The 72,089-nt window shown below is 40.2% G+C and overlaps 1 protein-coding gene across 1 annotated transcript; it reads right to left on the reverse strand.

The window, feature by feature from the left end:
* Positions 1–562: 562 nt before the first annotated feature.
* On the reverse strand, positions 563–39,056 carry MRPS9 (mitochondrial ribosomal protein S9). The gene is made up of 11 exons (XM_059822643.1): positions 38,979–39,056; positions 28,112–28,291; positions 19,551–19,613; positions 19,425–19,455; positions 17,290–17,369; positions 10,922–11,004; positions 8,120–8,195; positions 5,188–5,356; positions 3,266–3,374; positions 2,215–2,384; positions 563–824 (listed from the first exon to the last, which is right to left on the reverse strand). The coding sequence occupies exons 1-11, from the start codon at positions 39,054–39,056 to the stop codon at positions 733–735; spliced, it is 1,131 nt and encodes a 376-aa protein (XP_059678626.1). The 3' UTR covers positions 563–732.
* Between the last annotated feature and the right edge of the window lie 33,033 nt (positions 39,057–72,089).

The following is a 72,089-nucleotide window of genomic DNA, read 5'->3' on the forward strand; positions in this document are numbered from 1 at the left end:
ATCAGGCCCCTTGAGATTTAAGGGGTGGAGAAGAGTATTCTAAAAGATTAAGTTCAGTCTAATCCCTCCAGCTCTTTCTGCACTGGGGGAAGAAGAGAAAAACTGACTCCTCCAGAGGGTGATTCAGAGCACCTAAATTTAGGTACTTGCTCTGAATCACTCCCTACTTAACCTAAGGAGGCATCCTGGAGACAACAGATTCCACATGCAAAGGTTATCCTCTGTGACTGTTCCTCTCTCAACATCGCCTCAATTGTCAATACCATTCTCGCTAGTTTCCCCACTTAAGCTATGGCAGAGTTGAAAGTTGTCACTTATCCTCCGATACCTGTGAGGCAAAAAGGGAGGCATGTCAAAGTTGTCCAAATACCTTTTTAGGTGCTGCCTAATTCCAGAATTTAGACAGCCAAGTCGCTAAACAAATAGACTGATTTTTGAAAGTTATAATCCACCAACAGTTTCATAAATCATTATTGACTTCAGTGGAGCTAAGATGCAAAGCTGGCACTCAAGCTAGTGTTTTAGATTTAGCATTTTGGCAAATCACACCACAATTTTCCACAGTTTTTAGATTTATTTAAAGGAAGTTGTTTGTTGCTTTTTGAACAGAGAAAACATAGTTATAATGAAAAAAGTCTTTATTACTAAATATATTTATACAACAGTTTTAAATCATAATTCACTATATTTTAAAATTCTGGCAGCATTCTGTTGTTCTTTAAATACTCAGACTTAGCGCTTTTTCCAGGTGAATTTCCGTCTGGCTCCCTCTTGACCAGGCTTTTTTCGTTCCTTCACACGTGGGTCAAGTGTCAGTAGTCCAGCTACAAAACACAGAAAAGCACCCATTTGTTTACTGTTATTAGTTAATATTACAGATATACTACATGTGGGGGATTCAAGGCAGCCAGTAACTTTGCATATGAACTGTGACATCTAGAAGGATAAGGGTTCAGTATAAAACACACTGAAAGGAATTTCATCAGTTACTCTAATGTTTAAACTTTTCTTTAGTAACTGAACTTTCTTCACATTTTACTTTACAAACCACTAAAAAAAATCCCACACTGTTTTATATCTATATTGCTTAAGCCTTTAGACCAGTGGTCTCCACACTTTGATTGTGCACTCCTACCAGTATTTTTAAGCAGGCACCCCCAGTATCTGTGTATTTATTACATTATAATTTATATACACTACTGAAATTCTAAGGTTTTCTTCATGCACCCCAATGGATCATCTTGCGCAACACCGAGGTGGACGCAACCCACTTTGGAGACCACTGCTTTAAAGTACACTTAGTGTTTCCAAAGTATATTTAGCAATATCCAAAACATGTTCAAAATTATGCTGATCTCATTGCAGATACCCAACTCATTACAATGTCAGTTTACAGGGGTATTCCTAGCAAGTCATACTTGTCAGTAGTGAAAAACTATAATCAAAGAAACTTGTTGCAAAGATACTAACATGAAGATAGCTCTACTTCAACAGATGGCAACAGAGTGAAAAAAAACATAGCTGTTGTGCCAGTAATACACGCAGGTATTCTCCCTACTAGTACAGAAAGAACACAGTTAAAAGCTCACTGTTCATAATTCTGTATTTGCTGAAACAGCATGGCATCTAATCACTGAAAAGCATCAAATACTGCTGTTATCCACATAAGTTCTATCTTATCTGGGTAACTTGTAAATTCTAAATAAAGCAAGAGAGGAAAGAAGCTCCTTCAGTATGGCTAGTTGCACATAGTATGTTTAAGCTCATTACTATCCCTTCAAAGCTAACCCTCTAGGGTTTAAGTTCGAGAATAAAACTTTTAAATATGAACAAGATGTGACTAACCAAGTAAAACAAAATACAATCTTAGTACCTTACAGCTCACTAATGCCTGATCCAGATTTATTTGTTAGTGAATATACATTCATGTTTTGTGATTCTACGTTGAGGCAATATAAGCTGGTTAATAGACCTAAGAGAGGTCATGAACAGATGGAAAAATGCTCAGGAAGTCATCCAAAATGTACACAAAGGATGCTAGGAAACAAGTGAAAACAATTTATAAAAAAATGCAGATCCCTTTCATACAATATACAAGGTTTCACTGGGATTATTTACTCAAATTTGCACTATCCGGTCCTTAATGATCCTTGTATTAATTCTGCTAATTACCAGAAACACATTAAGAAACACTGAAATAATTTCAATTCCTACCTTGCCTCATGAATTCCACCTCCTTTTCTGTCACGAAACTCCTTAAGGCTTTTGCAGAGGCTAAACGTATTGCTCCAGCTTGTGCAGATCTTCCTCCACCAGAGACTGTGCAAACCATATCATGTTTTCCAATTCTGTTGAGAAACTGGAAAGGGAACAACAACTGTTCCCTAAAAATAAAAAAATAATAATCATAATAACAAAAATTAAATACATACATGTATACAAAATTACATGCTATGTACATTTCTTATCATAGTACATATAAAACATAGTTAACTTTCAGGCAGAGATCCAGAAAGGCATGCACATCTCTAATCTCCTACTGATACCAACTAAATAAATGGGAAATTAGCAGCCTGGAGCATATTCAAACTGCCAATGGTAAGTACTTTAAGTTCAGTTTTACAATTACTTTTGTTTCACTAACTATAGATGCCAAGATCTGTCAGCTCTGGATAATCAAACAGAGCAATCTCTCATTCTATTCTTGAGCTCAGAAACCACAATATAAAATAAAAGTCACATAAGGGATAGAAACCTTCTTATGTCAGCCTTATAAGAAGTCTTCTCTGTATCAGACTGTGCATATCCTCCAAAATCTGAAGCTTTACATGAAGTGTCTCACCTTGTTTCCTTACACTATGTTACTGTATGCCAGAGTGATTACACATGCATACAATCTGTAAATCTCTCAGGAAACACTTAAAGACACTGTTTATTATTTATTTATTTTTAAAATAAACTGCAAGCCATTTTTAAGTGGACCAAGATTTGAACTATCCAAATAGTCCATGCTCTTAGTTTTTGCATGTCTTCAGAAAGACAGAGACAAGAAACACAGAGCAAGGCTTAACTATCAGTTCTTATACTACTGACTCCTGAAAACTAGGAGGAAAAGCAAGACCAATTTTCATAAAACAAATAGTTATACAGAAACAAGAACATAGCATCAACTCTGTGGAACACAGCACCAAAATATAATTGCATGGCATGACTTTTGGTGGAATAATTTAAGTACAGTAAGAATACTGCATTTCATAGAGCTCACCTGTCCTGCAGCACTGGGAAGTAATGTAAAACGTCTATTCCATTCACTGTAATTCTTCCAGTCCCATTGTCATAAACTACTGCAGTAGCTCTTGCAGTTTTTCTTGCACCTTAAAGGAATTAAAACCAATCTGTTACGAGGCTTCAGTATTCTACAGAACTTCAAGTGCCTAAGTAGTTACGCAAATATCAACACTTGCATACAGTACCAGCTGTTTCTTTTTGGAGGCTGAGGTAACAAAAGAAATTAAGAGAAGGAAATGAATACAAACAATGAACAACTAGCTTTCAATGTATTTTAATCAATGTCTATTAAGGGAGGGGTGGGGAAGTCTGTGTTGGGAAGAGGTAGAGGTAACACTCTACCTCTCATAACTTCAGTAGATCAGGACACTTTCTTGACCTGGTGATGTCACAGTATAAGAAAATAGTTTGTTGAACACCTACGTTTACCGTAAGTACCATTTCTAGTAATATTAAAATACTTTATAAAATCATACAAAGGTACAGACGTTTAAGAATATTCACATGGAAAAGGTTAACACTTTAATTACACTGGTATAAGCAATGTCTATGCATCATTTAGCATAGTTTCCTCAGAAATAACTATTTACAGTTAGTTCTCTTTAAGTGCATTAGCCTCATCTTAAACCATGACAAACTCTCTGTGCTAAAGCCTAAGACCAATCTTCTGTAGCACAGAAGAAGCAAACATTCTGATAAAGGAATTACAAAACAAATGAGACATTTTCCTTAATTTACAGGGGTGATGGGACACAAGCAAGATTGATCTTAAACTTAGAAAATCTGATGGCTTTTCTTAAATAACATGGGTTGCATGTTTATCAAACTTCAATAACTACTGTTCTGAGGACACTACTGAAAACAAGTGTGGATTAAATTCCAGTTTGGCACTCTCACATCTTCTTGTCACACCATCTTGAAGCTAATCCAGCTAGAACAGAGCTCTCTAGCCATTTTGCCCCTCAAATTCTCTGCGACCTTTGCTCTTATTATCATCTGCTGCCTGCTGCTTAAAAATACACATCATCTCTGATTAAGATTCCTCTTAAATGTACAGCAAAGATATAAAGCATGCGCATGCGCATATGCTTTATCCAGAAAGTCGTCAGAATTTCCTACCCATGTTGTTGCTACATTATTTTTTCTAGGCAATCACTCATATCATATATCATATCATTCTTCCACTGTGTGTCCCTCCACTGAAAGTGCATGCAGTCTGTGTTGAGAAGATACAGAGACCTTCATGGCTTTTCAATAACATCCCCTCTGTCTCAGTACCAGTGACTGATTCCTGTCTCTGTCCCATAATGCTAGCTGTGGTTTGTCCACTTGTTTGAAAAATTTAGGAATTCACTCTTTGCATTTTCCCAGGCTGTTTGGCAAATATCCAAATGCCTTGCTATTTATTCTTTGCATCTTCAAAATTCTCCTTTGCTCAACTGCCTACAAAAGTCATTATAAAGGTTACTTAGTGGTCTAAGCATGCCACTTCTATACTAAGCAACAACACTGTTACATCCAATGAATTCTCCGTATGTGTTTGAGCTCCCCCAGTCCTCCGCCATTTACGTTCAACAGTCAACTCTTGCCAGCAGTTAAAGTCCTTTTGTATCCTACAACATGTAGCACAACAGGGTCCTCTCTACAGAGGTACTACTGTATAGAAACACAGATAAAAACTAACAGGTGATAAGACTCTGTGCCAAAAACTTCCACTTTGTTACCAGGCCATGCCATAACTTAGTATGCCATAACATAATTACCAATTATACATGCAATATACACCTAAGCATATAAAATGTAGTAGTGACACATTCAGCAGTGTTGTACATACTATAAAGAAAGTAGTGTAAAAAGGAAAAAATTCTGCATCGTTACCAACCAACCTGAAATTATTACCTTTGCCAGTGCTGAAGGCCACTCCTCGCTCGTCATACTGCAAGGGCTCAATAGCTACCTTTTGTAACTGCGCAGGAACTTCTTTGGAAAACTTTTGTATATACTTGTCCTGGATGTCACCACATGACAACGTCATCAATTTTTCTAAGAGTTGAATAAATCTTGAATACTGTAGACAACAAGACTTCATTAAAGGATGCAAGTGTAATTGCATTTGCTAAAACTTTCTATTTTTGTATAATTGATCTTTCCTACTTCACTTTTATTGATGATTTCTGACAAGATGACACTTTTGCACCTACATGCTGATTTAAGAACAGCGTGCAGATGCATCATTTTCTGTGTGACTAAAGATACCTAGTTCTTTCTTCAGGCAACAATGAAACTTTAATTCAAAGCACAACCAACCCCTTTGTAATACAGGATTACTGTATTAGAATGAAGTTCACCTCACTTTTAAAAAGAAAACATTGTGGGGGAGGGTCTTCATTCTTTTATTATTGTTTTATTAAAATGGCAGAAGGAAAAAATTTTCACCTCATTTTCAGTAAGTCAGCATGTTCATTGACTTGGAAATAATTTTATTTCACTAAACTGAACCTCTTAAATGATTATATTTCATAATATATACAGGAAATACCTCTCTATCTATCTTTGGCTGTTCAAGCTGAGTTACTTTAATGTTTATGATTTCCTTTAAAACCGAACAATCAAGCTATTTAAAAATTCAAGAGATACTTGACTTAAAGGGCAACCTCTTGAAATAAATTATCCTTTGCTACTGTGTGGTTCTCCTTCCCCCTTACACCCCCCCTTCAAAGTTCTTCAACATGTGATTAAAGAGTAAACACCACTGTGTTAACCCATTTGTGCTAAAAGCTGGGATGTCCTGTTACAAAGTGTTACTGGCAGGAGCACTAGACAGCTGGTCACTGGATATAAAGGTATGCTATCATCTAAAATGGATTCTTCATATAGATATCATAACCTTATTTTTGAAGTTTTCTTTACTTACAAGCTGTTATTAAAAGTATTTTTCTTCTCTCTGTTACTAGAGTCTTCTGCACAAAATTAATACTTTTCTTGTAACCTAGCAATAGCCCCTGGAACTCTGACATCACTTAGAAAGCCACTTCTGACTAATGATATGACACAGACGTGTGGTAAAGCCTTTGAAGAGCAGAAATATAAAAATACAAAGTTTTAAAAATTATAGAGGCTATAGATGAAGAAAGCTTCCAACAGTTTTCACTTGCAGAGTGCAAAGGTAAAAAAAAATATCAATAGCTCTGATTTCATTTAATAATCCAAACACCACGGAAAATTTTATTGCAATGGCAAAATGTAAGAATTTGAGCAGGTAAGACTGGTAGCTCATACAGAGACATTTCAAATACATTTAAACAATGTTTGTTCCTATAGGCTGAGGCTTTGTGGTTTTACATGCGAGAGGCCAGTATGTAAAAGTTTTGGGGGTTTGTTTGAGGCGGGGGTGGGGGGGGTTGGTGGGGTTATTTTTTTGTTGTTTGGTGGTTTGGTTGTGGGGTTTTTTAAGTTCACTGCAGTCTACTTTTACAGCTGTAGAGTGTACAAAAACCAAGCAGTGAAGAACACCAAACTGACTGTACAACTAGACCAGTTCCTGGCACTATGAGAGGAAAAACAGCCATGCCGAATGCAGGAGCTACTGAAAACACTGAAGTCGTAACTGCTTCTACTGCAAGCAAGATAGAGAAAGTCTCCTGGGTATACCAGGATAGAGAATTTACAACAGTGATTTCTGACTTACGCTTATGGACCACAATCTGCTCGAGACCTTTTCACATCGCCCATAGACAAGAAAGCCATCACATGTTACTGTTCTGGATGACAAGTGAGCAAAGGGCATGTTTGCTGCTGCTGCTATGCTATTTTTGCAGTGATGCTGTCCACAGGACAAAAGAGACTGAAGAATACTGTTTCTAGGTGAGAAAATACTTGGGATACTCAGACAAACAGTGTTATATTCTCTGGTACTATCATATTCAAGCTTAAACTTCCAAAAGTAAACTGAAGCTGGCCACACAGACTGAACCTGCTGTTAGAAAATCTAATGCTATTTAGGGGACTATAGGAAAAAGCTCTGAGTGAGAAAAAAAGTGTACGACTATCAGGATGAATAGTCTTATTCCCAGAAATACATGTAAAGGACTCCAAATCTAGACAGTGATACAGTTTGCAGATACTGGGGAAACTGCAAAACCCTCCTCTCTTCCACCATATTCATATCAAGGAGAATATAACCAGAGATATCTGTATCAGACCACAGATCTGTGTAGCTTTGTATCTTGCTTCTGATATTTGATTCTGTAGCCAATCACTGAGAAAAAGGACTCCTTATTTCTGATCAGCTTTCTCTGTGATTTTTCTGTCATTATAATGTCCTTGTTAAGATTAAATAATCAGAAACTGTGCACATTTACTATTACACAAATCCATCATGCTTCCCACCTTGAACATTTACCCCTTCTCTACAATAAGCAACAGAGGTTCTAGCCCTGTCTGTTTTTCATCTGTAACTAGAATAAACGACTATTTATTTCTATTATAAAGTGTTACTATACTCCATTCCTGACTACATAATTAGATGACAAGGAACAAGTGCTCTAGGCCTCAGTGTTACCAGGAGAAAAATTAAACTATGATAGTAACAATGGAAAACCCTTAATAGTTCTGTAATGTGCTGTATAAAGAAAAAAGTGACACGGGGCACTTTTCAAGACAACATGAATGTGATAGTGCTGTGAGCATATATAGACTTCATGAGAAGAAAGAAAATTCTTTTGAAGAGCACCTGCTTCTACGTAGTATCTTTTCAGTACCCAAAAATGCACCCAGAGTCCATATTTTTAAGACACAAGCCTCCTTAAGATTAGAAAGATTAATTACTTACATCATTATCTGACAGTTTTTCTAACAACATTTCTTCCAATTCAATCTTAGTCAGCCATCTGCTGCCAGCCAGGTTTCTGTTTAAAATATCACATATATTCTCCCTTTAATTAACCATGCAATTAGAGTTACATCGCAAAGGACCACACATACAGTCAGTCTTCGTTCAGAAATACATTTTCCATTATAAATGAATACAGATCACATTCCTATAGTAAACATGAGAAGGCCTACGTTGATTTTAAAAGATCTTTTGAAAGGGATGGTTACTTCATGTATTCAATTAACCACATGAAAACTATGAGTATCAGTTATGCATTATTCATATTACTGAAGTCCAAAATTGAGCTAGAGTAATATTGTAATAGTAAGCGATTTTCCCCACAACTTAGGACTTAGTTTTAAAAGCCTGCTGCTAGGAAAAGTTTGGTTTACAAGCAGCAAAGAACAAAATCAAAGGCAGAACGTTAAAATCAAATTCTGAAGTAATGGAATTTTGCTTCTGGTCTTTACTTTTCTGATCAATACAAAAACTCCACTAGCACTAAGCATAGTCAAAGTACTAATGCAGCAATGACACACTGTATTCTATCTACTGTGTAATCTTGACCTGCTCAGCACAGAAACCGCACTGATGATAGCAAAAGCACAAATTTCTAAGAAAACAGCATCATACGGAGATGCTAACATGAAGAAAAAACAATGCTTGAAGTGTTTATGAAATATGTATGATACAAAGTGACCAACTAAACAGAATGCCACCATAAATACACATGCCAACATTATCAGGTAAATTTAAGGCAAAGCTGTAACTAGTTTCTTACCTCTTCAGGTTTTTTAGAAACAATTTTAATGAATATTTGCAGCAGCATTAAGGAAGCTGTGATTCAGAAAAGCACTCGTTCTGAAGGTGATTTTAAGTAGTACTTCTTCTTAAGTATGTATCTTAATGCTTTTCTGAGTCAGGGCATGAGAAACGTTTATTTAGAAACAATGCTGGTTTTAACAGTGATTCTAAGAAGTTTCCAATCCTGACAGACTCTACTAGATACTTACATTTACATATTGCTATTTCCAGTGAAGTCAATGAAATTTTTTACATGTGAAAACCCATAAACTTAAAGTAGTTCCAAGATCAGGTCCTAACCCTACAGTTAGTATTACAGAATTTGTCCTTTGTCCACAAGAGATTATTGGGGGGGGCGGTGGGGCAGGTGGTGGCGGGGTGCACACGGTATCAGGCAGAAACCAGCCCTTCCCACTCACCCTCTACCTACACTTCGGAGATAAATTACCCAGGCTAATCTCAGAGGAAGTACCATATCCAGTGTGGAAAATAAGTCTCAAAAATCCTTTAAATTCTCTGAGCTTTTACAAACCTACCAGGGAAAACCCTTTTCAACTCTAACTAGCTTTAGGTCATTTTTCACATCAGTAAATCCACTAGCTGAGCTCTGTAAGGAGTCGGGTTATTTTTCAGCAGCATACACCAAAAAACTAAATTCATTTCTTCTCTTGTCTGCTCAGAAGCTAAGATGAATCTATGATAAAACATTCTGTGGGTCATAGGACAGTATTTATATCATGAAGAAACATGAACTTCTGTTATTTAAGAAATTGAAATCTTCTCAGCAAATTAATCCTTTCTCTTCCTAACATAAGTAACAAGTGGCTGCAATTAAGAAATGACAAACCAACATGATGTGCAACTGGAGCAGCACATAAATCTGGCTAGAAAATACACAGCAAGAACAAAGATAAAAACAACTTGGACAGTGAAAAAGTAACTATACAGAAAAGCAGTAAATGCCAAAATCAAAACTTCCTACTTGTATCCTTGTCTTTTAAAGACTTCCTTAATTTAATATTATAATATATCATAAAATCCTTGCAAAAATCTCAAAATACAATATCAAGAATACAGCCTAAAAGAAGCAAACAGCTCTTAAAGCATATACCCATTTCAGAAACAATCCTGACTGATGCACTAAGAAACTAACAACTGTAACATCTTCCATAGCTTCTTCTGGTTGACATGTATCTTCTGTCCAGTGGCTAACTAGCTGAAGAGCTTTCTGTGCATACCAGAGAAGTTAAAGAGGAAAAAGAAGAGAAACTAAATTCAATTACTAATAATGGTGATTATTAAACAAATCCAACCAAATAAACTTTTCTAAAATTACTATAGTTTTTGATGATTTAGCTGTTCAAAGCCATTAGAAGAAAAATAGAGAAATTAAGTATTTCGATACTCTTCAAGTTAAATATTGGTAAGTAAAAATATTCAAGAACTGTAATTAATGAAAGACTACTAAAGAGCTGAGCTTTAGGCCTTAGGATTTTTCCAACAGATACGCAACTTATTTGGTATTTTAAAGTGCCTTGTTTTCTTATAGTTTACCTCCTTTTTCAAAAACCTTTAATAAAGAAACAATTAGAAAAATTCATATACAGAAACACAGAATCCTGGATATTCTCCACTTATTTCCAAAATCACACTTTAGAGTTTTTTTATAGGAGAGAATATTGAAAAGAGCAGGGAGAGATTAAAGACCAAAAGAAATAGGTGGCATTTCCCTATTTTATCAGTGAGAAGTGAGCACTCCACACATACATACTACAGATAAGACTTTTCAACCTGAAATTACCATACAAATATTAGACAAGGAATAGGGAAAAAGTCTGAAAATATGTTTGTGGAATAAAAGGCCGGCAGGGTGGGGAACTACAAGAAGTGCCAAAACAACATACTGAAGCATTTTAAGAAAACTAGTATCAATATTCATTCTCATCAGAAGCTTACCTTTTTTCCTTATGAGGAGAAAAGTCTTGAGCTGTCAGTTGGTCTTGATATTTCTCAACATTTAGCAATTTTTCATATGTTTCCTAAAATGTATATGGAAAAAGTATTTAAATGCATTTTTCCAGTAATATTTAAATTTTGTTATTTAAAACACGTTTATATGGATTTGCTCTCCAACCACTTAAAATTCAGAAGAGATCAGAAAACAAGCAGAGCTCTAACAAAAAAAAATTACATAGCAAGTTAAATCTAAACCAACAAATGTTTAGATAGTCTATATAATATTATCATATGCAGTTCAAAGTATTTAATTTTGAATTCTGCTATTTTTCTTCAACGGTGTTTGTTGCCTTCTTACATACGCTTGTTAAGAAAATAATTCTCAACTACATACATTTGTGTAATGGATGTAACTCCAAAACATTCTACACAATAATTTTACCAGTGCATCCACATTTTAGTTTGACTTCCCCACAATCCAGACAAGGTTTAAGATTGTAAATAATTTCATTGAGTTAGATTTTTGTACTTTTAGAGTGTCAAGCTTTCCTGGTGGTCTGTATCAGTCAGAACTCCTTCTTACCCAGGCATATCTTTAGGGACACACATAAAGTTGTACATTTACCATAATCAGAATTTATGTTCTTTCAAATGTTACAGATATATTGACTCTGAATTTTCAGTATTTTTTTAAGCAGTTTTCTCAAAATTCTTGGCTATGCTATTATTTTCAAACAATGCTGTGACAGTGATTTACCACTTCAGAAAAACAAAAGAAAAAAACATTCCAAAAAGTCACACTGAAAATATTACAGAAGAAACACGCTTTTAATAAATTGTTTTCAGGGTTTTTTTTCAGTTCAGAAAATTTCAGACTATTTGGTTCTAAAATATAATATCTAATACTCTGAATTACAACAGTGATTCAAATCACAAGTTAAATAGGAATATTTAGAGAAATAATTATAAATAATATTGAAACAAAACAGAATTGTACTACAAAAGTACTTATATGTCAAATAATTTACTTTCATTAAGAAGTGAAAATAGAATGCTTATAATCACTTTCAAATACCTTATTAATAATAATGAGTTTTAGCAAATACTAGAGAGAAACTACAGTGTGAGAATCAGTGGGAACAAGGAACAACGGTTGGGTTTTTTCTTTGTATTACTTACAAAAAACAGTAAAAGAAGAAATGTGAGACAGCTCTGTACTGTCAGAAATAAAACAATGAAATACTAGTTCTTAACATAATACTGGGATTTGCAACAGGATGCAATGAAATTTCTTCAACAGTTTACATTTTAAAAAAAACAAACGAAAAACCTTGCTTAGTTATAAACACCTACTGTTCAAACTGATTTATTCACTAATAGAAAAATACACCCACACATATACTAAAAATATTTGTACTTAAGGTGCACAAACTAAGAACAGATTTTTATCTGAGCTGCACTCAGAGGATTTAAATAGGGACAATTCACTGAAGTCTTTGATGCAGGTCATTGGTTTTTGGTTTTTTTTTTTTTTTTTTTTTTAAACAGCACAGTGGAACAAAAGTATTTTTGGAATAACTCCACCATATAAAATCCTGAAGTACAAAATTGTCCACTTTGCTTTGAGACAGCATAAGAACTCACATATTATAGTAGTATGCCTTTCAGAAATCCTTTGTTTTTGGTAAGAGATAACTGTATGAGATAGGAACTAGGAAAATTTTTCAACTTAAAAGAAGTCTGTTTATCTTCAAACACAGGAAACATTACATAAAAGAGCACAACAAAGCATGTTTTCAAATATTTCCAAACCTCACAAATATATCTGTAGATAACAAGATATGGTAGCACTACTTTGGGCAAGATTCATGTTACATCACTCTAATAATCTTAACGGCTCCATTCAGAGCTGACTACTAGGCTGCAAAAATTATTGACTATGCTGGAAAAGCACAGACATGGTTTGGGTTAGAGGGCACGACATGTGCCTGACACCAAGCAATTTTTACACATCTGTAGTTAGACATGAAAAAGAATCAGCATGGAAGCTTCTGCTCTGGCCTGTTGAGGGAGGGGAGAGAAGAGAAGGCGGAAGGAGGGCTGTGGCTGCCCCTCAGCTATCCAGGGAGAGCTCAGTTGGAACAGCCTTAGAGATTCCTGTCAGCTCCGTGAGTTTCTGCGTTTGGAAGAAGTCAAACCAGGCATCAAGATGATATTTTGGTGTTAGATGATCAGAAGAGGTACTGGGTTACTAGGTCTTACAAATGTATAAGGAGGTTTTTCACTTTACTGCTAGCCTCGTGGCTGACCTCTTGCCTTCGTAAGGCGCAGTGTGTCACCTTCCTACCCGGCAAAAGCACTCTCCAGTCTGCCTCCTCACAAATACCCATCATCTTCACTACACTCTGGCATATACATTTATCGATTGGAATGGTCAGCAAAAAATACATGAACCAGGAGCCCAACAAAAACACAACTATATCACAGTTCTGAGGGGGAGGGAACCACAGCTGTTACCTTAGGACAAACTGACTACAGTCAGAATTGCTTCTCATCAGCAACTGAAGTATTTTCAGGTAACACGACACAAGGATTTTGTCATCATATTCAGAAACTACTGATGTACACAGGCAAATAAAATGAAGTGTGGGTTGCCACCCACCAGTTCTTAGCCTCAGAAATTAATTGTTACCACTATAAAGAAAGCTTTACAACAGCTGGAACAGTAAGATTTTCCTGAAGACCCTCCTTAGGTATTCCCAAAGAACACCAACAGTCCACAGCATGTTTAAGTTCTAAGAACATGCACTTCTAGGAATTAAAATGATCTCTTTAAACTGTTCTGGTTAAATTACAGTAATCATATTCATTCATACAAAGAACCCTTACCCAGGAGATGAAGTCAAATGACATTAAAAAGTAGTATTTTAAAATAATTCTAAGTGTTAGAGAAATATAATTTCCTGTATATTTCTAGCAATGAAAGTGGACTTGCATCTGTTATGAAATAAAATTTTGGTCTTAAGTATTAAAAAAATTAATGCATGTATTTAAGCTCTATATAGTCTATATAGTCAACAGACTAAAAGAACCACTCACATGAGAAGTAAAGTATGTGGATGAGCCTTTGCAAAATCAGGAATCACATGTAATGCCCAGTAATTTATCTAACAAATCTTCACTCCCCAAAGGCTAAAGAAAGCTTCTGAAGACACACTTGCTTTTTCAAAGCTGGCAGGTGAAGATTTTACTAATCACTTCAGGATTCAGTAGTCCAATTCATGAATGTACACATCTGTGTGCCTTCTAACTCAGCTATTACACAATCAAAATAGCTGATTTTACAAGATTGGCTACATACTGAAACGCTTCCATTTCTAATAGAGAGACCAAATTTCAGATCTCTAGAAGGATGCTCTCTTAAAATAAAAAAATAAAACTCTTATTCTACCCCGCATAAAATTTTTAGGGAAGAAATCAGCAAGTGGATCCCTAGAAGATATTTTTATGTAAAAAATTAATATTTTGGTTAAAATATGCTGCAGAGGCTACATAATTTTACATCACAGTTTGCATTTTTCTTTGCTTCTTATGTGTTTTTGACTTCAGCGTTCCTTGGGGTTTTTCGGGTTTTGGTTTTAATAGTTAAAATGCTCTATTGTTAGAGCATTTACCTCTGATCTACAACCTCTGATACTTCTAAAGAAGTACGAGAAGAACAATTACACGAAATTACTATTTTGCTAGACCAAATGTTATGAAGAGACCATCTTGATTGTTCTGCACATTACAAAAATATGACCTTAATCTAAAAAACGTTTAAGTTAAGTGATGATCAAATATACTATCAAACATTTGTGAAATGGTGTTTCATGCAATAAAACATTCTTTTGTGTATCCGAAGAAAAAAAAATTGTCCTTTTCCCTACAGCTAAACTTTATTCAACAGGCAGAACAAAGACAACAATGGAGTGAAAAGCAAATATCCTTTATGAAAGTTCATTTAATATTCAAGTCATAACAACATATATATTAGCAGTTATAATGCTAAAAATAAACTGTGTATAGTCTCATGTAAGTGGATAATGTTATTTATTAGCATTAACTAAATAAATAATGCTGTGACCAGTTATATCACTAGCAATTAATAAAATTCAAGTTCCACATGAGTCAATGTAGTAATTAACAGCATACAAGTTTAAGCTAAATATTATGTTTATCTGATTTATTAGACTTAATGTAGCAATTTAAAGGACATCCTCAAATAGGATTTATTACTTACACTAGACTGTATTAACATACAACCCTTTTTTTTCCTAGCCAAATTAATTAGCTTTGAGACTTAAAAATACATTTTCTTAAATACACAGTAGTCTAATAAGAGGTTAAAACAATGTTGGGAATTTCATGCAGATTTTGGCTTTCATTTGGCTGAATAAAAAAACCCTTTAAACCTCACTTAACGGATTTAGGTTTATAGAAGCCTATTTAAAGAAAATATTCAGAAACAGTTGAAGAACACTCAAGTATCCTATACTAATGAAAAATGCATTTGTCAAACTGATTTGGTTAAAGGTGGTTGCCACGTTGTTAGAAACAAGATGCACACTATTCTTTTAGAGATTTCCAAGGCAAGCTTGCATACTCTTTCTAACTTCTAGGAAGAGCTAAAAATAAACTTGTGCCGCTTGTAAAATTTGTAATTTCTTCATTATGATGGAATGCAACAAAACATCTTGCCCTTGGGTTGCTCTGTTTCAGCCAAAACAAATGCAAATGGCTTGTCAGATGACAGCTGTTTGATAAGGCTCCTCTACAAGACCTGCATGCTTTACTTTTTTCCGTGAAACTTGGGATGAAAGGCAGAAGGCAGGAAGAGAATTAATGTAGCATACAGTCTAAAGGCAATGCTACAACCGTGATTAAGTAGAAAAGTTAAAAGGCACAGATTTTCCACAGCCTCGCTGCGTGCAACCCATCCGTGTAACAAGTTGACAGGCCTAGCGCGTCAGCTCCATCATCCTCTCCGACAGCTAAAACGCAGCATTGCATCCCTTTTCAGAGAAAATTTGCGTCTGCACCATGAAGCGTTGTACATTATTTCTTAGCACTGCAGGGGGCTCAAGTCCATATGGAACCTTCACAAATATTACCACAGATCAAACCAGCGGCGTTTCGAGGCAGATTTGACATACCTATTTAAATGAACAGCAGGGGTCCTCGGGCTGCCTCAGGCTGCGCAGGAGAAAACCTCTGTGGAAAGCCTATGCTGCAGCTCCATTACTCAGCAAAGACACACTCTACATTTATCATTCATTTCATTTCTGCCAGGGCAAGAAGCTCATTTGCCCAAGGTCAATAACAAAAAAAAAGGGGGGAGGGTGTTTTTTATTCTCCCAAAGAAATAAATGTACCTGACAAGTGGGGATTTTGTCCTTTGGGTACGCAGAACGCAAATAAATATCAGATAATTCTAATAAAAACACTACACTCAGTAAAGCTGTGCACCGAATTTGATAACATAAGATTGATTTTTCTGACAACAGACTAACTATAGAACTAACTTTTTAACACTATCTAATGAGGAAACAAAATCTGACACTATTATCCAATTAAATATTTCTGCATACATTATTAATGCTTTTGTCTTCTATAGGTACATGTAAGAAACATGCCCATCTTTCCATAAACTCTTCTAAAGAGGTAGATAATGTTTGCATCATTGATGGTCATAGATACGAAACGTCTGTTCATAATCCATTTTAAGACCCAGGGTCTAGTGATGTTCTGTTAGCTACAGCTTTTTTCATAAAGGTAAACAGATGTAGATCCTTTACTCCTGGAACCATACTAATCAGAAAAAGCCTTAAGTTTGCATGAATGGAACACTCTTAGAAAAAATCAATTAAGCAGTTTAAATGCAAATTTTCTTCACACTAAATGTCAGCACAAATAACATTTCCTATAGCTTTGCCCTTCAAGGGAAAAAAAAACCCTATTTTTTATTCTACAATGAATTTTCCTAGAACTAGCCATTTTTGTTGTATATGCATTCTCCACTACTAACCAGACACAGCCTACAAGAAAGCGTTCAGACTATTCAAACCCAGTCCACAGCAAAAACTGTAAAATAAACCAAAAATTAAACCCAAACTATTATGTAGTCTGTTCTCTTAAATGTGACCTAAAAATGCCCCTAATAATGGATATTGTGACATAAAAATATACATTGCATTTAGCTTCAGTGGTGATATTATGGCCTACTGTGAAAACATGAGTAAACTCAGGAGCTCCTGATACGCATCTCTAGAACAACATGTACCTGACCAGGAGCTAATATTATTTATTACAGATTATAACATACTTACATGCATTAATGAATAATATGACTGCTTGCCAGTATAAAAGAGAAAGTGAAATGGTCGGCCGTCTTCTCCCCACTGGATTTCTAATAAAAAGCAAGATTAGACAAGAAAGCAATATACACTCACTAAAAAAACCCCTTTGTATTTAATTGCAGTTATAAACCTCTTTCATAATACTGATTACCTTTTTAAATATCAGAGAACAAAGACATTTTACAGGTATTCAACCTGTCTGGAAATCTAATGATTTAGACTACCTTGTTAGAAACTAATCTCCATCTGCAATGATAACAAAATATATAATATAATATTTCTAAATAACATTTAACATGATGGAATCCCTCATGTACATCTTAAACTTTCAAAGACTGTATAGTTGGTATTACAGATAGAAGTATCTATTTTAGAATTGGAAGACGAAAAATTAAGGGACAACTGAAGTCTACGTAATGATTGCGAAATATGAAAGATTAACAGCTCTGGAAAACAGTGCTTTAGGACAAATAAATTTCAACTTTAGAAAAAAATCAGATTTAAATATAACATGACAAAGATCTTTTCCAAATAAAGACGTGTGACAAAAATAAAAACCTGAGAGCTTTTTACAAATTGAACTGTAGAGAAACTTCCAGCCATTTTATCCAGTGAATTTCAAACAAAGCTATCTATAAGCTATAGAAAAGGTAAGACTCCAAAAACCTGTCTGATAAGCCCGTATGTATTGCATTGGAACGTTAAGACATAATATGGCAGAAGTTGAATGGAAAGATGCAAAACTTACTAGAACAGAAGGAATACAGGGGGCTTTTACCCACACACACTACTAGTGGAATGTGTGAATTTCCATGTATGCAGCTGTGAAAGCATATTTTGTTGAAATTTCTGTTCACAGAACATTCTGAAGTATAAATTTACATTTTTGTACTTCAAAGTTATCAAAGACATAATGCATAGACAAGACAAAGCTGCCTTAAAACGATACTTATTGGAAGTGTTATTTTTAGATATAAATACAAAGATATAAATTTTTACTAATTAGTTCTTACACTCCTGAGGACACAGCTAGCATTTCAAAGAATTCTTTAGTCCTGAAAGCTTACAGAATAGTAGCTTAGTTCTGCCATAAAACAGCCCTTGGATTTTAAAATTGCACAATGATTAACTCTCTCTTACCTTTCCACTTTCTACTTTTTACTTCACAATACTGTGAAGTTAGAAAATAATGCATGATACCATTTGAAAGCTGAAACTCCAAAATTTCAGATAATTTAGACAGCTTTCTAAAAGACACACAAAGCCCCAAAAACCTCAAATATCAATTAATTCCAGAAACAGGAAAAGGAAGGAAGGAAAATTGTAAGATTTCGCTGATAATCAGAAGTGTCCATCTGGGACTTGATAGCTCAGTGAATGGAGAATTTCACACCCATGCTATTCGTTCATACTAAACGCAAGTCAAAAGTGGACAACAGGTTTTGACATATCTTTTAACTATTCTATGTAAAATTAATTTGGCGATTTCGCTGAAGTTCTCACTGACCAACATACCGGCATATCACTGACAACTGTGACTTCATACAGTGTCTAAGGAGCAAGACCAAAGACAGTATGGACATAAGTGCAGAGTCAGGACTTTCAGGTCGAAACTGAGACATGATTGTGAGAGGTTCCACTCTCCCTATTCCCTCAACTGGTGATTTCAAAGCTGTAACTTCTAACCTTTTAGAGCAATGAAGTTACCAGGAAAACTTACAGTTTAAAATAGTATTAATGAGTATTTTACAGCTGTGATAAACAGCCCTGACAAAAAGCTGCTGAATTCAACAAAAGTTGTTGAATTTCCCATGACTTCAACAGATTCTGCACATCATCCTACCTATTGTTTACTTTTCAACAATGAAAAACATTTACCTATAGTCAGTTAACAAGATGTCTGAAAAGACCACTGCTCTTCCAGAATCCAGCAGTATATTTTATCTTAAAAACTAGAATATCAGATCAGGCTTTTACTGCTCATGTCTTAGCAGTTATTAGGAACATGGGGAGAATGTAAATCTGTGAAAATAAGGAATTCTACATATGCAAAACTTCTAATACTTCAAAGTAATAATAATAAAAAAAAGTCTATCAACACTTACTCCTCTGCTCTGGAAAAATTTCAGTAGGATGCTGTAAATAAATAAACAAACAAATATCAGCAAAAGGAAAAAGCTACTTAAAATATCATGCTACAGTTACTCAGAAACGCAACAAAAAAATCCTACCTTCATCATGGGCCTGGCTTGTTTGTCGAATAAGCCAGAAGGAAAGAGATAGGCAATAGCTCTCTGAAAACAAAAAGAGAGATCACGTATGTATTTTTTTTCCACAAAAGCATCATCAAAACATTTCTTCGGTACTTCCTTGTAGAGAAAAATAGCATAACTTTTGTACAGTAGGCAACCAAATCAGTAAGAAAGAGTTCTGCATATGTGCTGTGCTGAAAAGAAAAGCAGGTAATTTCCTCAGGAAAAGTAAAACCTCATTCTGAAGGCTGTACTCTACCATATCAGAATGAGTGTACTTTCTTCTGCAAAGTTTAGTTTTTAATGGTGTGCATTTATCATAACTTACCAGAACTACTCAAGTGCAAAGACCACCTTTATGCAGAGTGATTTTCCCCTAAAATTTCAAGTGCTGTGACTTCTAGAGGAAGTCACAACATTTAATTTATCTTTCTGAAAATATCAGTGCTTGTTAACAGTGCCTACTGACAGACCAAGCATGGAAATTTTATTTAAAGCAAATGGACAAAGCAAAGTTTTACACATTTAGAATCCCAGTTTCTACAGACTTAGTTTCCTGAAATCTAAAAGCAATGTTTGTTGTGGCAGTAGAAGATATTTTACATAGCCTAAATAAGCATTTCATTGATCACTGCATTTGGAAACTGTGAATCACTACAGTCTTTGCTGAACTTGAACTAATTGCTCAGAGAAGACTCTTAAATGCCATCATCTTTCTTCTCCTTAGATACCTAGGGGTTTGCTAAAACAATTTAGAAAAACGTACGACATTCATTTCACACTCATTGTTTACCACTGTTTTCACTAAATACGAGGTACATCATTTGCTTTTACTTAACCAATATCTACCACTATTTAGTCAGTATTATTTGCCTCCAACAAATAAAGTAGCTATACCAATATTCCAAATCATTCTGGCAAAACATAAGGCAAAGCACCTTACAAGGTTAAGCCCAACGATGTGCATTTCTGTTCAACATCATCTTACTCTCCCTCTCCAATGAACCAAAAAATAATTTAATAAAGTGAAAAATATACACTTGTGAGAGCTGTTTATTTCCATTTGTTCAAAAACAAAACAGAAAAAGCTAGCCATCAAAAACCTCCAGATGTAGCGGTCTGGCAAGCGTAGCCAACTTCGGACAGTGGGTAGCAGAGCTTAAGATAGAAATCTTGTGCTTTCACAGTAACACAGCCTAACCAAATAAACCCCTCTGGCAGTGGTCTCGTTTATATTTCCATTAGACAGTATGGAAAAGTAGAATTACAAAAAAAAAAAAATCGGAGTTTAAAATCTTCTCTCAAGAAGAATGGCTCTTTGTTGGTTAAGCTACCTTAAGAGCTATTACTTGCTGATAATTTTTTCCATGGACAGAGTGGTTTGTCACTGCTTCAACCAATTTAATATGCATGGAGTGTAAAAAGACCTAACCTATTACTTTCATTAATCCCCTACTGGCATTCTAAACAGAAATTTTGAGAATTCTGAAGCAAACAAAAGGCTTAACTTGATTTTATTAAATGGTAATTTTGTTTCTCTTAGTGACTACTGTATTCCCATTTGTTAGTCAATGGGCATTTTATGCATACACACAGTAGGTGAACACCTATTTATGAACAAATGGGGATTAATTATGATGACAATAGAGAAATCTGCTGTGAGCCAAATTATGTTAAACAAACACCTTATATAATATATTAAAAGAATTTATTACAGAATACTGAGACTGACTGTGTGTGTACTTAAGATGTAGTCTTTATACAAGCATTTCCAGAATCTCAGTCAAAACAGACACCTTAATAAATGCCAAATATAACAACTTAACATTTATGATGAAGAGAGTGGCTGCCATCTGAGACCTTCTACTTCTAGAAAGTTTATTTTATATTGCTTGAGTGTACACTCATGTCTTTCAAGCTAAAGCATCAACAAACCCTACATTAAGAAATCCTAATATCTACTTTCAGCTCTCCACACAACAACTAGCCAAAGAATAACAGTTCACTTTATAAGTTCCAGTTTTTTGTTGTTCCAAAATGGAAAGAAATAGAGTCTTCCTGCCTTCTCCCTTTTTAAGCAAACGTAATCAAGGATGGGGTATTTGTCTTTACATCCTGTTAGGAACTATCCTGGGATGCAACAGGCTCCAGTTCAACTTTATTCAGAAGTTTCTTCTTAATTTTAAATAGCTGTGTCCTCAGACTGTACTTTTAGCAACTACATAGCAAGTCAGTCTGCCTTTTGGAAACTTCATTTATAGAAGCTGATTTTGTCTATGCAAATGTTTGTTTTGTAGAAAAATGTGTATTTTGGAAAAACTGTAATTCTCAACCCCTGTGTATACCAGCAATAAAATAAGATGGTGGATCAACCTCACGAATGACATCAGAATTAGTCTCTCCAAACTGCAGCTGGAGCACATAAATAACCATGAAATATTTTCCTGAAATCTTTTGACAATGTCTTCAGATTTGGAAAACAGGCTTCCTTTCAGGAATCTCCATGTCTGCATTTTCCTGAACATACAAAAAGCAGGTGAATGTCCCTCTTAAAAGTTTATAATCAAGGTTTAAATGCTAGCAGTAAAGTTCCCAAGAAACCTTTCAGATTTAACTGCAGTTTTCCATTCCAGGAGTGGTTTTCAGCTTAAGGGTCACAGCCCATATCCTTCTTCTAGTGCTTAATTTGACTTAAACTCTAGATGAGAAAGGAAATGTTGTGCTGAATATGACCAAGTACTGCTTTCTTCAGGCCATTATTTCAGCTCTACAAGATTCATTCACCCTACTCTAGCCTCCAAAGGTTCTGGGCTGCTATTTCACAATTCTATTTGTTAAATCACACTGTTGTCATTGTCTTCAGAAATAAAACACAACTTTCTAAAAAAGAAACATCCATAACTATTTTCAGCAGAAACACGATTAAAAATCCTGGTACCTAGTAACACAATGGTGTTTCCAAAAATAATTACATAAACTACTAGAAAAAGGTGGAATGGGTACAGCCTGCTTCTGCTATGAGTTACTAAAAGAAATTTTAGCCATTCCCTTTCATGATTTGAAAGTGTTTGTTTTTAAACTCTATTGTTGATCCATGCAGGGAAAAAAAATAAAAACCCCACAAAACCCAGTAGTCACACCTTTAAAAATAGCAGATCATAAGGAATACATGTTAGTAACAAGATGGTTTACATCAGACATTTCTTAAACCTCACTGGTAAACTTAACATTCCTGTAACAAACTAAAAGGAATCCTGTTATATCATCACTTGTTGATGAACAGGATGATTCAATATACTGCCCACAGGACCACAATGTCTTTCACTTGCAGCTATAAGTTTGAATTCAAGCCAGTTGGAATAACGAGAACAAGCTTCCATCCCTATAAAAAAATCGTATCTGGCAGTCCTTCAAACATGCAAACCAATTCATTAAATAATCTGTCCAGCACTGCATGTGGCATGCAGTGCAAATTCAATATATCTGCCACACCCTCATTCTCCCTCTTCACTGTGCATGTTGCACATGCTGATTTCTGATCCTCCTTCCCTTCCTGCCTATCTACAAACCAAGAAGTTTTTGTTCGCCCACTTTCTCAAACGTCAGAGACTAACTCTGGATCAAAAAAGTTCAGCTGGGTCAGTAAGGGTTACTTCCTTTTTTTAATGTCTTGAGAAATTAACAAGTCAATACTTTAATTCAAACAGAGTTGACTGAGTCATAGTGGGATAGAGGAAGACGACTGAGGCAGTTCAGTCCTTAAGTAACCACCATAAATAGGAGAGGTTTGGCAGGGCAAATTGATCTTGCCCAAGTGTCTCCCCACACTTTTGTTGCATCTACAGCTCAAACACAAAACATTCCACTAATTTTCATTGCTCAAATCAGGTGCAAAGGTAGTTATCTAAGTAACATCCAGTGAGGAAAGGTATTTTGTAGAAAACAAGGAAAGAAGATGATGAAAGAAAATAGAAAAAAAAAAATCAAAAACCTCCCCCCGAGGTTCCCTTGCAGCCCTTTTTGGCAGAGGGCTCAAGAATGCAGCTCATTCCTTTTTAAATATACATGAAAACGTTAATCATCAAAACACTAAGGTAAGAAGTGACACTTTATGCCATAATGTTTTAACGAAATGCCCGAGCGAGAGCTGTTTCAGCTTCTTCTGCTCCTCAACTTGATCACACGAGAGTCACTTCCCTTCTTAAACCTTGCCTCTTGAATCAGTCATTTAGCCACATACTTCAACATTTCTCAGACTGATATTTTTGCTGGAACAGCTGTTTTTCCTTCTAACCACACCAGCAGTATTCTTTAAAAGTTTTCAGCATCCAAAATCCAGAATATTTGGGGTAGAACCAGGAATGAATGAAACAAAAATGAGACATGAAATGTTAACTCTGAAATAGCTTTTTTATTTAACAAGACAGAAAAGGTTAACAAAAAAAAAATCACACCTAAGTTTACCTTGTAAAACAAAACCCTCCTCTAACAACTACTAAAATTTATCGAGACCACCCCAATCATTTGTCACTGTTTATCCAAAGCTGAATTCTAGCTTGGACAGAAAGAAATTTCAAGTTCACAGTGATATATCATTTTAACCCCATCACTAGGAAAAAAAAAAAAAACAACAACTCAGTAGCATTATATGAAAAAACCACCTTCTCTTAATATTATTTTTATACTAACTAATAATTTTCAAAACAAAAGTTAATTTTTCTTGTCCAGAGCTTGCAGAGCAAAAGAAAAAAGCCAAAAACCTATTGGAAGAAACAGTCATTATTTCTATCTTCATTTCAACTTTTCAAAACACCGAACAGTATTAAAAAGAGTAAAAAAAATACAGCTAGTCATCAGTTCAGATGAACTTTGATGCAGAAGTAAGAAAATACCGATGCAGAGTTTGGCTCCACCGGAAAAAAAAAAGGTTGAAAAAAGCATTCTAGCTTCAACTATTTAAAAAAAACAATACAAAATCCAATATTTCTTGTAAGCACAATGCTGGACCACAATGATCTTGCAGGTAACAAAGTTCAGAAATGCATTTTGCTCTGAGTAACATTTCACACATTTCACATATGCCAGTATTCATGCTTTGCATTGCCAGTATTCAATGCTTCGCGTTGCCAAAATTTGAATGTTATTTAGAAATCAGATGTGCTGAGCCACTTTTAAAAGCAATTGAATACAACCTATTTTTCATTAAAGTCTTAATTCATTGAAAGAAACTATAGCCCGTGAGGAATGAAGTTTTTCCGTGTTTAACATTTTCATAGTTAACAACCTTACTGGTACTTTTGCAACAATATATATGCTAGTGAAGATAAATGTATATTTTAGATTCAGATTATTCTATCTGCTTGACAACGATCTATTAGGTCATAAGGCAGACAACAAGAGAAAATGAACACAGATCTCTAGCTTTTGAGTTTTACTAACTCTTATGCGGAAAGAGTATTGCTTTATGACAAGCTCATATCTGGGAGAGCATTTAGTGACTGCATAAAAATGAATAATAAAAATACTGACATATAAACAGGTCATGAAGATTAAGACACTTTTCTTGTATTAATCTTACTTAGATTTCTGGGCTTTAAAGTAGAATATCACAGAAAGTGGAAAACACCTGACAGTGGAAAAATGAAGGTGGGCTGTTTACTACAACCATAAGTTAAAGTTAAATCACAAAATAAAAGGATTACAGACTGAACTGGGGAAAAGCACTAGGTCAGGACTGCAATCTCTATTAATTAGGTATCCCAGCTGGGCAGTGGGTATGCAGCTGTTAACTTGATCAATGACTTACCTAAATGTCATCTCTACTGATTCGCTTATAAATTACCAGCAAGTGAGACTAATGTACAGGTGCTAATTTATTTAAACTGTTCTCTGCAGTTCTACATAGCTTTATAAACCGCATCTGGCACCTAATGTTAGCTGTCAGTTGTACTTAGACATGCCTGTCCTAACGACTCTGTTCATTAGAAATGAGCACAAATTATGAAATATTGTGAAAAATGATACATCAAATGGAATGGGCAAAGCAAATCAATTAGAGAAACTTCATAGCACATATTCACACATAGGAGAATAAAACATCCTACAACCTTCAGAGCGAGGTCTATAATACCAATTAAAAAGCAATTGGTAGACTTCTGCAGTTATATATCAATTTGCTGGATTTTTTTTTTCTCCCCCAGAAATACAGTTGTAATGCACAGCTTAACTTTTCATTCCTAAATAAAAGCATCAGTAAGAGGCAATTCTGCTTCCACAACATCCAGCAGGATTAGCAAGCAAGTCAACTTATTTTCCTGTTTAAAACTTCACAAGGTTTAGCTTTTATTAAACTATACCTAAAACTCCAGTGAGGGACAGAATTCTACAATGTCTACTTTTGAAATACACTGCACAGACTGATTAACAGTAGAAGACACGGAGGTATATAAGCCCTCATCAGAAAGAATTATTACTGTTCGAAATGTAAAGCTTGATAATTCTCCTGCCAGTGCTTAAGCAGCTTTTACATTTTTATAACAGAAATTTAATTATGCATAGCAGACACTATTACACACTCTAAGTATTTTCCAACACCTGATGAAATATGAAGAAATCAAATATGTACCACAGATAATTGATATCACCAAACAAAACACTACTTTTTTGGCTCCACTTCTCCATCTTTTCAGAAACAGTCTGCAAAGTAGTCCCATACTCGTCACCTGCACTGCATTTGTAAAAGCTAATTTCCAGAATGAATCTGCTTTTACTAATGATGGAGCTCAATTAATTTTGTGCAAACGATCATAATGCTGTGGATTCATAAAGAAGAAACCACTACTTAGATATGAGCATTTTCTATTTCTTGCAGTCTTGCTGTCTGTAAGCTTTCCCCCTAGATCCTATCAAAAGAAGGAATCCAGACTGCAGATGAATGCATTCTTCTACCATTAACCTTTCAGGCAAACAAACTGAACTATTAGCATCATCATCATACTGTACTAGCATCAGGGGTATTCTGGTGGCAGGTCTGTGCATGAATACTTTACAAGAAAGTAACTCAAAAAGATAGAGGTCATTAACGGTAAGAAAAAACACCTGAAAAATACAGGAAAAGAAAATTCTAGAGTCTGTACAGAAATAAGAAAGCCAATGTAAAGAAACAGGCTGCTATTACTGCTGACCCAGATGCCTCAATGAATACTTTTACTCTTGACAGGACCTTATCCACCCTACACTGAGACTGGAAGGGTCTCTGCATTGGTACTTGTCTGTAGAAGAGCAAAGTGATATCTACGGTTCTGAATGAAAGTAGTCACAGTATCAGTGCATAGCTTTGTACTTATACAGCTTGACTTCCTACAGATTTGTGACTTGAAGCCAAGCTTCCCTTATGGATTTTCTGATACCTGATAAGACTCAAGTCTCATTTCAGCCTTTTTCTCAGCAGGCCATTAACTGTGTGTCTCTTCTCTACTTTGCTGTCTATTTTCAGAGAAGTTTTCAGAACTTAGTTTTGAAGCCTGTCAAATGTGTTTGAAACCAGCCCGTATCACCACCTACAGATGTAGATCTCTGTTGGCATAAGCACACTGTCAAGACCTCTTATGTGGACACAGCTATGCTGACAGAATTTTGCCACTGAAAGAGGAAACAATCTTCTCCCCCTGAAAAAACTAAACCATGCACACCTTTCTTTTGGCACATACCATATTACTACGTCTACCCTAAGGGCCCCGCTGATGTACTGTGCTGCCATGGCCATAGTAATAGTGTTGCTGCTGTGCAGAGAAAGCTTCAGCCATCAGACTTCACACAGCTTCACCTAAGAGTGAATGTCACCAAATGACATTCTCGTCCCTACTCTGATGTGTGATAAAATAAGACAGAAATGACAGAAGTGAAGACCAAGTGGGACATTAAAAAAAACACATGCAACAAAACATTTTTCTGAGTGAAAGGCAGCATATCTATACATGAGCCTAAATGACACAGAGAAAGAGGAGGCCACCCATCTGTCAGTTGTCAGAGGGAATGGCAATAAAATAGTATGTTTGGAGCTACTGATATGAGCTTAAATTCACGTCTACATTAAAATCCCTACACTAAACCAGAGTGTTAGTTGTAAAACATCCTATAAAATTTAATTTGCATTACCAGCAACCACAGTATCACAGAAAAAACCTGACCCAAATACACACAGCAGGTCAAATTGTGGGTAAATGTTTCGAAATGCTACATAAACATTTACAGTGCCTCTTATAACCTCAGATCAAGGGGATTATCCATTAGGACTTTTTAAAAGAACCTACTGTGCTTTAGCAAGATATTGTATACAGCTCTATACTGTGATGTCTGACCTCACATGGTAGTGGGGGTAGAATCTCTATTCACAGTTGCAATGTATAGTAGCATTCTTTCTTATTCTGACAGTTTGATTAAAATTCACAGAGAGCTAAGGGGCTCATGCTGAAGTAAAGTGCTTTCAATATCTGAAACTCTACAGTAAATTACTTCTCCAACAGAGCAACTGTACTTACATCAATATCCTCTTGGGTAAAAGTTTCTGGATCTTCTCCCATCATGTTGGCTAAATGTCTCTTTCCTAGGTTGAACTCCTCTATCTGTTTTTTAATAAATTCCTCTGTGTACTTTTCAGGTCCTGAGGCTCCAACATTTTTCCTCTGCACTGCTGTAGTGGTATAGATTAGCCTTAACGTCTAACAAAAACAAAAAAGAAAAAAGAAAAGTGAGATATTTATTTTATATTTTTGGCACAGTGAGCTTTAAATAAAATGAATAGTATAACAAGCCATTCATACCTGTAACAACATTCAACACATTATTGTAGTAAGTTAGAAAAGGCAGTATTACTCATGAAACCATTTTCTTCCAATTGTTTAATGCCCATAAACAGATAAACACATTCTAGAAGTTGAACATTTTCACACATTACAATTAATTCAGAAGATTTTTCTGACAGAAAGAAATGTAGTATCATGTGTCAGGAACATCCAGCAAACACAGCACTGATCAACAGATGCAGTCTTAAACCAAAATAAAAATCTATCGGCAAATAAGCAGGTTTTGCCTTCACCTAACGGCATCCCATAATGAAGTATTAAAAGAATCTGTGGGGGAGCTCTCTAGGGGCTTTCAGAAGCATGTGGCTGCACAAACACTGCTAAAGGCTCTGGAAAGGCTATGGAGTGCTCCTTCCTTCTTCACTGTGCCAGAATAGTTCTTAAGCTATTTCACCATCTCAGGCAGAACAATTAGAAAACTAGTAGGGTGGTTCTCACCAGCAAATACTACTGAGCATTGTTCCAGCTCAGAAGTCACAACTCAGGGGACAGTTATCTCTTGATCTTTGTGGGATACAGGTTTGTTTCTTCTTCTATCAAGACAATCAATAGTTAAGATGACTAATTTCAATCAAGCTCTCTGCCAGACAAACAGGAGCTTCACTGACAGAACTGCAATGTCCTAGTTCTGGCCTCGTGCCAATATAATGCACTATTTTGTCTCTCCAACATTAGTATTAAAGTCCTCTGCAGCTTAATTATTCCACAAACTGAATGAGAAATGGTCATTTGTGTGGTCTTCTGTGGGCGGGGGGAGGGAGGGAATCACAAGAAAAAAGGGTATGTGGGACAGCAAAAGCAAAGACAGAAAAAGAATCACTTCTGAATCAGAAAAATGCCCAGTTCTGTTCACCAGATAGTACCCACAAACCCTTCTCTCCAGCCCCTTCGAGTGCCACGGCTTGGCTTTGTGAGCAGACAGTGCAGTTTCACAAAGCAGAGCGAGCCCATCTCACAGTGCACCCCTGCTAGCATTCCTTCCTCCATTCACTTCACTCACCCTGTGCCAGCTCTGGCACTCGGACTCTTCTGCAAGCCAGCTCAGCTCCTTAAATGTGGCAGAACACTAACTTCTGCTTCCTCCCAACGAGTGGGCAGTTCTCTGCTGAGCTGGTAAGTCTGAGCGATTCAGAGAAGGCTCTGAGAAGAGTCAAAGCTGACATGAGAAGGTAGCTGAACCATGCAACTGGGAGCAAGGAAGAAGAGGGAGAGTCCCCGCTTTACCTTCATTTCTTTGAGCAAATTATTAAATTGGCTCTGCGGCTCCTGGAGCTGCAGCCTCAGTCTACTTTTAGCCAAGCATTAAAACCCAAACACGCACAACAAAGTGAACTAGTTAGTGTTCTTATTATGAGGAACAGAATAAAGCTAGTATTTGAGATGATTAAATGTTCTCCAAGCCATGGGAACTGTCTTTTCCAGATCACAATTTAGACATGCTGACCATTTTGATGGGTTTTACCATTCTGAGTTAAGCTAATATGAAGAGCATAAAATACTTGCTCTCTTCCTGTGACTAATACAAATACATCAGTAATCTTCAAACCTAGTTATAACCACAATGATACAAACACACACATCTCATCAAAACAAGATTACATTGACATATTTGCAAGACAAACACAAAAGCGGATCGAACTTCCACCTTCCGTTAGTAAGTTAGCTTACACGAACTACTCCTGTGACTAGAAGCTTTGGCTGTTCTGTAATACTACATGGTCGAGCCCTATCTGAACAGGAAAGGAAACACAGCTTTTCTTGTACTTTCACAGAGCCCAGTTGGCATTCTGGACATCTGGCAGCCCAGGATGGACTGGTCCAATGCATCCAATTTACTGCACATATGTAAAGCTATTCATGATCAATTTGACTGTCTCAGGCTTCAGTATACAGAAATCTAACAACCTCACTTCAAATTTCAATTTGGAATAAGGACTACAATACCCTGCCTTAAACCCATGTATAGCACATGCCTGTGCTGCAGGATAGGTCCTATGAATTCAATAAGGTTTGATATAGAAGGTAAGGTAATCTTTGAATAACAAGGTCACACAAGATGGAAAGAACTGACCCTCTACGCTTTTACAACCTGACATAAAGATATGCCCCCCAAGATATGTACCTCAGAAAAGTAACCAATACCTCTGCCAGAAAAGGTTTAAAAACAGTTCTAAAGCAGAATCTGGTGCTGAAGAGCCTGTTGTTGCTTTGTTTTCTCCACAGCTTAAATGTATCATATGCAATGCTAGTCCTGGTTTGCCCCTTTCTTTTTTTTTTTTTAATACATTCATGTTTTCTGTGAGGTTACATTGACATATACAGAATTAAAAGAAAAATAATCAAAATTTTAAATGTACACATTTTCCACAGGCAAGGCTCTGGTGATTTCCTTAGAAAGCAGTAAGGAAAGCAGAGGTATCTCTGCATATTCCCTATTCTTCTCCCCTAGTCACTCCTCAGGAAAGAATTCAATTCATCTTCTGTCTTACTCGTCTTAATAGTAACTAATTATTTGTAATTCGTGTTAATGAACATAGGATTCCTTATTACTTGGTCCAAAATTGCTTTCTCTCTGCTATGCTTTAAACAGAATACTTTTAAAATGATTGCTTTCATCTTATTCCTGTCAATTTCTATTGTAATTTTCCCATTTTTGTCCTCCTTCCCTCAAGCTATTCATATTCTTCCCTAGTTTCAATTCGTCACTAATCAAAAGTCCCTGGACACACAAACTGTTCATAATTAGAAAACAGCCTCTTATGCAAATTAATATCTATTGTATTGGGTACCTCTTCTGGGATAAGAGTACAATTTCATGGGTGGTACAGGCAAGAACTGCAAAGCACAGCTAAATGCTTCTGGCATTTCAGTCAAACAAGAAAGCATGCTCCTCTACTTTCTAGAGGAAACCACAGAGGTTTGCATTCACTTCTTACACATTTCACAAAGCACTGCTGCAGACAGCAGCCTCACCATTTTTTAAATAATTATGGTTATTAACAGTACTTCTGAAATTATAATAGACTCTTCCACCAGGACGGGGGAGAAGGGAAAGCCTTTACTTCTGGACACAACTCCTTGGTATTAACTCTCCCCTCCCAACTCCTCCCCGAACAACCTAGCATTAAAACAGTTTGGCAAATCCTGATTTTCCAGGGAGACAGTAAATTTATAGAAAAATCAGCTTATGTAAAATTTGCATTTAGAAAAAAAATAAGCATTTTCAGACAACTTCAACTTCCCTGGCCTATTTTTTCCAAGAAGAGAAATAACTAGGACCTGTCTGTTTACTCACCCTGTTCATTTGGCTTCACCGGAGTTATATGGATATAAAATCAACACCTACCACTAACAGAGGAGTCAAGCTTCCTGTACTTTTGGAATGGGAGGAAAGGAGGCCTGAATTTAAGAGAAAATGATGTCCATTTTACAACATGCCACAGTTACAGAGATAGAAGAAGACACCAAATGATGTGGCACGCATGCAGTTGCACCATTTTCATGCTGCTTCCTCCATGCCCTAAGTGGCAGACTTCAACCATCTCCTTTTCCAAAACCATGCAGCACACAAACGAATCTGTACTAAAAAGTTATCTTCAGGATAGAACTTCACTAGGAGATGCAGAGCTGGAGCGCTATAACCACATAAGCATGCAGCACGGGAGCTGCCCTGCGTCCACCACTCCGATTACTGGCACAGCTAGTGCTACTGAAACCAGTAGACATACAAGATACCAACAGCAGTCCTCTGGTCACTTGTTGCACAAGAAAAAACATGTATTATGTAGCAATCATATAGAATGTAAATGCTCAGACCCATCCCGAGTTTCTAAAGAATTACTTTTTGTCGAGTTTTGGCTTTCTAGTGTGCTGTTGTAAAAAATGTGTTTTAATTGATTTACTCAAACAATATTTACATAATCTCAGATTTCAGTCAGCCTACAAACTAATTAGGTGAACAAGTATCAGGTTTATGTTTTAAGAAGCATTTTGTAAAACACATCAGAAAGTATCACAAGGTGTCAGCAAATATGCATAAGTGATCTTATACTACTTAGAATCATAGAATCATTTAGGTTGGAAAAGACCTTTAAGATCGTCAAGTCCAACCATTAACCTAACACTGTCAAGTCCACCACTAAACCATGTACCTAAGCACCTCATCCACAGTCTTTTAATACTTCCAGGGATGGGGACTCAACCACTTCCCTGGGCAGCCTGTTCCAATGTCTAACAACCCTTTCAGCAAAGAAGATTTTCCTAATACCCAATCTAAACCTCGCCTGGTCCAACTTGAGGCCATTTCCTCTTGTCCTATCACCAATCACTTGGGCGAAGAGACCAACACCCACCTCTCTGCAACCTCCTTTCAGGTAGTTGTAGAGAGTGATAAGGTCTCCCCTCAGCCTCTTCTTCTCCAGACTGAACAACCCCAGCTCTCTCAGCCACTCCTCATAAGACTTGTGCTCCAGACCCCTCACCAGCTTCGTTAGCCTTCTCTGGACATGCTCCAGCACCTCAATGTCCTTCTTGTAGTGAGGGGCCCAAAACTGAACACAGGATTCGAGTTGCGGCCTCACCAGCACCAAGTACAGGGGCACGATCACCTCCCTGCTCCTGCTGGCCACACCATTTCTGATACAGGCCAGGATGCTGTTGGCCTTCTTGGCCACCTGGGCACACTGCTGGCTCATATTCAGCCGGCTGTCAATCAGCACCCCCAGGTCCTTTTCTGCAGGGCAGCTTTCCAGCCGTTGCATGGGGTTGTTGTGACCCAAGTGCAGGACCCGGCACTTGGCCTTGTTGAACCTCACACAATTGGCCTGGGCCCATCGATCCAGCCTGTCCAGATCCCTCTGCAGAGCCTTCCAACCCTCGAGCAGATCAACACACCCGCCCAACTTGGTGTCATCTGCAAACTTACTGAGGGAGCACTCGATCCCCTCTGATTAATAACTGCTGATAAATGATTGAAAGTGGCTTAGTGAGCACTTCTGCCAGCTCCCTCAGTACCCCTGGGTGGATCCTGTCTGGTCCCATAAATTTGTGGATGTCTAAGTGGAGCAGGTTGCTAACTATTTCCTCGTGGACTGTGAGGGCTTCATTCTGCTCCCCACCACTATCTACCATCACAGAGGGCTGGGTACCCAGAGAATGACGGGTCTTACTATTAAAGACTGAGGCAAAGAAGGCATCAAGTACCTCAGCCTCTTCCTCACCCTTTGTCACTATGTCTCCCCCCAAGCCCAGTAAAGGGTGGAGATTCTCCTTAGCCCTCCTTTTGTTGCTAGTGTATTTATAGAAACATTTTCTGCTGTGTTTTACAGCAGTCGCCAGGTTAAGTTCTAGTTGGGCTTTGGCCCTTCTAATTTCCTCCCTGCAAAACCTCACAACATCCTTGTAGTCCTCCTCAGTGGTCTGCCCCTTCTTCCAAAGGTCATAAACTCTCCATTTTTTCCTGAGTTCCACTCAAAGCTCTCTGTTCAGCCAGACCAGTCTTCTCCCCCGCTGGCTCATCTTCAGGCACATGGGGACAGCCTGCTCCTGTGCCTTTAAGACTTCCTTCTTTAAGAGTGTCCAGCCTTCCTGGACTCCTTTGCCTTTCAGGACTGCTTCCCAAGGGACTCTGTCCACCAGGTTCCTAAACAGGCCAAAGTCTGCCCTCCCAAAGACCAAGGTAGCAGTTCTGCTGACCCCCCTCCCTACTCTATCATTTCATGATCACTATGCCTAAGACAGCCTCCAACAATCACATCCCCCACAAGTCCTTCTCTGTTCACAAACAACAGGTCCAGCGGGGCACCTTCCCTAGTTGGCTCACCCACCAGCTGTGTCAGGAAGTTATCTTCCACACACTCCAGGAACCTCCTAGACTGTTTCCTCTCTGCTGTATTGTGACATCTGGTAAGTTGAGGTCCCCCATGAGAACAAGGGCTAGCGATCGTGAGATTTCTCCCAGATGCTTATAGAATATTTTGTCTGTCTCCTCATCCTGGTTGGGTGGTCTCCCACCATGATATCTGACCTGTTGGCCTTCCCCCTGATTCTTAGCCACAGACGCTCAACCCTACTGTCACCATCATTAACTTCTAGACAGTCGAAACACTCCTTGACATACAGGGCTACCCCACCGCCTCTCCGCCCTTGCCTGTCCCTTCTCAAGAGTTTGTAGCCATCCAGTCCAGCACTCCAGTTGTGCAAGTCATCCCACCATGTTTCCATGATGGCCACTATATCATAGTTCTCCTGCTGGACAATGGCTTCCAGCTCCTCCTGTTTGTTGCCCATGCTGTGTGCATTGGTATAGATGCACTTCAGTTGGGCTCTTGATCCTGCCACTTTTTTGGGAGAGGAAGCCCTAATTCCTATGTGCTTATTCTCAGGCGCTTCCATGGTTTGCAGCACATCAACAACCCCTGCGTCTTTGCTGCCGCATGGATCTTCATCCCATACCTCCACTGAGCCAGCAGACCAAAGGTCCTCGCCAGCACACCTCCCCTCAAACACTGGCGTGCCACCCCCCAGGCTTATCACCAGCAAGCCTGATTTTATCCCTTTCCCCCTTCAAATCTAGTTTAAAGTTCTTTCAATGAGATCTGCTAACTCCTGCACCAGGATCCTTTTCCCCCTCAGAAACAGGCATTCCCTGTCTGTTCCCAGCAGGTCTGGTGCCATATAGACTGACCCAAAATTCTGCTGGTGACACCAGTCTCAGAACCAGGTGTTGGTCTGCTGGCTCTTCCCATTTCTTCTGTCGTTGTTCCCTGCCAATAGAAGGATGGAGGAGAACACCACCTGTGCTCCCAATCCCCCAAGGCCAGTCGTCCCAAGGCCCTGAAGTCTCTCTTGATTGGCCTCGGACTTCTTGTCACAACTTCATCACTGCCTACCTGAAGAATCAATAATGGATAATGATCTGAGGGCCGTACCAGGGTAGGAAGTTTTCTTGTCACATGTTTAACATGGGCCCCAGGGAGGCAGCAGACTTCCCTACGAAGTGGGTCCGGTCTGCGTATCAGGCCTTCTGTTCCCTTCAGGAGAGAGTTCCCTGTGACAATGACCCATCTTTTTTTATGGAAGCTGTTTTTATGCAGGGCGTAGGCCGGCTTAACCTTGGTGACACCTCCAAACTAGGTGAACCCTCATCTTCATCATTGTTTGGTTCCACTTGCACAGCCTCATACCTATTATGCAAAAGAACATGGGAAGGTGGGGCAGTAACAGAGGAGGCTCACCTGCAGCGCCAGACAGGAACTTGTTGCCATTGCACCTTATCAAGTCACCTCATTCCACTGGGTGGAGAGAGGAAAGAGAGTCTTGCACATCCTGTGCCCTGTCTGCCTGTTGGGCTTCTCCCAGGGAAGGTAGGGTGTGATTCCAGTAGTCTATCTCCCTCTCGCACTCCCTGATACTCAACATACTCACCTCCTCCCGGAGCTCTGCCACTAAGCAGAGGGGGTGCTCTACCTGGGCACAACTCCCACAGGTGTGCTCACTGCTGCCCTCCGATACTGGCATCAGAGTAGGGCACACCCTGCAGCCTGACACCTGGGTGGCAGCATGTCCCCACTGCAGCTCTGTCTGAGAGGTTGGGTCAGTCGGGGTGGGTGCAGAGCTTGGAGAGGCCTCGGCCTTCTGCCAGGTGGATACCATTACTCCCTTGTTGAGCTGGCCAAGCTTTCCACGTCCTCCCTGCACACCCTCCCATGCAAACTGCCACGCCCTGGCTGACACGCCACGCCCTGGTCTCTAGCACTCCCTAAGGCCATTTAAATCTCCCACAGTTGCTCCGGGCAACACCCAAGCCACATCAGCCTCGTTCATGACACCTTCCAGCTCCTGGCAGGTCTCTCTCCTCAATCTCTCTGCTCTTCCTCAGGTATCCCTGGCTCTGGGAACCCCCCTGCCCAGCTCAATCTAGCGCCCAGCTGGAAATCTTACCATTGCCACTGCTGCGTTCCTCACCGATACTTTTTATACCTGATCTCACAAAGTATTTAATCAGAAGAAACTTTTTCTCAAAATGAAGCCTCTTGACAGCTAACTGTAAAACTGCATCTCCCCCACCCAGAAAAATCTACTTTCTGTGCATATTTGACCAAATCTACATATTAAGTTTTACTTATACTATATACTATGGAAATAAAGGATAGATCTAAATGTATAGATACATCACAAGTGTCAGATGTGCATAACAGGGAACAGAATTTAGATTCGGTTGTTTCGGGGCACAAGTTATCAAATACTAACAGGCTCTTCAACTCTAGCTTAGTTAACAACTGCAGAAAAAGCTACTCCATTCCAAGCATGTAGTTCTGAAAGACTGTCACCAAAGTGCTATCATATCTTTCTGATATCAGTACATATACCATCCACAGTGATTTAGATAAGGTACCCAACCCAATCAAATTAAATAGCACGTATGGTACTCTGAACTCCTCTTGAGAACAGCCAGTCAATCACATCAGAAGCAACTGACAGTAACTAAGCTAGATTTTTTTTTTCTTTATAAATTGTGCTAAATCTCTGCATTTTGCTTATCAGAAGAATAGGAAACTAAACCTGTTGTTCAGTCAAAGCTAAGGGAGAGAAACTTTGTAATTCCAGTTCCCATTTCCTCTCTCAATACAAGACACTTTCAAATACAAAAAAAAAAAACCCAAAAAATTAAACTGTTTCTCCCACTAAGACAGACAAGATGCAATGAACTAAACTCCAGCAAGGGATTTTTAGGACAGGCATCATAAGAAAGTTCCTGAACAGTAAGGACAGATAAGTGCTTGATGTAAGAAATTGGTCAGAACAAGGGTACATCAACTTATTACCCTGTCCTCAACAGCAGCTGGTATCAGAGGCACAAGGAGAAGACAAACAAGAAGTGATAATTTTCCCAGGACACGTCCCCAGTTTCCAGCAATGTGCAGTTCAAAGACATGCTGATATCTTTTTTTTAAACTGTCCTCCATGCAATTTTCTTCCGAGTTTCTTAAGTTGCTTTTTGTAGTCACATAAATGCTTAGTATCCTGAACATCCTCATCACAGTTCCACAGGTTAACTACACGTAATGGAAAGAAGAGTCTCTTAAGTTTCCTGGGCCCTGCCTCCCATTAGTTCCCTTCCTGTCCTTTGGTTCACAGTTAGTTAGAGGATTTGTGTATAGCTATAGGCTTAGGTACTGATCCCATCTCTGAGGGAGAGACAAGTAGACGAACGGTCTCTCAAGGCCCCTTCCAGCCCTACCTTCTAGAGTGACTCCTCCTTCGAGATCATTTCCTCATTTACAATACAAATAATTTTCAGCTCAAACTCAAGCAGGTGCCTGGCCAGGAAAACTAAGTTACTGTCATAACCATACTTTTGATATAGGATAACCAAAGCAACACAAACTATTCCAACTGAGAATGAAATCAAGTGTTAGCATATTTTCAGCCTTATTCTCTTTCTCATTCCTTGCACAACTTAAGTCCGTGTATTTCTGACTGCTGCGTAAAGACCACATGGGCACCAGGTCTTTATCGCTAATGGGTAAAGTTAATCTAGAGGTAACCAATATAAACAGGTCAAATTGCTCCTTCCAGTATTGCCTTTCATTTCCTTACTGCATCTATCTTCTGTTACGCCATGGTCTGGTTTAGTTCAGTCAGGGAACAGTTCTTCAGCTCTTATTATCCTCAATTACTTTGTAACTTGAAAGTGTTACCAGCATGCCTTTTTATCCATTTGTTGGGCACTGATTAAATACACACATAGGTGTATCAAACACCACTGCACAAACACAGTGGCTGTCCTCAACACTGACAGCAGCTAAGCTTTTTAATTAAACAGCAATCTGCTTAAAACTGGCATCTCTCAAAACAAGCGGGTAATTCTGTTTAATCAGAAGTTACCACACTTGTAGAACGCATTTCTCTCTCCACTGCAGGAGCTGGGAGACTTCATTATCTCCTTACCTGCTGACTAAACACAATTCAAGATGATCAACCTAAAGAACTCCCACTTATTCATGAAACTTAAAGTACTCCACTTTAGTGTATGGCTTTGGCCTGTACATGGCTCTGTTAATTCTGGCGACATATATAAAATAAATCAGGGCTTAACTACACTTTTTCTTTACATTAAGAAAAATAAACTCAGCTCACGGAAGGGCTGACTTGAACGCGGCGCCGGCCCTCGCACTCCCCGCCCCAACGCTGCCTCCTCTCGGCGCCAGCCCCGCGCACGCACCGCCGGCGCCCGGCAGGCCGCAGCCCCACCGGCCGGACCGCCCAAGGGCAGGGGCAGCCCCACACCCGGGCCCAACCGGGGCCTCCGAAACGAGCGCGGTGTCACCCCGGGAGGGACACCCGCTCCGCCCCGCAGCCGCGCCGGGGACGCGAACCCGCCCCGCCGCCACCCGCTTCCCCACTCCCAAGCCGCCTCCGTGCTCGCCTGTTGCCACCGCACGGAGCGCCCCCACCCCAAGCAGAGCCCGGGGGCCCAGGACACGAAGCAGGCGGGCTCCGCACGCGGGGCGGCGGGGAAAGGGCCCGGCCCGGCTCTCACCTGGGCGCGCGGCCCGCCCGGCACCGCCGCGCTCCAACGGCCGCCCAGCCGCAGCACGCGCCCAACGGCCGCCGCCATGCCCGCGGCACCCCGCCCCGGCTGCCGGGGGAGGGCACGGCACTGCACGGCGGCCCTCCGCCGCAGGCCCCGGCGCCACTGATTGGTGGGCGGGGCTAGAGGGGCGGGGCCAGGACCGCGCCTGCGCACTGCACCCCGCTGTGCCGTGCGCTGCCCGGCCCACCCGGCCCTCAGCCGTGGTCTTCTGGCGGCGTGGGGCCGCGGCGGCGGTGTGCACGTGTTTCGGGAGGGTGACCGGGCTGTGGGCGCGTTGTCAGAATGTATTTGAAAGGTAAAACACACCAGCATTATTAGAATTCAGACTGATCTTTAAAATGATGGTTTATAACTTGCACCATGGTCGCACTGGGGACCAGGTCAGCAGTAGGCCCCGGGCGTGTCCCTGTCACCTGAGGTGGACTCTGCTCCGGTGATCCCCGCCTCTGAAGGAAAAGGCTAAAATCAAGACTCCTGTTTAGGCAGGTAGCATTGGAAATTGCAGCATGTCTGGTGCAACACCACTACTCTGGAGAGTTGTAGCAAGAAGCGTATTTCATCCTAGCACTGGGTTTTTTCCATGGAAAAAATGCCGGTTTTTAGAGATGCAACAGTTGTCTCTTGCTGAGGGGGGATTGGTATCAATACTGTCACGTCCCAAGGTGACTTTAATCTGGATGCTGAACCTTGAGGGCTTGAGGGTGTTCATCGTTTCCCCAAGTTGCATAGTATATACCCTTAGAGGTGATTGGATTTTGGCAGTAGCGTTTTGTACCACGGGAGAAGTGGAAATCAATTAAAAATTGAATTAAAAACTCTTCCACTTTAGACTTATTGGGGCCTTCTCTTTAGGAGCAGTCGTCATTTGAGAGGAAATTCTGGAAGTGAATCTCTGCTTTTTGCGGTTTGTTTTTCTTTTCACTTTTTTCATGGGTGGCTCTTGCTTCCCTGCATGCAGACGTAAATATGATTTCCCCCCTGAGGTATAGAAGAGGGCATAAGAAAAATGGCAGTGAGCAAGGAAAGTCATGCTGCAGGCAGGTCAAGCAGAAGCCACCTGGAAAGATGCATTTGTTTTTGCGGTTGCCAACTGTGAAAATGAAACCATCAGTACTTTTATTGGCTCGGTTACATGCAAGTGAATGCTATGAATGCTGCACCAAAGCAGAGCCATGGAGTGTCTTTCTCCTGTGCACACCTGGCCAAGCACTGGGAACTGCACTGGTGTGTAGGGATGGTATTTGGTTAGCAGCTGTTTCTCCAAAAGAGAAAAAAAAGCGGCTTGGGTTAGGGTCACAGTCCCACTGACCCACCTCCAGGAGCAGCCAGCAGAGCTGAAGGGGTGGAGAAAGCCAGAGATGGTACAGCCTCTTTAAGGCCTGTGGTGAATCTCATCTGCCATCTGTCACCCTGTGGCTTGGCTTTGTTCAGCGGTGGAGGAGCTCATCGGTCCTCACCGTGCTGAGCAATTGTTATCCCGCACTCCTGTCAGCTCTACAGAAACAAAGAGCTGCCATAGTGAAAGGTTTTCATTCCCCAGGTATAATTAATTGTCAATTAAATTCGAGGAACAGGGCCATCTATACAATAGCGGCCGCTTGTACTCGGAAACTGGTTGTTGTAAATCCAGCTCCCTAAGTCTACCTGCTCCTATACCCACTGTGAAAAAAACATAAATGCTTTTTCGGTCTGGAGCATGTTTTCAATGACATGAGAGTCCATGCAGTCCATGGTTTCAGTCTGAGGTTGCAAAATTGTTCTCACAAATTGCTGACTGGAGACTTGGTAATGTGTAGAGTCCAGCATTTAATGACAAGGGCCATGTTGTGTCTCTCTTGGATCTTTAGAGTGGTCAGCCCTTAGAAATTAATGTCTGCCCCTTCAAGGTGGAAGATCTTTGCACAAATTTCAGGTATATTTTCCAACCATCCTGCTGCTGCCAAGGAGTTTACCTGGGCTTGCTTGTCCCTGGAAGACACTTCTACAGAGATGCCTGGGTGACCGGTCTCTAGACTGATCATATAGCTAAGGGCACGTGCATGTAGTTATTACTTGGGATGCTTTGAAGAAAATGTACTTTCGTGGTGGACACAGCTAATGTGATCCAGGAAGATTCCTTCTAGTGGAAGGATTGCCACTTCTGCTCGAATGGCAGGAGTCTGGGTTTGCCAGTTCAAAATCAGTTTTTAGCAAAAGCCAAGGTAAGATAAAAATGAGCGGAAGTTATTTACATGTTCAACCCCCTGCATCCCCATCCCTCTGTCAAAAGTTTATTAAGACAAAGGTGGAGGAAAATGCAAGAAAACCATGTTTAATCTACTTATCCCAAGCTTAACTCCAAAGGGCTTCTCTTTCTATCTCTGCATATAGTTGACAGACGGTAGATGCTTACCTAATCCATGCAAACTATCCTGATGTTTCGCTAAGTCCTCTGTGGATCTTTAGTCTCTTGTGTGGCAGGAATGTCCTTTCTGAGCCCAGCTGGGCCGTGTTCAACTCTGGGAACTTGTTCAAATCATGAACCTGATCACCCATATACTTGTGTAACTTGCTTATCGTGCTCTATGCGATCACAGAACTGGGGACTGTTGCCTGCAGTGCATTACCTGCTTTTGTTTTGAGACTAGGTAATGAGGGTAAGCATATAATTTGGGACGATAAAAGCTTTAGAGTGCTGTCTTTCAGGGACAGTGTGACATTAAGAAAATTGGTGCTTCTGTGAGGGGCTTGACGTTTCTGAAATGAAAAATCACTAAATGCAAAATAAGGAAACCAGGCTGAGCCTGCCACATGCATGGGTCAGGGGACAGCCTGAGGGGCACATCTGTAGTATATGCAAATTCTTGAGCACAAACCTAAGGCTGAGCTTCAGTCCAAATTTGCTGATCACTTACATTACCAGTCTACATGCAGACAGTCCTGCAGTGAGATTTGGGGTGTCCTTTTGTAATCATAGTTGGGATTCGTAGATAGCGTGAGTTCAGGTTACTGGTATGGATAGTGTGAAAAACAGTTGCTTGAGGAACCGGTATCCCAGTGGCAGTGATGGAGATGTATGGATCTCCAGCTCACTGCTTCATAGATGCAGATGAAAAGATGGCAAGGGTGGCAGTACTGGGTCAGACCAAAGGTCCATTGAGCCTGGTGGCTTCACTCTAGCAGTGGCCAATGATAGATACTTACAGAAGAGTAGAAAGACAGGGCAAATACACAGAGACACTTCCCTGATAAAGCCTCCTGACCTGCAATGAGCTGAAGGTGGTATCTTAGGCTTAGACATACAAGAAACTTATGCAGGAGAAGAGAGCAAGACTTCATGAAGGATGTAGAAGGATTTGCTGCTGTGCAACAGAACAAGGTAACCTGCAGTAGAGAGTGTGAGACTCCATGAATCAGAAGACAAAGCAAGTAATTGTAGAAGAGTTAAAACTTCTCAGGATGCCATAATCTAAATCCACTTCTGAAGAGATGCCTAAGATTTTTAGGGTTTTCCCTAAACAGACATGAAAGAGTAGATTTGTTTTTCAATTACGAACTAAATTTGTTCTTCATATAAACTATTTTCTGTTGTCTTTCCGACATGCCTTTCTTCATTAGGCTGTAAGTATTTTGGCTGAAGTTCTGGGGCATTTATGCAAAAAGGGACAGCAATCACCAGTGCTCATCTGAGCGTTTGGGTGGCAGAGTCTGAGGATGCTAGACAGAGCATCCACATGCTGAGAATATTCCTCAGAGCCTGACCAGGGGCACTTTCTGGATTTTTTTTAGACCCAGGGAAGTTTAGGGGCACCCAGGTCCAGTGTTCAACAAAAAACTTGAGTTTTTGGCTAGGGAGAGCACTAGAGAAGGGTGGCTTGGCAGAAGGTTTTGTGTTTCGGAAGCTGATCAGTATGTGTTTGAAAAAACCAAAATGCATGTTAAAAACGTGGAGAATTCAGCAGTATTTTAACCCTGTTCCAGTTCTAGATATTTTATGGCATGTGTGTACTTTTTGACATAGAAATTGTTTTGTATTGATCTTTTTCCTCACTATTGAGGCTGATATATCCAGAAATCACGCTTTCTTAAATGCAAACACATAAATTTTATTTTGAAAAGCTAATAATAAGAATTATTTCATTGCACCTACTTTTCTTCAAATGTGGAGCAAGCACACTCCATTTCATAGCCTGCATACGCTAGCTACCTAAGAGTTGTCAATTATGTTATGCTATAAAAGGCACAGCACTTAGGGGCCTATCAATCAAGTCTGTTGTGAGAGAGATTTCAAGAATCATTATTCCAACAGTATTTGTCAACTATAAAAATAAAACAAATTTACATGACACCACCAAATACTGAGGGATCATATTTCATTTTACAGTGAATGTGGTTTGGATTGAGCACAGAATCAGTAAAGGTGAATCAAAAATAGCTGGAGATCTTTGCTTGTAAAGCAGTGCCCCCTGTTTTGTTCCTTCCCACAGCTTTCCTTCTCCATGAAAGAAGGTGTTACCGAAATCTTCACCACACTTCGGATTACAGTCCTGCATCTGTTTCGTCTTTTCTTCACGGTCCGAGGGTTGGTTGGTTTTTTTTTTCCTCAGCTTATGGGTATCACTGAGCACTGCAATGCATTTTGGGGAGCATTCTTTTCTGCAGTATTATGTTCCAGCTCTGCCATAATTTATGTGCTTGAGCAGCCCCCATTGAAATTGCAAACACTTCTCAAAAAGAAAGAGAACTTGTATGGATGTAATTTGGAGGCATCTGAAGATAGTTTTATTCCACATGGATGCTAGAGTCAGCCCAAAGAGATCCAAATGCAGTGTCTGGGCCTATTTTTAGTTGGCAAGTGCTTTTAGACTATGTAATGTGTCTTTGTCATTTGTCTACCATGTGCTTTGCCTCCATATGTTTATTGCTCTTGCTATCGCTGATTCAGTATTTCAATAATAGAATCGTTTGGAGCTGTTCTTTAGACTAGGGTTTGCATCAGACTTTTTTGTCTCTGTATAATTAGACTAATGTCATTACTGATGCTAGCAGCCACTTTGAGTCAGAGCTGACATTAGATCCAGAAGCTGTGCCTATACTGCTAAATAAAAGAGGCCTAAGGACTGGCCTAGAGACAAAGTGACCTTGATTGAGTCACATGAGCGCTGATTAGAGCCACCTTCTCTGTACAGCAGAGCTGCTTGGAAAAGCCCAAAACAGAACCAGAAATACAAATAATCTCCCCCATCCGTAGACATGGAACAGTAGTAGTTTTATCTCTTCATCACACAGAGGGAAATTTATTGCTATTCCCATTACTGAACATGTTCAGTTTTATAAACTTTTCATTATTGATTTTTCTAAGTACTGGAGACGTACATATATTCAGAATAAATAGAAAAAACCAGTAGTTTTTCAAATTGTATATGCTTCCCAAGATTTATTTGTAGATAGGTAGTAGACACTGTAAGTCCTGTCTACCTCACCAGATAACCAGACAATACATCTCAGAGCACGCTCTCCAAGGGATTTGCCAGTGTACAGTTTATGGATGCTGTTGGAGGTTGTGAACTCCATCTGTATCTTTGTCAGACTGCAAGCTCCATTTTGGTTTTAAGGCTGGGATGCACCTTCCTGTGGTCTCGCGTCTTTCCTGCTGGATTAAAATTCATTCAGGACACGTGATAGTCAATGACCAAGCACTATCCCATAGAATGCTGTGGTCCCAGACACTAAGTTACTCCTGCTAGGGAGACCGGGTTGTTGAGGACATGGTCACCTTGGCCACAAACTAATCTGGCAGGAGACTGCATTCAACTGCTAAAAGCTGGATGGGAGCTAAAAAGTTACAGAATGGAAGTGGTCCTCTCAGTGTATTTGGAGCTCGCGAAATGGCAGATCTACCACCTAACACTTTTCCATGCTTCTTGGAGATGGTCTACAGAGGATAAAGTGGTTATTTAGAATTAAATGTCTTCTCCCCTCAAAATGAAAATGATGACCAAAATACCAGCCAATTCAGAGCTGAAAATTTATTTTAACAGGCTTTGGACCAATCTCTGAAGTAATGAAGCACAAGGAAGTATGACTTAAAGATTTCAGGTTTTAAAGCAACCATAGCAGCAGAAGCTTCTGAGTCATCAGGGCTTCCACACAAAGTCTAAAGAAATACATATGATGCATCTTTCATAGAAATAACAAGGAAAGAGAATGACAAATTGGATCTGGATTAAGAAAAAAAACCACGAAGTACTGCTGTTACTTTCTGACCATTATATTCAAATAATAAAGAAAATAATCTGCAGTTTTCTGCTATAGAACTCTTTACAGAAACAAGGCATTCATGTGCCTATATTGAATCTATTTAAAATACTTTGGGAGCGTTTGCTTTCCTTTATGCAAAGACAACTAAGAGAATAAGTAATGGTTTTGTACCTGCTATAATGTTTTAGGTACTTCATGTTAGGATGTCAAGACTATAAAGTGTCCAGCAAAACCAAGTGTCTAACGTAATACAAATGCCTTCCCCAGAACTTCAGTGAAAAGAACTGATTGTTCTTTTTGGCTTCTCTCTTACTGCAGCAAGACCTGCGGTCTACCCTGTGGGTGCCAGTACCTGAAGAGCCACTCAGTGCAACACCTGGAAAAGATCCCTTCCTGTCGTTCTGCTGCACAAGAAGAAGAGCTTAGTCCACAATAATCCTGTGTGGGTGCATTTGGAGGTAGAGGTAAGCATGGGAAGCTTCTTTAGCATTTGAACATCTGTGCAAGAGCTAACATGAATGCAGAAGTAGTACTCTGCTCTCTGAGAGCTGGGCTGGTGCCTGGATAATAGTGTTGCCTCCAGGCGTTTTATGCTAGCCTTGAGAACCTGTCAGTGGTTGACCACTTTGGGCCAAGTTCCAATTATAGAAAATAATCCTGAGGAAAAGAGTAGGAGGTGCTATTGAATGCTTTCTCTTCTCAACCATCTGACCTGCAGGTAGAAGGGCAGTCTCTGTTTTGACATCTCCTGCTCTGTCATCTTCAACCATCAAAGAAAGCACTTAAGAGGGCAAATGATGCAGTCCGGAGCTAACTCATGAAATAGCACGAATAATTAAGATTATTATAAGTATCAGTAGAAACTGCCTGAATCGTCACCTCCTTGTGTGTGAGAATCCAATACTGCATGTCAGCCTAAATCTGAACATCTGCAGCAAGCAACTGTATTTCTCAGATTGTGGTAGTTCTGTTTCAAAATAGGAGGTAGAACAAGGGAGAGAGAGTTTGCAGGTTTTGGGGGGAAAGAGAGAAGGAATCTCCAACTTCCGTGAGTGTAGTCACTAACTGACTGATTTATTTACTTATTGATGACACGAGTCATGTGTCATTTATAATGTGCTGCCACAATCCAGCTGAACATGGTTGGCTGGCAGCAAATTATCCCAAACCTTGTGGAGGTAAGTAGGCTCCAGCTTATTTTAAAGGATGCTAGACATTTTGTCTCTTTGGCCAAGCCTTCCCAGTCATTTATAAAGTTACATGGAAAGGTCATTCTGTACTTAGATATACAATATGATTAAAACAGATCACATTAAATTATTTCAGTTTACTTAAATAAAAGCAAAGCTAAACATCTCTTGGGAGAGGACTTCACTGTCCCCTAGGATGTGATTGCTGGTTTTCCACTCTTCTGGATACATTGAAAAAAGAGAATCAAACAGGAGATCCATTAAGAGTTTCTGTTGGAATCTAGAGGTTCTGATCAGATATGGAAAGAAATACACATTTTTTTATGCAAGGAACCTTCAGAAAAAAATCTTCTTTAAAGTGGAGTTGTCAGGGAAAATGTGATAGTATTAAAAATAAAAAACTACAGTTTCAAACACTGAAAATAAAAGGGGAGAGGAGTCAAGTACATGTAACTCTTTCGTGGGATCAATAGGAGAGACATTTTTTTCTCTTTGTCTCTCTTCTGTATTTCTGTATGACTCTCCTATCAGCACTTTTTCCTCTACATTCCAATAAATCTAGCAGGGAACCAGAACTTGAAGGCAAGTGTAACTTACTTGTCCACGATAGATGACATAATTTGGTATTTTGCTCTTTCACGTACTTCAGGGACAGCTGCATACCTTACTGATCCTGCCCGTACAGGCTTGACCTTACTGATCTGATTTGCCTGAGTCTACCGAAGATATGACACTGATCTTGTTGCTTCTGGATCAGATCCTGTCTAGATGGCTTTTATATGCTCATTTTCCTTGGATTTTCTTTCTGCTAAAATAGGAGAACAAAAGATGGCCATCTGTTTAGCAGTTCTGGGACCAGCAACTGTTAAGAGCAGGACTTCAATCCCACTATAGGCAAATGTCATTGCGTGTGTGAGGACTAAACAGTAGAATAATTAAGAAAGGTTACTTTGGTTTTTAAAAGTGCTTTCCTGACAAACTGCCAGTGTTGTCGCTCTTCAGGCGAAAAATGTTGCTTTTTGATGCATTTGTCATAAAAGGTCTGGTTGTGAAAATGCTCAAACAAATGAGTAACTTTACTCCTGTGAATAATATTCAAAGAGTTCTTTCCTGGTCAGGCATTTGGTTATTGTTCCTGTATTAGAAGTTCTTTCTCTTGACATCTGAGTAAGTAAAGGATTGAGAGATATAGCTGGCAGAAATATTTCTTACATGCCTGGATCTATCCTTTTCCCACCACTTTTCTCAATAGGGCTATTATTCTTGTCTTGATGTAGACATTTTCCCTCCTATCTTGTCAGGCTATTCCTTCATCTTGACCTGATAATGATATCTCTTACTCAAGCTGATAGAGTGTTTTAAGACATACAGGTGTGTGCTTTACTTACTTATAAATAAGAAACCTTTCTGGTGAGGGGTTTGTCCCAGTGCCATTTCATCCAATGGACAGGACTGAAGAACATGAAATTAAATGAGGAATTATTTGGTAAAGTACACTCAGGATAGTGCTCAGGTCAATTTTTAAACACCTTATTGGAGCCTGCAAACAGTTGGCTTTGCAATGAGGACCAGGCTTGGGGAAACAAAATTTGTTTGGCCTTTTTCTGTTTTAAATTTTCTACAAGTGTTATCAAGTTTAATTATTACTTTAAATTGTTTATTTAGGTTTATTGAAATAGGTTTTTACACTCTGACAGCATATGATAGTCAAGCACCTTCTAATTATTTTGAGAATGTTTGCAAACACACATTGGTCTTCAGATTTGTACTCAGATGAATGTGAATATTTCATGTACAAAATTGGAATTGTTTGAAATTTTTAAGAGAAAGCAAATTTTTGTCTTCTTATCTTTACACTGGAAATCAGATGATAACTATTTTGCTCTTCACTCCAGTAGTAGAACAAATCTGGCGAAATGAATCAACATATCTGAATGAGTCTTCTCTTTTTCAATATTAGAGGACCCTCACAGATTTTCAAACCTTCTTTGCAATATTCGGTAAATCTCTCAGTTAAGGTTTAATTCTAGATTATAGTAATCTATGTGTTTTAGCTGTTAGAATACATAGAATAGCTTGTCACTATCACTGAGTAATTGCACTGCAATTACTGGTAGGGAATATGGTATTCAGAAAAATGTAAAATTTAGGAATCTTCTGAAGTCAAGTTTAAGGTCAATGAAACAAATTAACAGAAATGTACAGTGGAAGATTGTAACAAAATTTAACATAAATAGCACTGCATTTTTTGAACGTGAAGAGTCTGAATTGCAAACAGAAACTGAGGAACAGTTATCTCCTCTGGGAAAAACAGATGCCGTCAATGAAGCCAGAGTGCTGCAAAAATAAGGGGTTTCTGTTCTCTTGAAATTCTTCTTAGAACTGAGCCAAGGCCAAGATTCTGCTGCCATACTCATATAAAGAACTACTTACCTCGTGAACAAAGCTGTTATCATTAATGGCATACTATTAAATGCCATTCATCCCAAGAAGGGATTTCAAAACTGAGTCCTAAGCATTTCCAGGATCAATTCATGGAATATTTTCAGGCCAGGGACTTTCAGCTTGCGATGGAGGATGGCAGTTCTGTCATGCTGAGGAACCATCCTCAGGAGCCCTGGAGATCAGCCTTTCCCCCTAGGACTGATGCCTGCCTGGCCAGCAGAGAGTCATCAGGTGCCTTGTCAGGGTGGCGAGCACACTAATGCTTAAATGTTAAGTCCTGGCTACCTTTTGTGGCTGGCCAATAAATAGTCAATTTACACTTTGAAGTTACGTATATGCAACTTGCAGCCTCTTTGAACCCTACTAAAGATGTCTGTACAAGCTGACTCAAAAGAGAAACCGTAAAAGGGAGTGGGCAGGGAAGTATCTTCTTTCTACTTAAAAATATGCTGTTTACACCAACATATAAAGTGTTAGTTTATGCTAACACAAATAAGATCATATCCATAAATCAAAGACAAGAATAAAAAGAGTAATTAATATTCTCTCTATTGTACCTGTTCTGTGCTTGTTTTATAATTTGTAGCAGATGGAAGCCAAATGTTTTCAAAGAATCAAAACCATTTTTATAAGAAGATGGTTCATCTTCTCTAAATGACTTCTCCTTAGACTGCCAGTTATACTTATGATTCTAGTCTATAAAAACGTTACTGTTGGAATATGATAATATTTTGGGTAGCTCCAAGTGAATCCACATTCTTGAATGTTCCTCCATATTCCATGTCTGAAGAGTCTTCCTTTTCATACCACTATCTCATTGTTTTACTTATCTTTGGAAAAATCTAGAAACCTTTGTGCCACAGTAATATTCTCAGTCTCTGCTAACAAGCTGTTATGGCCCTATTTATGGCAGATTTTCTTGATTTCAGTCAAAATCTGTTTTTTAATTTTCTTTTATTGCAATGGCATATGTAGTACATTGTGAGTAATTCTGACACAAACTAATAAAGACGTCTGTCTTTTTTCTTAGTTAAGATTTAAACAATTTCTAAGGCAATATTTAAATAAATGAAGGTGAAGGTATAGAAATAAAAGAAACAGATCTGCATGAAGTAGAACAGAGAAGTATGTTGACAAAATATGCTTTCTCTTAAGTGACAATTCCAAATATACATTTAGGAGTAAAACTAAACAGTTGATGGTGGGACAGAAGCGTATGGCAGAAAGGAAGCTATAGTGTGTGTCCAAAACACCTAAATAAGCAAGACTGAGAATAAACGCTCTTCTTCATAAATGCAGAAACAATTTCTTAAATACATCCTTAGATTGCTTAACCAGAGCTTCAAAGCATCTAATATCAAAAGTACAAAATACAGATTGATTATATTTAATTAAAAAATGCAATCCAATGTTTCAAGTGACAAGATTATCTTTAAATTTCCAACAATGATCTATTCTGATCTTTTCTCAAGTAAATATCTAAAAAAACTTATGAAGAAAACCCAGGAGAATAAGTATATTCAGAAAATTACTTTCTTGAATAACTCATTTGCCAAGTAGGCTACCACTTAGAAGCTGCAGAGAAACCATTCTTTCTTGAAAAACATCTAATATGTTATCATTGCTGGGAGCAGCCCTCGTATGTCAGTGTCATTGTAACAGAGATCGCTCCTACCTCTTAAAAATAAATGAGAAGAAAGTCAGACAAATTGAATGAATGTATCTATAGACAGAAAACTTTTGTCTGAGAAGTTGTTAGACATGTCAGCCCGGAAAGAACAGTTCACAAACTAACCTTTTATGATGATTCCAGGAATTTCACTGGGAATTTTTCTAAAAATTGAGTATACAGTTTTTGAATGGTTACCATAATGGAGGAATGGTTTATAGCAAGTGTTTTTGAAGCAAACAAATGCTTTCTCTTACTTTGGTAACAGAGAAGAATGGCTAGTGTTTGTGTAATTCCATGTCAGAAGTACAAAAAGTGTGCAAAGCTAGGAAGTAGCTAATGCTACTGTTAGGTTGTGCAGGAAAGCACATCGTGTGTACTTTGCACTTCACGTTTTATTGTGCCAAAAGTTAAAAGCATAATATAAAATTTGCAGAAGCTGAACTATATGATAATTATGATAATTGGGGATATTTCTCTCCAGGGAGGGAGCTCTAATAGTTAAGGAGTGACTTGATGTTGAAATAAAAATCTCCCTGTGCATTGATTAATTAAATAAAAGGAATCCAGGAGTTTTATTGCGTAGTGGTAAGGCACATGATTTGTACTTTCTGTGGGACACAGTATATATTTATTAGCAACAGTATCTGTGTTTACTGGAAGTTAAGACTGCAGCAGGACATACCCTCTCATCTGAAAATTACAACTATGGAAATGAACACCTAAGTGGGAAGATGTATAATGCTTTTCATTTTCACATTGCCTCTAACAGCAGCAATCCCATGCTCTATGGTGCTTCCATTTCCATTTCTGGTAGCCACCAAAAGCAATACTTACCTCACTTTCATCAACAAACATAACTCAGGCTAACAGCAGCACACGTGGACGAGGTGTTGCTCTCCAGAGGCATGTCAGAGAGTGCCCTGGAGTTCTGAGGGTGAGTGAAGTGGTCTGGCTCATCATCCACCCTCTCAGTGTATCCAGACCTTTGGGGAACGACATCTCACATCTGGTCCTGAATTTCTGCAGAGGCCAAGTATGTATGTTTTCAGTTGGCAGGCACTTAGGCTATGTTTGGTGATAGGCGAAGCATCCTGGGGCCCTGTTCTGGCACTGAGGCCAACTGTCACAAAGTGGCTTTGGGACTATATTAACAAAGATCTTACCCTTCAGCAAAGGGCAGCCACATCCAAACCACCTGCTGGAAGTGGTGCTAGGGCTGTACTAATTCTTGAACAATGCTTGGCAAAGTCCTATTTGGCACAGACCAAAGCTATGCCAGGGACTATTCTAACAGGGTAATTTTACAGTATAGCTGATGGACCTCCCCTGCCCAGGAACTTTCCCTGACTCTGTTTAATTTGTTCGTATACATTCATCGGGACCGACTCAATAACAGTGTCCCAAAAATCACGTGCATCATTGAAGCCAGTAGCAGCTTCCAGAATGGCGTAGCATGTCTTGGGTGAACCCTTCTATCAGGACTGCATGCAGTGCTGCAAGGTACCATGGCATAACCTGACATTGCCTCAGGCCCAAGATGCAGCAGACATTTAAGAAGTCCGCTGCTCTGCTAGAGGATGAGTACTGGAAGAACCAAACCCAGCAAGTGCGGTCCTGTTGTCTGCATGGCAGAGAGCGGTGCTTCCTTCTCTAGTTCCCTCAGGCACTCTTCTTTCCTTTCTTCTCCATCCCAGTCCAGACCTTGCTTGCCTTCTGCCTGCATCTACTCTGCCCTCTGCTGAAGTAGACACAGGCCAAGGAGTGTGATCTTCTATGCCCTGGTTTCAGGCATATTTAGAAGAAAACCTTGACTGACTTTAAGATTCCCTTTCATGATGACACTGGGGTCCCTTTGCACACATACTGCCTCTGCTGGAAGATGTTCTCACGCTACAGGCTGGGTGGCCTGGGCTTAGAAGGGCATCACTGTCCCCCTTGAGGTGCAGAGGTGGTTAATGGTAGGTGAGGAGACATTTGCCCTGATCCATGGGGAGCTGGGTGGCAGCACACTCTTCCAGACCTCATCCTTTTCAGTTGAGATCTGAGTTATTTTCTCAGGATATGGCTACTGGACACTTTGGCTCTTGGGCTTAATCCTTTTGTCAGTATATTTAAGTAGAATACTCTAGATTTAGAATGAGAGGATTTAAGCTGTTTCTCTTCAGGAGCCAATGGTGTTTTGATCAGTGCTGGGCCAGGTTAGGTAGCAGGTCAGAGTGGTTTCCTCATGACCTTTGGACTAAGGACATTGCTAGTGTTCTTAGCTTCTAGATGTATTAGGTGATGTTTAGAGTTTAAAAAGGTCTTTTTCAGAGCATTGTTGTCACACCTGGTGGAACAACCAGCTTCTAAAATCTGTAAGGACAGACTCAAACAAAAAAAGCCTGGATAAACCAATTGGTACAGGGAATGCTTTCCAAACTCAGGAATACTCATCTGAAATTCACCCCCTGCCAGACTCCTCCTTTTTAAAGAAAAGACTTCTAGCGCAAGTCCCTCTGCTCATTTTGGTTGATCCAGTGTGACATGAGGCAAGCGGTTTAAAGGCTGAGGTGGTTGATCCAATGTTGATAGGCTGTCACGCTGAAAAAGAAGACCCAAGTGTTTTTTTCTGAAATCATGTTCTTAACTGACTCATCAGAGTTATTTTCTTTATATTAGGTTAGAGGAACATGATGATGGCATAGTGATAAAGCCTGTTTCTCCTAGGGAGCCTACCCATGATATTTGTTTGTTGTCTTTGTAAGTACATTCTATTAATGGCATATATTTTTGCTATGTAGATGATGCAATGTTAGAAGCCACTTTCCACACAGTTTATTCTGAGATTGTATGCCATAACATTGCTTATACTGATATGAATATTACTTAAGTTTACAGTGGCAAAGAAATAGCTATCTCAACAGGATAGTAAAACAGCTGATTACTTCCTGAAGCACCACTTTAAATCAGGAATCCTCCCAATAAAATGCCTTTTAAAAACCCTTTTAATATTAGAGCATACAACAGTTAATCACCTTCAAAAACTGCAGGTACGGCAGTAAAAGGAGGAAAATGTCCTTCCTCTTTCCACTGGTACTTCATCCTTGTTTGAGTTTGAAGCGCAGCTTTGGTTTAGTATTTTTAAATGCCTTCATTTAATAATGAATTTAAAGAGATTTTTTCGGCAGAACTGAGAAAAAAACAAGGATGCTGAAAGCCTCCTCTCAGTCTAGACTGCATTTTTTGTGTATGGAGGCAAAACGTTTGATGTCATTCCTGAATAATGTTGGACAATGTTTTATCCATCAGACTTATCCAAATACAAGCAAAGGGCAACTCCATATTTCAGTGACCTGACTGGTCCTTTTGTTGGATGGCCAGCTTCATTTAGCTACAGATGGTCATATGATATAAAAGTGTCAGGCATCATAAAAAGAGGTGCTGTAAGCTCTGGAATCTTGTTTTTGCAGTCTGTGCTCATATTTGCTTCTGCCATTGATCTTATCCTCACTAGAAAAGTTCCAAAAGTTTACATCAAATAATTTTATTTGATCTGTGTAAACTAGAAGAAAATCTCTGAGACTGACACTTTGAATCCAGTTCAAACTTGTTTAGATTAACTTCTCTTAATTAGTGACCTAAGTGAAAACAAAGCAACGGTAAATTCACTTCCTGTGCACCACTGATGACTGTGTCTTCAGTGAAGAGTTAACATGAATTATCTGTGCTTGAATTACTCTGTTTGTGTTAGCTCTGTTTGCATGAAAGCAACCACACTGTGAAATAACACTTGAGTTTGTTTTGTCCACGCTATGCTTGTATGTGATACTAAGAGTTGTGGATGGGAATCCTATGGATTTCTTTACTGGAGTAAGCTGCAAAACAAAACAAAACAAAACATCCCCAGTTAATTGTTTATAAGAAAAGGCTGACCTCTTTAGATGAGCAGAAGGCAATGAAGGACTGTATATCCTTGAAGTTTTCCCATGGAGCAAACATATGTCTCTGCTACAGGGAGATCAGTTGTTCAACTACAACCATTAGTGGGCTAGCCAGTTAGCATTACAGGCTTCACCACACTGAAGTTAGAATCTCATGTACGAGTTAAACTTGGGCAACATTTAAGCTAAAGTTAGCTTTGCAGAGATGCTCCTGCATTTGGGATTTGCACTCCTGCACAATAAGATGCAGATCTTCTAGTATAGCAAGACTCCTTGTATGGCTCAGATCTGCTTAGTGACAATAATATGTCAGATTCAGGTTGAGCTCACCAGGGTGCATCATCTCTGCGCCTGCTTTTGAGGTCAGGTATCTGCTCAGAGTGGCAGTCTGCATATTTTCCTGAGTCTCATTCTGTGATATACCCCATTCTACCTACCCTCTGACATATGTATTAAATTCAGTAATTACATTAAACATGTATCTTCCCTCCCCCAAAGTTAAAAAAAAGGGAAAGAAGGTAACACTTTGCAGGACAGGTTAGTAAGCACGGCAGTTCATTGCTGAAGGAAATCAAAAATACTAGCCAGCCTTTCCAAACAGGAATCTATGTTTGGGAATCTAAATGCGTATTTGCTCACTTAAATGTATGGCCTGAGTTTTGGAGGGGCTGAGTTGGTGCAAACTCTGTATGTTTTTCATCCTCAGAAATCTGGCCAATTGCTTTCATGTCTCTGTGTGGAATGTAGTCACCCAAGTTTGACAGTTTTGGCTCTAAGGTTTAGCTTGACTGAAAACAAACTGGCTTCAAAACTGTAGGGGAGGTTAGCAGCAGCTGCTCAAACCTATGTATCCAAGAAAGTAAATCTTAAAATGTCAGATGGATTTCTTCTCATGAAGTCAACCAGCAATAAACAGGAACAGAGACATACCTGGGAGGGTAAAACCAGACCTTAGTCTTCTTGCTCAGATGATGTTTCCGAGCAACCTGCCCTGGGTCAGGGGCTCAGGTGGACTGCCATACAGGAACCTGAGGCTTGTCATGTTCATAGCAACATCTATGGTTTAGGTATTGCTCTCTTTGGTTCTCAGTGGAGGAGCTGTGAGCTGGCAGAATGATAACCTCTATATCATCCCTCTTAAAAATAAATGAATAATCCTGCAGGAAACAAGAGCTGCCCATGCTGTGGCAGACTGGTAGAGAACTGCTGTAAGATGGCTGCAATAGCTTGTGCATCTGCAGAGAAAGTGAAGTTCAAGGTAAAAGGATAAAGATAGTTATCAAGCTTTTCAATTGAATTTGGTACTGCTGAAACTCAAAAGCTGAGAGGAGAATTACTGAACCTTTTGGATTTAAGTATTTGAAATTCCAGCATAAAATTATCTTTCAGTAATGGAAAAAATAGAAATTAATATTGGAATGATTCTGCATTCAAGAAGTGCAAATCTGTCTTCAAGTTCATTTAGAAAAGTGACATTTAAATTACTATGAAGAATTGTGTGCGCTATATGTTATTTGTAATTTCATAAAATGTTGAGATGAGATTGTCCTGGGATCAGCATGTGATTAAACTGATTATATACCTTATATACATGGTATGTTTCTTATTCAGTCACAATCAAAATACAATCTACTTTTAATATAATAATTTAGATGTCATAAATGAAATCTCAGTTAAATATTTTTTAATTTCTATTCACAGCCTTTTATTCTCAGCAATATTAACAAACTCATTCCTCTCACCTAAAAAAAGATTCTACTTTTCCCATCACCGCGATGGCTGACATCTGCTAGGATGACCCCTTGCCGCTAGCAGCAAAGCACTGCTATGCAGAAATGGACGACAGACAGATGCTCTTCTCCTGATTCTGAAGAACTTTAAAAATATGGATGGGTGCAGAAGAGGGCACCAAATACTAACCATCAAAACAGACGCTGTTTTTCTCTCCTTAACACCCATGCCGAGTATTTTTCTTTTCCTCACTCCCAACGCCTGTGTATGCATATGAGTCTTAATACTCAAAATAAGTCTTATTATTTTAGTTTGAGTCTAGGAACATTTAAATCCAATTTCCTTCAGGTCTGTTGATCTTCCTTTTCTGCTGTGAAAATAAGGATGTGAGTAGCAGACAAGGAAAGAATATGGTACCGTAACCCACGTGGGCACTTTGTCTCTCCTGATTGGCATCTTTAAGGTCAGGCAGCAGAGGTTAAAGTTACTAAGCCCAGAAGCACACCTTTCAGTTCCTGCTATGCTTGCTGACCTCACCCTGGTGTTATACAAAGAGGTCTTTTAATATAACGTGAGGACAGTATGGTTAAAATTACCTCAGGAAATTCCAAAGTTAAGATTTTTGGTGTGATACGTTAATGGGACTATATTGCACAACTAGTGCCTTCTGCATTTTTTATTGCTTTTGTAGTTATGGTTTATTATCTGTTGCACATACATTCTGACCCAGTTCTTCAAAGTCAGTTGAAGTCAATATAGTCAAGGTTTCGTCACAGCAATCCAGGGATTATTGAAGAATTACACACTGAGGATAAGGGGCAGGGCAGAAGACAGAAGTAATGAAGTGATGACAATTTTACCTGTTCGTGGGATTCCTGTTGTCGCTGGACCACAGAATCAGACTCCTCCATCATTGTTCTCTTTTCCTGGCCCTGTATATGTAGCACTTTTTTCTACACTGTGGCTGAATGTCTATAGTCTGGTCAATACCTAACTCCCATGGGAAAAAGGAGACCCAAATTAGAGTCCCTTTGGACTTGGGCAAGTGTAGTTTTCTTCTGGATTAGTAAAGCACTGAAGTATGTGGGAACTAAGTGCCTAGCTTGTGATGTATGAGAGCAAAGCTCTCGAGCATGTGCAGAAGAATGCTTTGTTTTGGTGTCTAGGAAACTTCATGGCTGAAAGCAAAGGCAGCGGTAGATGTTGGACATATGAAAGGCAGTTGTGCTGTCCTTGTTCAGAGAGTCTTGAAACAAACAAACCAACAAATGTTAGTGTGAAAGAACTGAAAAAGTTATGAATCAGCAATCAAAAAACAAATGTTAGTATGGAAATACGGACAACTTTACTGACGGAGGAATATCCTGGACATACAGTATGTGGAATGATTTCTTTTTATCTATTTGTCTGTCAGTCTATCCGTCTAATAATATATGTGCCCAAAGAGACATGGAAAAATGTTTTCACACTTTTCCATACGTGGGATAGAAATCTGTACAATACCCTTTCATCAGGTCTGCATGTTGTTATGGCTATGCATACTCATAACTCAAGCTGTGGAAAAGCTTGGGAAACAACATGGGTGCTAGTAGCTCAATTATTAATGATTCAAAGTCAGGGTCTCTAGAAATCTAGAAAAGGTACATAACAGACTCCTCTGTAGACTAACGGTGATGCTCAGAGGCCACTGATGCTAAAAACTTCAGTAAGAAGTAGCTGTCTTTGGGTGTTAATTCCAGGTACTCCTCTATCAGGTCACTGAAGGATTTCTTAGAGTCTGTTCCATGTTTGAGAAGGGAAAGGAGTCTTGGATAATAGTTGTGCAAGCATCACAGTCAAATCATGGAAAGCTGAGTGCCACTGAAATCTGTTTTGACTTCTACTGAAAAAGTAATGCTTTTAGCCTTTAGCTTGACTGTATCTTTTTGTTTCTCTCTTCTGGTTCCTGTCTTGGTACCTGTACTGCAAGTGATACAAACTGCTTGTTTCCATTTTCCTGGATCTTCACTGTCTATTCCTACTTGACCTATCAGCACTGCCAGTATTTTGACCCTTGCATCTAATTGTCCCATGAAATCAACAGTTACTGTCCACTTATCACACTTCCAAATAAGCACTTTCACCCTTTTGCTCAAGCTTTCTCTTGGGAGGAACTCCCAGCAGATGTCTGTAAACTTAACCTCATTCCCTGCTTTGAAAGCGTCATGGTGCTTGCAACACACACAACAGCAGTCCGGCAACTGGCTCCTTACCGTGATGCTGAATAACATCAGCTCACTCTGTATTTCCTTATCAATGTCTGTGTTCCCGCTGATGTCTCTAGTTTCACACTTAGACTGTCTCCTTTTTTAGGCAAGAGCATCTTTCATGATTTGCTGGTGCAGCACCTTCTCTTGCAGTATAATGTGGGCTCCGTGTGAGAGTGTAAGGCAACACACTGGGGCTGGATGATCTTAAGCAATCACTGTACTCCCCTGTGAGGAAGACTGCCTGCCAATTCCTGTACTGGATCTCCAGGCCACTGGTGGAGGAGGAGAAGGCCAGTTCAGCTGGCCCTTCTAACCCAAACTGCTGTATGAAGAATTGCCGGGAGCAGATGGAAGTGAAGGCTGAGTAGGGTCAGATCCCACTTTCCCACTATTATAATGGCCCTTTGGTTTGCAAGAAAAGTTAAAGCTGCCCTGCGCAGCTTTTATTTGGAAGCTGCAGCCTGGCAGTCTGCCCCATCTGCTTCATCCAGGCGGTGAATCAAGCCTGTTGTACTTAAACCATTGACCCCTACTCTGAGAAATACCAGAGAAGAATAGACTTTAACTAAATCTTTCAGTAGCACCCTCTCCCCTTATTTTTCTCCCTCCCTCCCATTGTTTTGAAGCCAAGTCACTTTTTGTTTGCTGGAAGAAGATTAAACAAAGGAACCCACCAGCGGTGCCGGGGTTTTTTGACGCACGTGTTGGCTGTATCACTCGGGCAGCCTTCCAGCAGGTATGCCCATACATCTGCAGAGCCATTCACTGCCGAGCCGTAAAACTGCTGGCAGATCTCACCATCTGTGAAGAAGGCTGTGTGAGAACTTCTCTCCTTACTGGATGGCTTTCAAGACAAATGTCACCGCTGACCCCATTAAGATAGCCAACGTTCAAGAAACAGCATAAGGCATTGCAAGGCTGTTCTCTTTTCTGTCCTGGTTGAGTGAGTCATGCCATTTTGTAGATGTTCCTGCATCAAAAATACTCAAATGCTTGTAACATTTTAACATTGCGAAACACTGAGTAATTGCGAGACTCTTCCCATCGAGTGTCTGAGACACTGTGGCAAAGATTAGGGTGGGAAATTGTGGAATTTTTAAGCTACGCTGCTACCGTTACAGGAAAAAAAATGGGAAGGGAAAGAAAAGCAAAGCCAACCCAGGAGCTAGCACTCAGAATATTGTTTGGTAGCCTGGCACAGTCTGTGGAGAGAAATATGTCCTCTGTGAGCCTGTACCTAGTCCATCACCCACAGACTTTGGTCTTCCTGCTCACAAAAACTAAAATGCTTTCTTCCTCAAAGCCTTTGCCAACAACTCTCCCATCCTACAGTATATGAATTTCATTTCTATCTGATTCTGAAAGATACTGAATTAAAAGTCATTTGAAACGATATCTGACTGTTGCAATGCAAGTATCTGTAGCTAAGCCCAGGGCTTCCCTACAAATTATTGTTTTGGGTATCTCATAATCATACAGAGCAAGAAGATGTATTTCTTCTCTGTCCGTTCAGTATTCAGGTTCCATCGCTAGGCAAACATTGTTACCCAACATCTTTGCTTTCATGGGAAAAAGTACATTTAAGTATGAGAAGGCCAGTCATTTTATCCAGAGATGGATCTTCTCTGTTCTTTTCCTTAACCAGTATACGTTCCACCTGCAGCCGTAACAGATGCAGACAAGGGGAAATAACCACTAGGCTCCTATTTCAAAGGCCACAGAAGTCAGTGAGACATCTTCCATTGCATTCAGTGGATCTTGGATCGTATCCCAAAAGCTGACCTCTGTCTTGACAAAGATGGTTACTAGCCTTTTGTTCAGTTTAATGATGCTTGATGAACATGTCTAAGGCATGTTTGAGCAGTCCTAGGATGGCATGAGCAGGAAATACACTGAGCAGTAACATGATTTAAAGAGAGAAAAGTTATCTGGCATTTTTTAAAGATTAGCTCACACCATCCAACCTTTTTAATCCAGATGCAGCTAGCTGTTACAGTTGTGTTAGCCATCTGGTACTATAGTCTTTGGCTGAAAACAGAAGCAATACGTATCACCACTGGTTTTTGTTTCCAGGAAAAAGGAACACTGTTTTTATGATCATCCATTCATTTGGTATCAAGCACATTTCACACATGAATTAACTGGAGACCTGCAGTTCATATATTCTGTGTTAAGAAGAAGGGCTTTATATGGCTGATGGTGGAAGCAGAGATGCGGAGGGAAAGGTTGCAGTTTCAGTGTAACTGAATATAATATTATTGGGTTTTTTAGCTTTCCCTTCATAAAAAGATTCTTTATTCAGTGATGCATTATTTCATCTAACAAAAGTGTTTGTAGTACTTTCTGGTTTTGCAGTTCAAAGCAGATAACAACTTCAACCATGTTTTGCTAAGCATAAAAACATTTGTAATTGCATTCCACTAACCTGCCCAGCAAACTACCAGTAACTTAGTTTTGTGTATTTATACACTTGAAAACAACATTTTATTTTGTTCAAGTAACAGACACATGCAAAAAAATTACCAGCAATAGAGAGCAGAACGGAAACCGTGAAGGCAAAGGACACAGTGGCTGCTTAAAAATTATATTCATGGTTCACTGCAGCACCAAATGATATCACCCAAGGGGACTTCCTGACTTCTTATTGCAGGGGGGTTGGACTAGATGACCTTTAAAGGTCCCTTCCAACCCAAACCATTCTATGATTCTCTCCAGGGAGATAAAAAGTCTCTTTGAGAAGAAAAGGAGTGCTGCTGCCACACCATGCAGTAAGGGACACCAGGGTCTCCTGTATCTTCTGTGTCCTGGAGATCAATGCACAGAGTTAGGAAGTGATACAGCCCAACAAGGATGCTCAGCTATTGCCCGCCTGGCAGCAGTTGCATCAGCTTTTAGGAGGATAGAGTCCAGCTCCCTCACAGGTTGCCATTAAAAATGCCCCTACTCGCTATTTCAATGGGACAAACTTGTACTTCTGTCAGGCTGGTGTGTGAGTCCCTTCTCCGCTGCCAGTTATGTCCACGCTGACCTGCAGTGCTCTCTCTTGAGAGGCTCATTGCTACAGCTCGGCTCCCAAAAAGCTAACTAGCATGGAGATTTTCCCTGTGCCATACCTTCTGTATCAGCATAAGAAATTTCACACCCTCAAGGGCCCCTGTCAGCACTTATTGCCTGACAATTTTACTCCAGGAGTGTTGGTGGCCAGGAGGTGCCTAGGAGGGCCACATGGCCTTTCCCTGAGCTGTCACTCAGCTGAGGATGATCCTGCATCCCACAGTGTTCAAACACCCATCTTTACCTTATGCATGTCATCCAGCTATTGTGTATCATAGGTACCTGTCACCTCAGTATCTAAATCCCAAAGGAACAATTTAAGCAACTGAGGGGAAGCTGGAATTGGGGGCAGATTTCAGGGGAAGCTACTCATCTAACCCGCTGAGGTGTCTGAAACACTTCCACCGAGGTATATATATCTAAGTACTTGAACAGCTTAAAGGATCTGGGCTTAAGTGCTGATGTGACTGTTGAAAATGGCTCCTACGTCACTTACGCTTTATTGAAAAAAATTAAGTGTTAAATACAGAGAAGCTTCAGAAATGCTGCAAATATATATATAGCTGCACAAGCTTCTCTAAGCAACAGCAAGTTATACCAGCTAGTACAGCTGCTCACATGTCTGTAAGAATGAACAGATCAAGAGGTCCAATAATCCAGATTCCTAAAACCCTGCTGGAAAAATATTCTAAGCGATAGGAGCTAACATTATGACAATGGGAATTTACTCTTGGGATTAGAAGAGTCCGCCACATTGCAGGTAGATTAGCAGGCAGCTGGATTCAACCTGTCCGTTAATATCTAATAGGACATTCTGTTTCTTAATAAGTCAAGCTTTATAAATCTGGTCTTCAAAATGGTCTTGGGAAGTGTCCTGCATGGGCAACCTCCGCTACATTTGAAACGCAGGGCTGGGCCTGCTTTTCTTGGAAACGGCAAGCTGCAGCACAGGGAAGGGTAAGCTCTGCTTTTTGCTGTTTGCCAACCGCCCGCTCTCAGTCCAGCAGACTGCAGCGCAGACAGGCTCTGCGGCACGCCCGGGCGTCCCCGGGAATATGGCATTCCATATGATCTGAAGCGCCACATGGCAGCCATGCCTGCAAGCCTGCAGTTGGCGCTGCGGGCAAGGCTGGTCTTGAGGACAGACTTTGGCAGGCAAGAGAGACATCCCCTCGAGGGAAACTCCATGTGTTTCATTGAGAAAGGAGCTGGCAAACATGCCTTTTACACGGTCCCGCTATTGCCATTTACAGTTTGTGAGCAGTGAGGGTCAGGCTGTCTGCCTGTGGTGTACCTGCAATTGTAAAACACCGGATCTTCTTTGTTTTTTTTCTGTCTGTGTCTATATTTGTACTGCGTGAATCCACTGTTCGTGCCTGAAGAAGAACTCTCGCTAGCGGTATCAGGATTGAAAGGAGTCCCCAGCCTGTCCTCTGGCTGACAGAGCTGGAAACCTGCGCTCGCAACTGCCTCTGTTTTGCACTCCAGTGAAGCAGCAGCTAAATCTTGTGCCTCATCCTCAAAGTGCCTGGCAATTTTGCTAGCTCTGGAAACAGCATCACTGATAATTTAAAAAGGAAGAAGGAGGGAAGAAAATAATGAGCAAATGAAATGAGCAACATTCAAAGCAAATAAGGAAAGTAATGGCATAAGGAGAGGCAGTGGGTGAGCTCCCCTGCCCTGCTCTGCTCAGGGCCTCATCCATCCTCCCACCACCATGGATTGGCGTGGTGATGTGATGGGGAGACACCCACGTTTCAGGGCTAATATGCATTCTCCGTCCTCCCCATCACAGCTGCATCTGGCCCTGCGGTGGGTTATCCTCTCTCTCCAAATGTTGAAGTCATTATCAGTTTGACAAATCCAATATATATAGAAAGATCTCCAGGCAAAATCTGTATTTCCAGAAAACAAGATTCCTATACCATCTGCAGCTAATTGTTTCATACCATATTCGTCTCAGTCCTGCTGAGCCCGCTCTAGGCCTGCTGAGCCCATCACTTACCCTGGTTTTACACTGGAGGAGCTCCGCTGTCTTCAGCGGATTAATGCGATTAACAGTTCTGTGTGCGAGAGCAGAATCCAGGGATGAAGGAGCATCCGTGCCCCTGCAGATTGCCCTCATCATCACCCTAATGTTGACAGCGATGCACATGGGTAGCGAGCAATGAGTCTGGTTTTCAGGGGAGAGGAAGGGGAGGCAGCCAGCCAAAACTCAGGTTGTGGTGAGGGGGGAAGAAAGGTGTTGCTGCCTCTGAAGTCAGATCCAAACCACGGGGCAGGGCAATGCCTGCTGCAAAGGGCTGCGGCAATGGCCCCGTGCTCCCCTCTCACCTAGGGTGATTGGCAGCATTTCCCCTCATTCAAAATTAGAGAAAACAACAGAGCTCAGCAGTAATCTCGATTCTAGAGCCTTGTTGAAACTCTAGACACACATATCTGACAGATACAACAGAGATTAATGAGCCATGACCAGAAGTTTGATTTTTCTGTCAAGTGCTCCCATCCGTTTTTAATAAACAGGGGAACAACATGAACTCCAGCGCCTGCTCTGCGCTGTTTAAACCGGGCAGGTTGCTTTTGGTACCATGCGTGTCTGAGCTGAGTTACAACCTCAAACCACTGAAAAATGCTGGGGTTTTGTTGGGTATTTTTTTCCCCCATTGGCCCTTTTGTGGCTACTCTTGTGATGAGCTTTGCTCCTTGCATATTGTTTGTTTTCTCCTCAGCATGGACTGTCTGGTGTTTTACCACTGGAAACTGTCAAATGTAATATCATGTTTACAGCTAAATGAGTTCAATTTAGTGTCATTGGTGTATTATCTGGAGCACATAAGTGCCTAAAAAGCCCACTGCTTTGTTTTAAACAGCGCTCCGCTTTATTTTTTTATGGGGTTTTGGAACACGTCTTCCTCATCCCTTCCAAGTACAACGGGCTGAGCCAGCTAGAGCGGAGCCCGAGGAACATGTCGTAGTCTCTTCATGCTTCTGGTTACTTACATTATGATCAGGCATTGCTCTCATAAAATAATAATCTGAATTTGTCAGGAATTTGTGGTAAAGCAGTCCCTAAGGATTTTATGCCACAGAAATGTGTTTGAGAATTCCTCTATTTTTATTTCTCACAAAGCGTGATAGAAGCCACAAACAAAACAAAAGACAATCGGAGGGTGGTTTATGCCCTGAGGTATTTATGGGAGGGGAAAAAAGAGAGTGAGAGAGCGCTGCCATAAATCTAACTGGCCACAGAATGTCACTCTTGCTCCATGCAAATAAAGCTGAAAAGAAATTTACCTGGTAATATAAAACCTGAATCTTAAGGAAGGCAGCTCAGGGAAGCTCTTGCCTGGAGAGAGATGAAATACGGCTATGCAGGCATGTATAAGTGGGTAAGCGCACCCACTCCCACGGGGAACTGAATGGCATGCCTGAACAAAATACCTTTGCAAACCGCAGGAGCTTTGATCCGGGTCTGCATCCAAAGTAGAATCCTGCAGATGACTCTTCTCCCGAAGGGTCTCACCAATGGGTCTGGGTTGGGGGGCTTTGAGGGAGAAAACCCCTGGATCCTAATAACCCTCCCCACACTGAGACAGGCATGCATAGAAAGTCCCAGCCTGTGCTTAGGGCACTTCTATCTCCCTGCTGAAAACACCTGTTTTTCAGTAGGATTCTAGCTGTGAGTGAGGTCCTTTCTGAGATGCAGGCCACAGAGAAACAGTCTAGGCTGTATTATTTCAAACCAAAGCTTCTCTTGAATAGAAAGCACTCTCAGTTTCAAAACACGAAATAAAAGCTGCCCTGAAATTGAAATTGTCCTTGACTTGATGCCATCTACAACTGAAATTGCCACTAAATTTAACAGACCGATGCTCAGCACTTAATTGCCCCTGAAAAGAAGTCACCGTCAGGAAGACACAGTATCAAAAAACAAATCTTTTGGTTTTTAGTCAGGGCTTCATTTCAAGTAGCACATACCTGCTTCTCCAAGCTGTGACCTTGAGCAGACTAGGACGCAGAGGTCACCTCCCCGTGCAAGGGTGGGACCCCACTGCAGTACCATCTCTACGTAGAATGGGAAGGCACCAGCTGCAGGGAACCTCCACATTTCTGCTTTGGGAAAAAAACTTGCCCTGGAGTCCAAAATGAGACTGGGGAAGCAGAGCAGGGATTATCTGCTGGCCCCCAAGGGTGGAGAGGTCTGGGGCTGAAGGACTGAGATCCCCCCCTTCTAGCCTGGTGAAGCTTTTCTGGAGAAGATACTAGAGCTTGGCATGATCTGTCTGTGGTCTGCTGAAAACATATTTTTACATATCAGCAGAAAAAAAAATGGTTTTCTGCTCTTACGGTATTTTGCATAACTGCAAGAACTTTTCCTCTCTCAAACTGGCCCCAAAAGTGCAAATCTTGAAAAAAAATTGAATATAAAGAATAAAATACAAAAATTTAGATCGGATCGAAAAGAAGTTAGTTTTGAAATGTTGTTCTTTGGTAAGCTTTGAAGTATTTTGACTTAATTCTTTTTTCCAATGTTTTTGGTGTAAATTTACTCAGTTTTCAAAACAGAAGCTTACTTTCAGTCTAAAAATTACATCTTTTCTTTTGAAAGTATAGAAACAGATATTTTGATCATTTTTAAAAGCATTTTCCAATTGTATTTGAATATGGCATAGTCATAAAAAATCCCCTCTCCTCCTTAAGGCTTTGATTTTGACAAATCGACATTTTCCAGTGAAAAACATTTCCCAGAACACTTCCCAATTTTCTCTAATATTTACATCTGTTCTTCTCTGAGAATGTGTCACAGCTGTAGATCAACAGGAATCGCACAGAACACAGTTGATTTATGGTCAAAGTAATATTTCTAAATCAACTTGCATTTAAGAGTAGTGAATAGTACATGTCCATATACCAGCAATGTATCATAAGGATTTTGTACTGCTTTTAGATTTTTTACATTTCTTTTGCATAATTATACACGATTCATGTGTAATTGTAATTTTTACAATTCTTTTACATAATTACATGTTATTAGAGCTGAAATTTGGGCAGAGTTAAAGACTGCGAGCCAGATCCTCAATGTTTCAGGCACCCACCCTGATGGCATCATCTGTCTCCAGAGCTGGGCAAATTGGACCAAAAGGGACTACTGTCCTCCAAAATTAGGACCACCCCATAGTGATACACGGCTGCGAAGTGGCAAGGAAAAGGAAGACTGTTTGTCTCTGCCACTTTTATCCTTAGCTGCAGCTTTGGCCTTACATCGCGTGATCCCGGTTGGACATGGAGCTCCCAGGGAGTCAAAAGGAAATTCGTGGAAATCTGTGCACTGCTCTCCTGTGTTTGTCCCCTCTCTGCCTTCCTCTCCGGCCCCCAAATCACAGGCACTCAGATGCAAGGCAAACCTACCAAGGGGCTTCCATTTAGTCCTGGAATATTGATTCCTCTGGGGGAGGAAAAAAAAAAAAAAAAAAATTTCCCTGCGCTTGGTAAATAAGGGGAGGAAGGGTGTCCCATGCACAGCAAGCATGGGGCGTTTTCTTCACCTTCACCAGGCGGCTCAGGCATTTTCTTCTTAAGAGCGATTGCTTAGTGGGACACACTACCCTCTGCGAAGGTGAACATTAATAATAAGTTTAGCTCCTGGGGTTTGCCAGCACCCACTTTTTGGCTGGCTTTCTGCTCCCCAGAGCCCGGGAAGGCCTCTGTCAGCTGAGGCGCACGGGGTGGGTGCATGCCTTGCTTCCTTGGCTGGATTATGCCTCATCCCCTCTGCATTTTAAGAGATTTGGTGGGCCCGTTAACAGCTTCTACCTGTTTTAAGACCTGTGACAGGAGGCTGAATGGCTCGCTTCATGCGGCCCCGTTCACCCGCCGCTCCTGCTAGCGGTGTTGACATGATTTATGTAAATCATAAAACGTGGCGGGGTGACCTCACGAGTGTCCAGCTCTCCTCACGCACGTCTCTGGGCAGAAGGGCTAGTATTTATAAACAGTGGTATATTCACGTCTCAGTAACCTGCTTTATTTACACTGCTTGCGCAGGGCCGCTACCACACAAATGAAATATTATTCCCCGCCATGTGCATTTCGTTTTTCTGTCGGCTGTGTGTTTTCTTTCATGCATTGCCCTCACTGTCAGTGAGCTTGTCGGCAGCTCTCCCCGACACGGGGCTGGAGAGAGGGGAGGGGGAGACTTAATGTTTTCTGCCATTTCCAGGGCAGCGCAGTGACAAACGAGTGTGGGACCCCTGGCCAGCAGACTAACAAAGCCTGCACGGGGGCTGCAAGCTGTGCCCCAGTTTCCGCAGGCTGGAGGGGAGCGAGCGGGTCCCTGCCCCCGTCAACAACCGGTCGGGCTGCCACAACACAGCCATTCATCACAACTGAACCCCACGCCTTTGCTCATGGCACCCCAGCCCATCACAACCTCCACTTGCTATGCCACCGCTGGTGGGACACTAGCTCCTGGGAGCTCCTGGTTTTGGCCGTGCTTTGATGAGGGCAGCCGAGAGTTAGTCGAGCCATAATCAGGCTTCTCAGGCATCTGGATATGGCTGAACCAGCTGGAATTTTCTAGCAAAGTCATCTTTTCGCCGTTGTTTTTAAGGAGATCATTTTAATACAGCCTCCGAAGAGCTCGTTTCTGGCTCATGAATTAAGAGGAAAATGTCTTCTCTCCCAAAATAATTGCAGTAATGAACTCCACAATAAAAGCTTCTTATGACCCTTCTGGTTTTGGGGTGGGGATTTTTCATATTTTCTTTTTACCACTAACTAAAAAAAGGGAAGGAAAGTTTAATGCTTTTTAAAATATCTTGTTTAAAGTTGTGTCTGGTTCATTATCTTCCCAGCTTCTGCTGTTTTGAAAATGTCTTTTTTTTTTTTTTAATTTTCTCATTGAGATGTTTATGGTAAATATTAACTTATGAACAAGTCAAGAAAATCAATAGCTGGAACTCCGTCAATCTCGAAAGACACTGCACATTTCAAAATGAACTCCACGGCCTGAAGCTCTGGAGGAGAAAGAGCTCTCTATTGCCTTTACTGATGGAAAGGGAAAAGTATCTCATAAAAAAGCTCCGTTTCTGTAAACTGCATACGCATGACTCCTCCAGCAGCACTTGAACAACATCTAAATCATGGGGCCCCAGAGTGCTCACTGGCTTCTGGATTCGGATGCACGTTCCAGCCACATCCTGGCCGTCTTCAGGGATGGGACCTGTATCTAGAATGGGTCCTCCTTCTACTGTCCTATACCGTGGTTTCCACAGGACAAAAGTGCCCATGTCTGGACAGGGAGGGGACAGTCGGCTCTGTGAAATGTGATGTAGGCAGGGAACATCTCTCCGGTGTCTGTTAGAAACCAGAACGGGAGCAGAGCTAAGGAAGGATCAGGATTTGGGCAGTCACTTCTTTGTTGGGTACCCCAGGAAAGGTTAGCTGCCAACCTGGGGTTGCGGGCTGTGGGACGGGGGAGCAGCTCCACTGGGGCCAGCAGGCACATCTGGAAGCAGACATTTGGCTTGCGGCTGCAGCCCATGTCAGGTTTGGTGTGTGTCTGGAAAAGTGTGCTGCGAGGACCATCACCCCTGGGGACTGGGGCAGGGAGAGTGGGAAGAGCCAGATGACTGAAAAAACTCGCTAAGGGAAAGTACTTTTCTCTTTATGTGCTTGCATATCCTTTTACCTGGCCTCCCAGGTTCACAGCTGCATTTGCTTTCCCCTCATAAAGATTTCCTTTTTTTTTTCCTTGTTATTCCCAGAATGCGGTGGGGGAATTTCTGTTTCTTAAAGGCACTCGGCAAGGCTGTGGTAAGCCTCCCTGGTTTGCTGGTTGGGATCACAAGGTTATTTAGTTATTTGTCAAAACGCACTTGTTGAAACCTGGGCCCTTTTGCGTTTCCTCGTCTTTCAGAAGGCTTTTAGGAAGGGTCTGATTCTGCCCACCCTTCCTCATAACAAATAGCACTTTTTTCCTAGCAGCAGTGGGATTGTCTATGCACAGCCTGCATAAGTAGAGGTAGAAGAATCTGGCTTCAGGAAATTTTCAATATTCTTGAAGTATATAATAAATTACTTCAGAAATCTAAATTGCACTGAAATGAAAAATTGCCCCGTTGAACCAAAGGGAAATTTGGCTGGGGAACCCCCACATTTAGTATGTGATATTTTGAAAAATACCAATATTGTCTTCAGTTTCTAGTTGACGAACTGAGACCACATTGTAATTCTTACAAGATGGATTTCCTGCTCTCACTCAAGGGGTTTTCCCCATAAAGTTTGGTAGGAAGTGTGTTGAGCCTCATTAACTCTCATCTTGTTGCTGAAACAGCGCTGGAAACTGTTGGAGCTGTGTATTAGGCAAAGCTGCCTTGGCTGCAAGGACAGCAGTGAGGAGTTGCTGTGAGGCGAGGGGAACCAAGTTATGGTGAAAAGCAAAAGCAAATCAAATACGATTGCAGAAGGAAGTTTGTCTCTGGCAACACATACTGTATCCCATCGTTCTTATGTGTCAGTACCTAATGTCAGATTTCCTTTCCCAAATCAGGCAGGACTGAGGTGGGAACTAAGGAGGCCATTTCAGAGTGCTATCCTTTGAGATAGTTCCACCTTTATTCCTGTTATATTTAATTGACTGTCCACAAAATCTCCATAATGTCTCTATAGATCTCATAAAAAAATAATTTGTTTTTGCTCTCTCCATCATCCGTTTTACCCTGGCACTGTTCTGTCAGCTTCTGTAGAACTGCTTCTCATTTACAGAGGGGTGCATGAGAGGAGAGCTAGAGACTTTGCATCTGACTTTTTACGCACTGTACATAGTCTTCCTTCATCCTTACCCCAGTCTAGCTCCCAGTGAAACAATTAAAAAGTCGCCTTGAGTATCTGGGTCTGAAAACACTTCAGCACCTCCTAAAGAGAAGACAGCAGGAGCCAGCAGTGCTCAGGATACTGCGTCTCACAGGACTAGACTGGGATCTCGCACACATTCTGTCTATTTTATTCCCTGGCTCAGGGCTGGGATAGCCCATGTACGTGACTCCAGATGCTAGCAATATAGAGTACATTGAAAGCAGAGTTGCGCCAAAACGTTCTCTTTGGACTTCTTTGGGAGTATGGGAAACTACAGATTGAGATTCAGGGTGTAAACTTTCCCAATGGAAAGACTGATACAGACAATGTGATTTCTAGGCGGAGGGAGAAGGCTGGGGAAAACCTGTTCCCCTCCAGCATATCTGCTGCATGTGAGCAGCAACGCTTTCTAACCCAGCATCAGAAATTCTCCCTAGGATGCCATGCACGTTATATTGCTCAAAGGAGAATAACATGGTATTGATGTCCAACTCTGCAGGCCTTAACCTTTTAGCCCTGAGGGACCACTGGGAGTTTTGTCTGAAGAACGCCCGTAGGGTCAGGGCACAAATTTGCAGGTGCAAAATAGCATTTGCAACTACAGATCACAAAGGTGCAAATGTCACGTTCTGGTTTTTTGCTCCGCCATCCGCCAGACTTCAGGCAGAAAGCCGGGCACTGTGCAGAGCTGCAGGAAAACCTGTGATCCTAATTGTTTAATAACATTCCAGTCAAAGGATATATGTCCTCCTGCTTCTGTGATGTGCATTTTCATTTTCTGGCTGGGCTTGGACACCGCCCCTTTCTGGCAGTTTCTCGAGTCATGACCTTCAGAGTCTGCGTGTGGCTTCTCTTACTTTCTGCATCCAGCCTAGAGGTTTTACAAACCCCCACTGAGGCGGACGGATTATTTTAGATCGCACTGACACCTGCAGTCTTTTACCTTTCTGTGTTCCCAAAGAGCTGTAATATTTACCAACGAGAATCTCTTCTCAATCTAATCCAATTCGCATGAATATCACATGAGGCTACCTCCTGCAAGAGGCAGCCGTAAGTTGTAATGCCTGTTTTTGTGCCTACTGTCTTCCTTCCCTTGTCCTTATTTTGCCTTCAAAGGGGCTGTCTGTGCGAGAAGGGCGAAAAGACATGAGCCTTGGAGTGCAGACCTGTCTGAATTAACTTAATGGCGAGTGCAGCTGAATATTTGCTATCCGGAGAGCATGCAGTACAGTGATTGCATTTATTATACATGTCAGGGTAATTTCCAAACTCCGGCACTGCCACAGCGCTGTGAGAGAAGGCTTGTATTGCTGTACGAGTCCAGCTTGTCTGCCAACATGTCTACCCGTTCTGCAGGTGTATGAGTTACAGCCCAAGGCAAAACTATCCATGCCTTCCCCAAAGATCTCATGGTGCTTCTGCGGGCCAGATGGTTCCAATTTGAGGCCTACGCTCGGTGATGTAGCTGTATTGAGTTTCTTCCCTGAAACCAACAAAACCTGCTTTAGCATTTTGCTTGGATTAAAATATTTGTCCCTTTTTTCACAGGGCAGAAGAGGGACTCCTGAAGCCACTGAAGGAAGGAAATCATTACAGGGTTCTACAGAAGTAGGTCATGTGCTACAGCTGCTCATAGTTTAAGAGGAAGAAACATGGGACCTCAAACATGGAACATGACTCCTTCAAAATGCTTGAGA

This window comes from Gavia stellata, chromosome 1 (assembly GCF_030936135.1).
Source record: "Gavia stellata isolate bGavSte3 chromosome 1, bGavSte3.hap2, whole genome shotgun sequence".
NCBI classification, from domain to species: domain Eukaryota; kingdom Metazoa; phylum Chordata; class Aves; order Gaviiformes; family Gaviidae; genus Gavia; species Gavia stellata.

Excerpts from the sequence above, each read along its gene's own strand:
- MRPS9 (XM_059822643.1), bottom strand. The coding sequence starts at position 39,056 with ATGGCGGCGGCCGTTGGGCGCGTGCTGCGGCTGGGCGGCCGTTGGAGC. Across the intron at positions 19,456-19,550 it reads AAGCCAGGCCCATGATGAAG|CATCCTACTGAAATTTTTCC; the intron begins GTAGGATTTTTT and ends ATTTATTTACAG. Across the intron at positions 11,005-17,289 it reads CATATTATTCATTAATGCAT|GAAACATATGAAAAATTGCT; the intron begins GTAAGTATGTTA and ends TATACATTTTAG.